Consider the following 72,089-nt stretch of genomic DNA (forward strand, 5'->3'; position numbering starts at 1 on the left):
CCTATAAATACCAAATTCAAATAGCCTACCGATATAGATTTACAACCGCTCAAATGTTACTTTTGCAAAAAGCGGCAAAGAATTTGTCTCAGGCCAACTCGCAACACTGCTAAAATTGTCAAGTCATGTCGTTTTGTAAAAGACCATACGACTCCAAAGTGACCAAATAACTTTGCAAGTCGTAACCAATACCAGTAAGGTAGCCTTCCCTTAGGCTACTAATTGGTGGTTCTGAGAGGAGGAATAGCATGTTGCAGACTCTTATATGTAATAAGTATATCTCTTTATGTGACATTGTTTTGCAAACAAGTAGATCAAATGTTTTACTCGAGAAACCTAACAGAAAAAACGAACGAATCTGCACCTGTAATGCAGTGACCCATAATGTAGATGATCACCAGTTTATTTGGGCATGTTGCGAGAGTCTAAATTCAATCACGCCATCCCGTGACTCTGCTTTGATGTCAAACTACATCCTGTATTCAATGCTAAGCTATAAATCAAACAAAAATGAACTAATCTTGCACTGACTCAACGTTGTTGTACGTTGAACTAACAAAAAATAGACATTGTGAAATAAACCTGAGGGATGAGAATCTTCCTTGATCATTTCCGCCCGTTTCAAGCTTCTCTCGTAACACACACTAACGTTAATTCAATATAATACAACAAAACCGGTAATCACGCGGAAAAGGAAATTGTGCAGACACGTCGTGAATATGCAGTTCATAAGATTAGTAATAATCGCAGCAGTCTTGTCAAAGTGGAGTTTAAAGCTATTGAAAACAGGCCCGGATTTAGGGGGGCAGTTGCCCCGGACCCCCCGACTTTTGAAGGGCCCCCCTAAGTGGAAAAAAATGTGATTTTGTGTTATTTTTTTTCTTTTAGCCTTTAAATTTTCTGTAAAATGCTGTGTAGTAGCCTACTGGACTGATGCTACTGTAGACGTAGAGATGGTTTTTGCACGGGGGCCCCCCGATTTAAAAGTGCCCCGGGCCCCCCATCAGCTAAATCCGGCCCTGATTGGAAACATATTTTGATTTCCAAAGTAGGCTATTTCTTTTTGTTTTAAAGTAAAATCACTTTTCCTCGTTTCGTTTCGAAATGCAGCAATTTTGTTTTGTTGTGTGATCGAAACGGAGGTAATAGATTTGATAATCTCAGTAGAACTCACCATGGAAATAAAATTTTTGGCCTCATACAATGTTCTTCATAACCATGTACAACATACGGACTTCAGCGGTTACCCAAGGACGACTGGATTCACTTTTTTCCTGTTAGAATGATATCTGTTATCCGATGGGCACTTTGTAGAAAAGCGGCAACAACGTTTGCATGCGCCGCAAAATATAAGTTTTCTTATGCGGCCCTTAGGCTACAGTATTTTGAATTGTGCACTGTGCAGCCCTGATTGAAGACTTGCAGATTATTCAGGCTCACAAATGTTCAAAACAAATTGGTTCAACAATTTGGAAGCTACATTTACATATAGCTACCATCCGGTTTCGACGAAAACTAGTTTGTCGCGAGTTTGTTTCGTTTGGCTTTCGTTGTTTTCCTACAAAGAAATTGGTCCAAACAAGCCTAATGTGCACTGTGTAACCTGTTATCAAAAGTAAATTACCGAGCTTATAAGGGTGTGGTAACTTTGAACGTCGAATTCAAATCAATGACTTGTTTTGTTTCATCTTTGTGAGATTACCGTTTGCATTAAAACTTTTTATCAACACAAGAAAAACTGAGACTTTGTTACTCTGAAAATGTTGTGATCATTATTGTCACAAATTTACAATTTCCTTTTTACAGTGCGTCTGCTGGATTTAACTCAGTGCGAAATCATCCCAATCAGAAGACGTTCACAGCGTGAAAGAATTGGCACCAGCACGATTTCTTGTATTCTCAGAGACAAACGGATGTGAATCATTTTCTGAGCCCACGCACCAGAAAGCGATGAAGCGTCTGCCTACCGCAGCAAGTTTTGAAATGATAAACCACCCAACACTGCTGCGCAATGTAGAAATAAACCAATCTCTGTGTTTAATCAGACCTACTTTTTTTGTTGAATCAATGTTATGTAACCAAGAAAAAGCCCAAAGTTTGTACTACAAATGCGTCCCAAACTCCCAAAAGACATTCAAGTAAAAATCGTCCAATGAATCATGGTCTCGACAGAAAAATGTGACAAAAGCTTTCAGTGTAATCTTAGTTAGAAAACCTAGTAACCTAGTTGTTGCGATAACTTACAAGTTGACATCACCGACTTTTGCCACCAGACCTTTTGTTTTGGGGCAATTTTTTAGGGGAGGCACCACATGCCCTCCTGAACCTCAGCCCCAAAATGCGAAGGAAGCTTAAATTCAACATGGCAGTTTAAGACAAAACGTACTAGGAATTTTTATATCAATAGCCCAGCATTTAAAAAAAAAAGTTTTTGTGATGGCAGGAAAGTGAGTGAATCTAACACGACTGTCCTGTCAGCGTTGATTGGTCAATTTGCATCGCTAATTAGTTTGCTGACAAACTTACAAGAGTCCCCCCACTGCTTGTGGTAGCCTACGCCTTTCTAAATCTGGTCATACCAGTATTTCATGGTCGCGGCTAGTGCCTTCCGTATGTAGAATTTTTTTCAGATTTTTATGATCTTGCATGAAGATGAGGCTATGGTAAACTATATTTTCGGCGTAGCAGAAACGAAAGGATGAGTCACAAAATGTAGACTGACAACTGTAACAGTGAAGTGCGCATAAACTACTCAGCAACAGCGACACTGATCTACAATATTGCGATAGTTTGCTAAAAACAGACAAAGTTGAACTAACTTACTTTTGTTGAAACGAAATCAAAATGCTGTGAAGTGTGAGTTGTTGTGATGTTTGAAATAATTGAATCTAAATCAATTTCTTCACTGAGAAACTTTAATCGAAAGAAAACCAAGACATTGAGGTTTTGCACACAGTCAAAGCAGCAATGGCAAACAAACACGTAGTAGCCTACAACAATTTGAAGGTGCATCGGCTGCTCAGGTTATTGCCTACGTTTGAAGCCTAAGACCACCTGAAATTTATAGAACTAGGCTATCATGAAAAAGTCGGTAATCAGACGTCGAAATGGCCGCGCAAACTAGTCTATAGCTAATCTTGCCTCTGATACCCCAGGTTTGCCTTCTGAGAATCCTACTTCGATCACAGTCATGATCGGCGTGGATTGCGTGGCCAAGTTGTGAGAACGTAACGCTCAAAATGCCATGTCAATACAGAAAACCAGTAGCGGATCGAGGGAAACTTGGCCACAAAGGCGGATTTAGCATGTAGCCTTTTGTGGAGGGTCGATTTTAAAAAGACACAATAATATGTGGGTCTACATCGACATTAATCCACCTTGCAAAATACACCGTGAATAAAGTTACTTTACTATGTTTAAGCCTCCCCTCTCCCGGATCCGCACTGCCACGTGTCCTTTTCCAAAATACAGATAAAAGCATGCTAATTTTCTATGTTTTTGCAAAAGTTTTTTAAACTTAACTTCAATTGTATATTAAAAATTCTCACTCAAACTTTTACAGTAGCCTAGTGGAATTCAGTTTTCATTTGATGGATTTTGTCCTACCGAAAAAGGTGTGCGTCTCATTATTGGGCCTAAAACTACTAATAAAGCGATTAAAACAAAGTTAACTTTGTCAAAATGTTCTGGTGGCAAGCCCCCAATCTCTTGCAAAACTGTTTCCCTTTTTGATCCCAAACTTCAAATTTTTATCTCGTTTTCCAGATTTTAAATATTTAATACCGCATGTGACCCGCGAATACTTCCTGCATCTTGTATTTTGTAACGAACAGATTTGCGTTGGTTTTTGCTCTATGTTGTTTGCACAGGCTCTCGAATTCAATTGTAAGTTAGATGCTAACTAATTAATTTAGTCAGGTGAAGTAATTTATTAATAAAATGAGTGTTAAAATAAAAATTTCAGAGAAAAACAGAGAATTTAGTTCTCTTTGGAGGAAAGGTATTTTGTCATAACAAAGGTAAACCACAGTGACCTGGTGTGCTTGCAAGCAATATCCGTTCCGAAGGAGTTTAATTTAATTTAAAAGATTTTGAAGATGTGCTCCTTGTTCAGTAGCTCATACATTTGCGAAAGCACTTCCTCAATTATAAAGCGATTGGAAAGTAACACACGGAACGGCTGATAAAACCCTGGATGCTCGCATCGACCACGGATTTTAAAGCAGAGATTTAAACAATAACCAAAAGCAAGAAACAACGAATTGTTTTGCTATTTTGTTGCTGTGTTATAAATTGTATCTTTTTCACAAGCTGAAAATCACTTATCGCACACAAAATGAAAATCATTTTTTTATGCGGCCCGTAAAGTTTTTCTCAAACCTTAATGCTCTTCGTCTTGGACAGCTTTGAGGTAGGCTACAATTGATAAATTAGCCTACTTGCATGGAAGCCTTTTTGAGTAATTTTAAAACGCAATTTCGAATTCCAGGTCAAAGCAACCCATGAAAACTTACGTAATAACCTCAGATTGCGGAATGCTTTTATAATGAACAATTACCGCGCAGTATATGAAGCATTAAGGCTCGTGACGAAACTTCCTGCTATTGCAACCTCTTTTAAATTTGTGGCGTACAAAAGGAAATATTGCACGGGTGGGTGGGCTATAGCGCGTCTAGTTTCAACAATTTAACTTGCATAGGATTGAGACTGAGCTAAAAATAATTTATGACATAACTGAACTTGCTTAGAAGTCAAGCGCTTTTAGTTGCAACCTACCGTACCGAAAACATTAGGATATATCTACAACCGTGTTTCGTATGACGAGAATATATTCGGAAGCGATAATTGCTGACTGGTTCTAAAACAAGCTATCTCAGGCAATAACCACTGAGATCTTGAATCATATTTATGACACCGGAAACATCCCTAGTGATATGGTACGTTCCATATTCATAACTTTACCAAAGAAAACCGGAGCAACAGAATGCTCACTCCACAGAACAATTAGCCTTGAAACAAAGGTTTTACTCCGAATCATGATGATGAGATTGAGACCAAAACTAAAATCGGAAATTTCAACAGCACAGTTTGGATTTGCTCCAGACAAAGGGACCACAAAAGGAAATTTTACATTAAAAATGATAACAGAGAGATGTGTGTCCGATTCTTCTGTTTATTTAGAGAATATTGTATTTTATTCCACAATATCGTTTCTTTTGCATTCTTGCATTTTATCCAGTGTTTACCTTTGAGTGCCTTTCCAGACGGCGAATTTTGTTGTCTGGGTTCGTTCAAAATAAGTGTTTTACATCAAAACAACATTTTTCATGATTAACAATAGAGGTTAATGAGATAAAGTCTCAGCGAAAACGTGTCAACGAAAAAAAGACAGTTGCCAAATAGCGTTTGACATAAAAAATAAAGTTAAAACCTAAGTGGCAGTTTAGAATAAACCTGGGTTTCGGCGTTGCATGTCTTAGTTGTCATTGAATTTGACCATTTATTAACTGAAGTTGACCATTTAAATGCTTGCATATGTTCGCAGGTCGTCCGTCGAAAAAAACTGAAGCCGAATCGGAGTGCAGCCGAATAGTAGCAGACCCGAAAACTTCGCAAGCCGCGGCTGATAATAATCGAATATGATTCAGCCTTCGTCCCGGTCCTTATCCCGTCCGAAAATCTGCGCTTTTTATATTGATTCAACATCTGCAGAAGTCAACATTAAAAAGGGATGATTTGGAGGCTGGATGTGATACGTTTTACACACATAACAATGGCGACAAGCGAAGCAACTGATCATAATTTTACTGCGCAGTCTAATACCCTGCTATTGTACACACTGTACTGGACTGTGCCATAACCCTCACCAATGCAAACAAATATATTGCGACCAGATGAGTAGAAAATTTCAAGTTGCATTATTTGTATTGAGACATACCAATATTTGCTTTTCAAAGGAATAGGCAGTAATTCACACATGTTGGTTCAGGGCTGCGAACTCGAGCAATTTTCATGCGACTACACGTCACACAATCTGCATCTTTAATTTTTCAACTTTCAGTCATGCAGCCATACTTGCAAAAAAAAAACATCACTTTTTTTGAAGTGTGGTTCAGACAAAAGTTTAAAATGAAGCAAAAAAACAACTAACTTTATTTAATTTTTCCCATTGAAATGATTGGTCGCGTTTTTGATGCAAGAGTCGAATATTTTTCTATTCCAAAATCACTGTAGCACAAAGCAAACGATTTTGTCGATAACAAATTCTTTGTTTGTTAGTGTATGTTCGAAGCCCTGATTATGGCAACCATAATAAAAACAGTTTTATTAGCAAAATATACATAGTAGTGAAATGTATGGAATCAAGATGGTCGCATCAAAATGCTATGGAGTCGCAATCAATAAAATCTGTTATTTTACTTTATGTAAATTAACTACAATGCATGTAACCTTTCGAGCAACTTGACATTTCAATACAACACAAATCCATATACGCAATTTTGTATGTGTTTTGCATCTATCAATATTGATCAGTATAGTTGGTTATGCGTGATTGTAAACAATTTAACAGAAAGCCACTTTTTCGAAAATACTACGCAAGGTATAATGATATCACATGCCATGCAGAAACATAAGCAAAAGTTATAGCCAAGGAAAAATTCAACTGATCAACCAAGTATAATTATAGACAGAGCTTAAATGTTGCATTTATGTACAAATGCATCCTCATTGTAGTTTAGTTGTAATTGATGGATGTCATGTATGTTTTTAGTTTTTCCAAACCATCTCTGGCTTGTTCTGCTTTACAACCATCTTTTGCAACAGCAAAACCTAAGTATTGATTGGCCTTTATAAGACAAGCACCTTTTCCTTTGCCATTAAAAGCATAAGAGCAGTCATCTATCTCTCTCAAAAACATGAATTTTGTTGGTCCAATCTTTAAACCTTCAGTTGCTTTCGGCACTGAAAAAACCAGATTGCCTGAGGTGGTCACTCCTGATACACTTCCACTTTCTCCCCAGAGAGAATAGTCAGGTCCACACAAACGAATATATGCGATAGTTTCTTGACATTGACCAAGGACATGAGCAGTGTGAGCATTCCAAGACATTTTCGGTTTGTTGGTTACTTCTACAAAATATGCCACATGAAACACAGCTGAAATAATGAAAACACATGATTCAGTAAAAATTCGAGTTTGTTTGATAGTTCGTCATCTCTTTGTATTCCTGGAAAAAAAGTGCTTATATAACTTCTAAATTCAACATTTTTTTTGCAACTGAATCAGTGGTGCGTGCGACATTTATCTGGCTGGTATTCCCAAGGATGTGAGCTCGATACTACCCAAAAGCACTTTCCTTTAAAAAAACTAAATTTCCTACTAAAAAACACTGCCAAAAGTAGAGCTCGACCGATATATCGGTCAGCTGATATGTATCGACCAATATCAGGAGTAGCCAATATATTGTATCAGCTATTTTTTGCCGATAGCAAAAGCCCACTAAAAACTAGTCATGCATGCCTTTAGAAGAAACACAAGTTGCTCATTTGTGCTAGTAAAGAGTGCATATAAACTCTCTCGTTTTAATTACAAGCACGCGGCTGCACACAATCTGTTTTTGCACGCAGCACGTGGATTTGTATCATGGAACACCCCTACTTCTGTCCCCAGCGAACAAGTGTTCAGCACTGTTGGACTGATTTACGATGACAAAAGATGTTCTCTTCTTGGCATGAATGCTGAGAAACTATGTTTTTTTAACTATATACAATTTAAAACTGTTGAACTTTGATTATTGAATTGAATACAAAACAGTATTGCATTTGGTTGTTTCGTTTTTGTTTGGTGTTTTTTTTGTGATTAGTGTTAAGAATGATTTCTTTACAGCAGCCAATGCATAAACTTTCTTGGACTGGTTTATTGCTTAATAACTTTGTTGGTAACAATTTTTTCGTGGTTGATATATATCGGTTGGTACATACAGGGTTGGAAAAAATGCTTAGCTTCCCGGGAATCTGTTTTTAGCAAAAAAATTTCCTACGGCTTACAATCACGATAATGACGTCACAGGCCTCGAAATTCACGGCGGACATGTCCGCCGTCACAGCATGTGATGTCCGCGGGAAGTACCCTCTAGATCGGTCATATTTGTCCGCCGAGAAATATCGCAGAAACTAGCGATACAAATCGTCATTGCATAGCACGAACAACTGTTGCAAGAATATAATTTGCGCTGGGAATGCGAAATTATCGCATTCCAAGCGCGCATCTAGAAAAAGTTAATACTGTATCTTTTAGCTTCCATTCAAGCAGAAAAACTTTCGAATTTTACGTTGCTTTAACGATTGATGACATTGAATCAGCGTAACAAAGGTGAATTTTTTGCTAAGAATCGATGGGAGTACCGGTACTTCTACACTAATCACGCGCAACTTAGTTCAAGTCTTACGTCACAATGTCTGGCTTTGATCTCCGAGTAATATTGATAAGGCAAGGTTGGTTACAAAGTTAGATTATAAGAGTAGGCTACTACAGCAAGATGCAGCAAAACTTAAGTTTTGGTATTACAGTAAGAAAGAAAAGGCCCAGGGAAAATTCTGAAAGTGAGAATGAGGGCGATGAACCTACTACTAGGAAATTTAGTGGTGATAGACGCATATATTAAATGAACAACGAATGTAAGGATTAGCTTTGTCCAAGATCACAACATATCGTTTACCCCAAGCCATCAATTTCCGATCATCAAGGCCATCAACAATATGAGTGACAACGAAAAAAATCAAAAGAGGTTGTTTGAAATCGCATATTTCATCGCTAAAGAAGAGCTCGCATTTACGTTTTTCCCTCAACTAGCCGGTCTGGAGAAAAGACACGGAATAGATCTCGGTATCACGTATCTTAACGACAAGCACTGATCTCGTGGAGATTGGCGCACGTCTTTGAAGATCGATGCTATTGAAGCTCTCATCATAAGCATATGTTTGGATGGCCTTGATTGCGCTGATTATAACTCCGAGCCTGCCGTGGTCTCGTGGAATACTGATACTATTTTGAAAAGGCGACCGCATCATGGAGAGGGGAAAAATAATTGTGCTTTTTCTAATGTTTTGTTTATTCTTTTCGTCACTTTCGCTCACATAACATGTAAAAATAAACCTAAAGAAAAAAGCCTATAGTGAAACTTTGCACATCAGAAAATAGTAGCGTTACGCGTTAGAGTTTTCCGACTCGTGCCCAGAGCATTGTGACGCAAGAAGCCACACGACCTCGTTCGGCGGAAGTTAATCAGTTATGCGGCGTATTATTTTTTTATTATTTATTTGCATCAGATACAAAAAGTTCATAGAATTCAAATTTTTAACAATCATCATCATCATATTTAGTAGCTACACGGCGTCAAGCGCACGTTGTTGGTCTGATGAAAGCCTTTCAGAGTAACTTTGCTGAAATTTTAAAAAGCCTAAACCGTAGCTATGATTCTCAAATGGCGAAGATTTATCAAGATAAAGGGATTAAGTATGACGATCGACGTTAAAACTGGTGTGTCCGCCGTGAGACTTAATTTGTCCGCCGAGATAGCTGCTCAGACCGGACACGTTTGTCCGCCGTCAACAAAAACGAATTTCGAGGCCTGACGTCATAATTACACCATTTACACGTTTTCCGGCGAAAAGCTCCATGCAAAAAACATACTATAGATGGCCACCTGTAGCTTCATATTTCCAATAAACAGTCTTGATATCAGACATGGCGCACTGTTTGTGAGTGATGTCCCCACTTTGATCTGCTGCATGTTCTCTTTCTTTTATTTTCTTAAAAGTATTCTGGAGGAAAGCGCTTTCCCATGCTGGACAGCATTGCTCGAAAAATAAGTTTTCCCTTGTCCAATGTCTAATTGTCTATCGCCTTTTCTACATTTACTTGTTCTTGATTTGCTGAATCTTGTAACACAACACTGTGCGGAACATCACGAGATTCACGCAATGGGGTCATTAAGTCGACGTCTTTACTTACAAGGGGCAAACCAACAAATAAGTATTGTTGCAGATATGTTTTATTGGTCTGCAATTCGGGCAAGTGGCCAGCTCTCTCTTCAGCCATTTCACCAAGACATACAACAAAAGATTCGAAGGCCTTTGTTTTGTTCCAAAATGGAGTGCGACTTGTTGTAACGTTTGACTGACCATTCCTGATGTGCAATAAAAATCAACACACAAAAGTAATTTGACGATGAATTCCATCGTCTTGATACGACAAAGAAGGTCACCAGCGTCGTTTGCTTGACGGGTATCGCTAGCTGCAATGCTCTCCAAGACGCAACGTACAATACCATAATTGTGCAAGAAATTTTTGAAAACTCTGTGCGGCTTTGAAACGAATCCCGTTTCCGAAAACCATGAAGGAGCTTTCAGATCGATGCCGAGATTGTGGGCCATAACAAGCATTACCTCAAAGGTTATTCCGAATTGGAATTTGCTTAGTATCGCACCGATACCTCTGCAGACACTGTCGATCCAGGATATGCTTTTCTGCATATCTTTATTAGCGAGTTGTAACAGATGTGCTGCATCCCACAAAAAATTGACGTTTTGTCTGAGTCTTCAAAGTTGCCTTTCCAATACCTCGTTGTCATTGTCCTCAACTTCTTTACTACTAGCAATAGCAGCTGACTGTGCTTCGTTGCTTATTTTTTTCTTCGCTTTAATTGCTCCCCTCGTCTTGTGGATGTGGTCTTTTCCGAGTGGATGAAAATGAGGAAAAAATTTCCGTTAGACTTATTTGACTATATTCTTTCATAGGAAAACCTTGATGTTGCTGACGGATATGTTCGCTAAGCCTGTCCGCTGTCCCTTCACACAGACACTCTGCAATAGCCACACCTAATTGGAAGCTTTGGTTTAAACGTTGGCGTAGCTGCCATTTTTTTATTACCTAGAATTACTGAAAATACACACAGAACTGAATATATGGCTAACTTGAGTTATGGAAACGGTAGCCTAGTAATAACGCCGACATGGGCAGTCGAATCCAAGCAGAGAAAAACTTCCCGCTGATAAATTTTCATTGCAAAGGCTAATCCGCAAAAAGCATCCGTTGACTGCTGAATTTTTTCTTAAATGCCTTTTTCAAATATAATACAGTAAAATCTTTCACAAGTTGGCATACTAGAATTTATGATTATGATATATCACACTACCAAACTTTAATACGTTAATCACTTTTTTTGTAAATACGCATTTGCAACGCTCATATGAAGACGTTAGTGATGAAATTCTTACGATAAAAATTTCCCGCAAACCGGCAAATTTCCCGGGAATCTCATTCCCGGATTTCCTATTTTTTCCAGGCCTGGGTATATATCGGATATATATTTACGGTTGATATACATCAATATCGGCCTAAAAAATTCGTAAATATCGGTATCGGCCTGAAAAAGTGATATCAGTCAAGCTCTACCTAAAAGTAAACTGAACATTGATGAAACCATTATTTTTAAAAGTACTGTAACTTTTTACAGCCACTAAACTAACTTGTTAAGAGTAAATATGTAATGCGTTGTTCGGCAAACACGATCACATCCTTTTGTGATAAACAGAAACTTACCCAGAGAAATTCTCAAATTCCAGCAAATTAAAAAAACTCTAACTTTATTACTCATATTTGAAAAGACATAAAAGATTCACCACAAAAACACAGTATGGTAGCCTAACGACTGAGTATTCGGGTTAGAATTTATTTTAGAAAAGACGCTTCTGTGTGGTATCGAACTCACATCCTTTGGAATACCAGCCTGACAAATATCTCACGCGCTACTTATTCATTTTAAAAAAACTGTTGAATTTAGAAGCAATATAGGCACTTTTTTCATTTGCTCTTCTCTCATCTTTTGCTTTGAAAGAGAAGATGGAAGAAATAAATAAGTTACATCATGCCGGTCAAATAGTGTTTTAGATTTAAAGCGATCCCACAAATTACCTATAAGCACCATAAGGCGCGTTGAATTACCCATAAGTACCATAACCTAAGTGGCGTCGAATTACCCATAAGCAACATGGAATTACTTACGCCTTCATGTCAGCGTATATGTAATCTGCAGGTTGCTGCAGCAAACGGAGTGCCACATAAAATAAGGTGTTGCGACCGTGCCATATTTTAAACCGATTGTCCTGCTTTGGCATTATGCACGTTATAACGTCAGCGTTTTGTCGCTTCTACCTTTTATAGACCTCTGCAATGTTTGTCGTATATTGTATTTTTGTTGGGATGGTTAGAAATAAAAACAAGCTGAAAATATTGTGAGCGTTCTCAAAACAATACCGGATTACCGGTATAAACTAAAGTAAGCGAAGATTTCACGAGCGCTTGGTGGCGTAGTGGTTTAGACAAAAAGCTATTGACATTGATGACACGAGTTCGATTCCCATCCTTGTCATTATATATTCTTCTTTTTTTCTTCTTTAATTATCAAGTTCAAAGCAAGAATTAAGTCTCTGGCTGACTGCTACAACGACTACTATGCTGCAGTCACCTGGTTCATAGGAAAAAATGTCCTATGTTAAAGTGTTTCGGAATGGCCGTTTCGGTGAGTCCGATCCCTTAACGGGAGATTTTTTCAATTTTTTTTTTTAATTATTGGGTACCGTAGCCTAATTATCATTGCCGTTTTAGGGTTAGGGGTTAGAGGTTAGGAACTCACCGAATCGGACTCACCGAATAGTAGCAGACCCAAGTGTTTTACCGGCCAAAACACTCCATCTGCTGCTGCACCCTGCAGAATATACAATTATACATAAGCGGGTGGAAAGGCAAGGAGGCCAATCTCCGTGTCCACCTTCAGGCATGCCTTCAAGTGTCCTGCCAAAGACACAGGCTCTTGAGCGGTCTCAAACTATATTTTCAAACGCCGAGTCAGTGCTCCTTACCACTCGGCTATGCAGCCGACTACTAGGTTACTAGACGGCTATATTACAGGCTTATGGGTAATTCGACGCGACTTAGTGCTTTCGGGTAATTTGCTGCGACTTATGGGTAATTCGACACGACTTATGGGGCTTATAAGTAATTTGATGCGACTTATTGGTAATTTGACATGACTTATGGTGCTTATGGGCAATTTGTGGGACCCGATTAAAAGACCGGTGCCGGTCAAATAGTTATTGCCTTGTTTTTTCGTTGTGATGGTCAGAAATAAAAACAAACTTAACTGATTGATCAACTGAATCTTTATCCTCGGACTGGGAAAGCTTCTTGTAAGTTGTATAGCTTAATCCTGGCAGTTTTGCATACTTGTAAAGGCTTTGAATCACTGACGCAGGCCCGGTCACCGAGATTGACAGAGTGCAGTTTTTGATTGTTGAAGTCTTGTTGCTTGATGATTATTCCATCCATTAGATGCCGCTGAATGGAGAGCAATCTTTAACGTGCGTTGCTCAAGCGCACACCCCGTGAATTGAGCTCGCGCCGCTTGATCGTGAAGTTTCTTTGTTTCAGAAGTCACGCGCTTACTGAGCTATCGGGGTGGACAACTGTTGACTATCAGCACCTAACATTAAAACTTTGTAGGCTACGGTAGCTATATTTACACTATATAGCTTAATAATAGCTTCAATAGTGTTGCCAGATAAGGAATTCTGCCTTAATTTGAGAAAAGTTTAAAGCTGTTGAAAACAAAAACTTGTATTTTGGAATTTTTTTTAGTCCTGGGCAAAGCTCAAAACCCTAAGCATATTCCTTGAACCACTGGCGCCGACTTACGGGGTTATGGGGTGGCCACGCCACTCCGTAACCGCTGTGGCAGCCACCACGTTTAGGTTACATTACTTACTGCAAATAAATGTAATTTGAACGGACGTTTAAATCTTTTTTTGATGATTGGTTTTCGCTTCAATTTAATGTAAAGCAAGAGGTGAACCAATACAGTATTGCTAAGAAAATGATTGTTTTTGTCACAAGCATGATACTCGCGTAACATCAAGCAAGCTACGTGAAGATTACGCAACACGTGGCTACGAGTTTTTTCCTTGTTGTTGTTGCGATTGTTTTATTTGTTACTTGTCATAAGTCATTGTTACATTTGTTAGGTTTTATTAATCAATAGGATTTATTAATCAATAAAATACGATCTTTCCATTGCCTCCCTCAAAAATCTTTTTTTTTTTTTAAACTGCTTATAATATCATCATGGCAGGAAGACTTTCAGGTGTGCAAGCTCGCTTTGAAGAAACTCGCCTAGCTATGCTTTATTTGCATTGCGCTGGTTATCAAGTAAATCTGATCGCACAAGATTGCTTCAAATCCACTAAACAAGAACTGCATGCAATATCAGTGTTAGGTGCTGTTGTTAATTTTATAAAAGCGTCTCCGAAAAGACTGGCAAAATTTAATAATTTTATGAAGATAAATGAATCTTCTTCCTCGCCTTCATTGCGCGCTCTCTGTACCACACGCTGGGTAATGCAGCTCCCAGCCGTAAATGCTTTTCTTGACCAGTATGAGGTCATACTAGATTGGCTTGACACGGCATCGAAAGAAGATGGCATGGATGCTGTCACTCGAAACAATGCCACTAGCCATGTTTTATCCATGGAGAACTTTGACGTTTACTTTTCCTTGCGCATCCTGCAAAAGCTTTTGCTTATTTTAAGCCCTGTACATATCGCTGTTTAGAAACGTGGGATCAATGTCGGAAAGGTACGTGAATTACTGGAAGCCGCCGTATCATCAACAGTTTCTTGGAATGCAGCAACAGAAAGTGAGGCATCTGCGTTGTTCGACGCATGTAAAAAATCTGCTGTTGATATGGGTTTGCAGTTGCCATCTTTGCCGCGTGGCCGTGGTAGACGTACTGCAAGATCTTTCGATGACCAGCAACAGCAAGCGTTTTTTTTTCTACCGTAGATGCTTACTACCAAAGCATTTATTTAGCCGTATTTAAACAGTGTTCTTCACTTTTGTCACGTTATTCACAGCAGGACATGAAAACGATCAATGACATGGAAACAGTTCTGCTTGCCAAGGATCAAGCATCGGAAGAGAACAGAGCTGCTTTTGAAAATGTCGCTGCCACATATAAAAATGACATAACCCAACGCTTCTGCGTCTGGAATTGCACTTTGTTTCAACTATGTCGCAACTGCTTGATCTATTTGCAAGCAATGAAACAATTTCATTAATGCTTCCAAACTCCTCCTGTGCTTTATTTTAAAGTTGTTTTAAACTCCTCCTGTACCTCCTGTGCTTTGTTTTAAAGTTGCTTAGTAAATTATCGAGCTACAAATCAGGTGTGAAAAGACAATTGCATCTACGAAACACGCTTAGTAAAATCAAACAAAAACATGCAGTTTGAAAGTTTTTAGGTTGCCATATTGTGCTATCCGCCACCCCGTGCAAAAATAAAAGTCGGCGCCTATGCCTTGAACTCTGACCCTTACCTCAGCCCTTCCTAACTTTAATCCTAACTCTGGCAACACCTGATTGTAACCATGGCATCAAGTGTGGAAACATAGCCACTTCCAACTTTGTAATGTTGACACAATATGAATGCAAGTTTGTTTCTTGTTGTTGGTGTAGATATTTTAGTATAAGGTACCGTATATTAAATGTTTTTCATCTACTTGGCTAAGGGTGGCTGCCCATAAAAATTCAATGACTAGTTTAAGAGGAAAATTTTAAAATTTTTGTGGAAACTCCGATCAGTGACTTCGGCTTTTTTCTATTTTTTCTTTTGATCTTGTCAGGTGATGAAATCGGGGGACGAAGTATTCAGGGAACAAAACAGGTTGCATCCCGTTGTTTCTTGGGTTAAGATTCCATAAGATACCTACCGTATCAGTTTGACACCGTCTGGAAGTGCTTTTTTTTTAAACTAAATTTTAATTGAAAGTGACTCAATTGTTACTTTTTCATATTAAGTAATAAAACTGGAGTTTTTTTGAATTTGATGGAATTTCCCTGGATAAGTTTTTGTTTATCAAGAGTGACTATGGTTCGTTTGCTAAACACTTACGGTACCGGTAATCTTTGTTTCGACACGTTACATTTTTGCTGTAAACAAGTAAGTTTGGTGGCTGTAAAAATTAACATTACTTGTTAAAAAATAAATAGTTTCATCAATGTAGGGTTTTAGTGTAGCAATTTGTTTCAATTATTCATATTGAACTATTCACATTGCGACTTGTTGTTTTATTCATTCATATAGAAGACAAACGTTCAAGCTATAACCTAGCACATTGTAGTAAAACGTTACAGTTAGAACACACAAATACAACATAAAATATGTTTATAAACTTGTGATAATTTCATATTTTCAACTGCATCACTCAAGAAACTTATACTTTTTGGCATCAAAATGTTGTGGAATAGTTACGAGCAACCTATTTGTGTAAAAATACTTTTTTCTACAATTGCCTTCGCGTCCCTTTACTCACTATGTCTCCGTTTTCATTTAGGAATTCTTTTCCACCTAGCTACATGATTAACAGGATGCTTGTCCTCGCCAGTCGCGACTTGAAGCCTTGCAATCTTGCATGTGTCTTTTATGGAACTATAGAGCAAAGTTTGGGCGGGGTCATATAACAGAGTTTCCCTATGAAAACAATCACAGTATTTATTTCATTGAAAAATGATTGAGAAAAAAGATACAGCTCCGATTAGCTTCAACACGAAACACGTTGCAGCTGATATTAAAAATAAAACCGTTTCTACTGAACGGTAGCCCATGCAAATTAAAACCTGGGAAGTGGGTTATAGTCCTGGTTATAGTAAATAACCTGCTGGAAAAATTCATCTGTTTTAAATTGATTGGACGTTTGCGTACGTCAAATTGTAAAAATGGGCTGATTTTTCCAGATGGGAATGGCTATCAATTGATCAGACTGGGAAAGCTTGTTTGAAAGCTTTATTTTGGCAGTTTTCCACAGGCCTGCTTGTAGCGGCTTTGAACCACTAACGCAGGCCGATCACCAAGATTGACAGAGTGATGTTTCCATGACTGACCATATCAAGCATAAGAGAAACGTGCATTAATCAGGCTTTAATAAACTTAGAATTGACACATCCATAACACAGTTCAGAAACTAAGAGAGAGAGAGAGAGATAATAATACAATACTAAATAAATTACAGAACTAATCTGACAGCCGTTCAAGAATTGAGTTAAGCAGCTGAAACTAGCAGTTAGCCTACAAGGTCTGACAAATGTAGGCTACAATAGAACGCTGCTGGCGTTGTAGAACTAAGAAAGGAAGGCAAAGATCTGAAGTCACAAACGCGAAGCACTGATTAGGCGTAAACCTACAAGCAGTGCGGTGCTCTACAGTAGGCTACGACTGCAGGGATGTACGCGCATACAAAAAATATTGACGCCGTCAGGGTTAACGCAAACGTTATAAAAAACATACGCCGTATGCGTCAACGCAACTTGTAAAAAAAGTTGGCGGCGTCAGCGCATAGACTAGCGTAAACTCATTTTGTTTGCTAGGTGCCAAACATTCACACGGTATGAACCACTCGAAACAAACAAGTTTTATTTTGAATTTCCACGAAGATACACAAGCATCTGAAAGTGTTCATCTGACATTTTGCTGTGTTTTGGTTCCAATATGTCTTTGCCCATTGAAAACATTCTTTCAACTGCAGCGCTGGAAGGTATTGGCGTGTTGTAGCGAAAAAAAGACATTAAAAATATGCGTTGACGCTATGCGCTTGTTACGGACAATTTTCATATCAAACGTCATATAAAACCGTTCAGGTCTACTGAATCTTAGCGTATTACGTAATGAGATATTTCTAAAAAAAATGAGCAGATTGCAGAATCGTTTGCAGGACCTAAGCCAAACTTGAACAGGTGTAAGCCAAACTTGAACAGGTGTAAGCCAAACTTGAACAGGTGCTTGAATAACTTATCATTGCTTATCATTATTAGGTCACAGTAACTCCTTACGTGCGTTTGAAATATCGTAATTTATTCTCGTCATTTTAAAATTGTTGCTTGAAGAAGTTATTGGTCGCATAAAATTTAACTGTTTTGCTTAGTGCTTGATAGCTGGACAAAATTTCCGTCTTTTATCCAAGTAATTTGCGTTGTAGTGACAAGTTTAGTGGTGTATCGCGTTGCACCCAATTTCGACAGCCAGTGGCTATTTTTACAGAAATACAATTCTCGAATAGACGTTTCCAGAAGAGTGTTTCTTTCGGTCATTACATACAGACGAACGGGTCCGGAAATCTTATGTTACAATTTTCCCAGATTATGGTTATGATTAAGATTATGGTTTACCGCTGTGACCAGCGCTAAAAAACCGCGAAAACTTTACGGCGTAGCCTCAAGCGCAAGCTATCCTAAAAAATGTGGCTGCAAGCGTTAGCGTAAACAAAAAGTCTACGCCGCAAGTATGCGGCGTATAAGTAGGCCTACATCTTTGGCTACGAGTTAAATTAGTTATAAATTTACCACATGACGTGTCGTTCCCGGGGAATTAATCTATTCGTTTGGTAGGCTACCGCTGAATGGAGAGCAGTCCTTATAATGCGTTGCTCATTTGCTCAAGCGCACACCCCGAAAGTCGAACAAGCGCCGCTTAATCTTAAAACTTCGTTCATTATGAAGTCACGCGCTAACTAACTGAGTTATCGGGCAAAGTGTTTTTGAATGCCACAAAAATCACACATTGTTCATGTTATTTTCAACTTAAGGAAGCAAATCATTGCCTTGCAATCTACCGTATTCTTCAAAATTTGAAAAGCGAAAATGTAAAAAGTAACCTCAAAAAAGTTTCTTGGAATAACTGTGCCTAAGCATTTTTCCTAGAAATCTTTGTCAGAAATAAAGATCACTATTCTGCGTAACAAAATATAAATTAACTTTGCTGAAGACACAAACCCAAACCCTAGCTTGCAACAATTAACAGACATTGAATCAATGTAGAAATGATTAATTTTGCTGGCTGGGACACTTGCCGTCATCTCCTGTTCATTAGGTGAAGGGCCTAGTGCAACAGGGAGGTATGTCAATTTTTACCAAATTTAAGTTAAGCACGCCAGGAAGTTCATGAGCCTGCTGCGCGTCTTGTTCAAAAAGGCCGTATGTGTATCTTGAGAAATTAAGGAGATAGGCGAAGGAAAAAGGGTATATGTCACATAATTTTTTTATCATTTCAGCGCAAAAAGGATATATGTCTGACATATATCTTTACTGCAAGCAACAAATTGCAATAATTGAACATATAACCTGCAAACCCTGGCTTATCCAAGCAAAGCATTCTCGAAATGATTTGTTTTTTTATTGGAAACACTATCTCGTGTTCAATGAAGTGTTGCAAGCAGCTCACTTTCCAGCCAGTGTTGTTCAGGATCCGGATTTTTGGAGTCTGATCCTGCCGGATTTGAAGAAATTTTTTGGATCCGGATTGGATTGGATTCAATTTTTCCCAAGCTGGATCCGGAGCCGGATTATCCGAATCCGAATCTGTTTAACTTTGTTTAGTTACGTTTTAATAAATTGAATGACATAAATTTCATGTAGTTGCTGTTCTTCGTTTCAGGGAAGCTAGCCTCCGTAGATCTGGCAGCACTAGTCTGATACCGATGTACGGTACTCGCAGAGTCGCAGTCTGTCGCAGTCAGCAGAAGCAAACCAGCAACTAAGCAAAGGCAGGCATGCCACGCTAAGAGGTTGATGAAAGTAGCCTACCTCGGTACTAGAAAGTGCTGGCCGGTGCCCAGCAGAAGCTAAAAAGTTTGCCATAGTAGATCTCCTGTTGCTGTGCAGTATAGCCTACTATTATGCTTTTAACTTGACATTTTAGATTGTATTCACATTATCAACTGTTGATGCTTTACTTGTACTCAACTCTGTGTTTAGGTCTGAGGAAGAATAGTTTTCTGAACGACTTACATTTCTGTATGGTTCATGGAAGTTAGCATGTGATTAGTGACAATTTATTATACACTGATCTTATAATGACATTTGTATCATTAGGTTATATTCAAAAACAGTATGCTTTTGATAAGTGTGTGCAATTGTGCATGCTTACACTGCTATTTTCTTTGTTTTGTTATTGTCGTTTATTGTTGTGTTTCAGATTGATTACTGGTAGGCTGAGTGCTACTTTAATATCAGTATAAATTCATTATGCTGCAATTGAGACAAGGATGGTAGGGTAAGAAAAAAATGTTAGTGTAACATATGTCTGCTATAGGGTCTGCTACTATTCGGTGAGTCCGATTCGGTGAGTTCGATTCGGTGAGTTCCTAACCTCTAACCCCTAACCCTAAAACGGCAATGATAATTAGGTTACGGTACCCGATAATTAAAAAAAAAAATTGAAAAAATCCCCCATTAAGGGATCGGACTCACCGAAACGGGCCATTCCGTCTGCTATAAGTATAATGCTAGTTTTCGGATATTCGGATCTGGATTGGATATTGCTTTTCCTATTATTTTTGAATCAGGATTGGATTCGGATATTTCTAAAAAATTTCGGATTGGATTGGATTATCAAATTTCAATATCCGCACAACACTGTTTCCAGCACATGAGGCTAAATGCTCTTTATAGAAGTGAAGAAACCCAGTGTCATGGCTTAGAAACATCAAAAAGAGGCGGAGCAATGCTGAGGAGTTGAAGCAAGTATGTGAAGATCAGCTTTGCCGTGAGAAATGTAGGTTGAAGTGCTCCTCAACGATCGATTCTTAGACAAGGCATCAACTTTTCACAGACTTTTATTGAAAAAGTTATTATGCACAGCAGCACATTCTATTTGGATTCATTGAAAACTTCTCTACTCGACATAAAAAAAAGAGCAATAAAGCATCATGAGATGTCATTCCGATACAAGGTTAAAGTAGCTACGAATGAAAATAACCATATGAAAGAAGCATACGTGTGCAAAAGAGCCTTGACTAAAATTTATGTGCTTAGCGATAAGAGAATAGATTTTATCAATGCTCAAATAAAAAAGGGAACTGCAGCCTAAGTCCGAAACCTGATGGAAGAGGAAAGCATGCACACAGATCAAACAGGATCCCAGAAGCAGTTAGTAGTGGATAATATTAAAAATCTTATAGCATCATTTCCAACTGACGAATCACACTGCCGTCGAATGCAAAACCCATTTCTGAAATATTTACCGCCTCATTTGAGCATAACCAGGATGTACCAGGAATACCTTGATAAGTTACCGAGGAAAGAAAACGATGACATGTTTGCTAAAGAAGGATATTACCGGCATATCTTCAATACACAATTTAATCTGGGCTTTCGATCTACAAAATCAGATACCTGCAGCACCTGTGATAATTTTGATGGAAAAGATCTGGAACAACACAAAGTGCGTGAGAAAAATGCAGCAGAAGAAATGAAAAAGGATAGAGAGGAAGCAACAACCAATCCCAATGTCTTGAAAAATGTAGTTGTTGTAGCCTACAAATGGTTTAAATTTGTCCCACATGCCCGCAACTGCACAACACACATACGATGAAATTTTCATGGAACTTCAAACTCATCGACGATTGGTCACAGCGGTAAACCATAATCTCTTCGTGGGAAAATTTTAACATAAAGTTCCCGAATCCGTTCGTCTGTATATAATGACCGAAGAAACACACACTTGAACTTCTTTTCTTAAAGTGTATTTCTGTAAAATTAGCCCGCGGCTATCGAAATGACTGCTGCAACGCCTTACACCTCAAAACTGTCACTACGATACAGATTACTTGGATAAAAAACGGAGAATTTGTCCAGTTAGCAAGCACCAAATAAACCAGTTAAATGTGCGACCGACTTCCAACAAACAACTTCGAGAATGAATCAGAAAAATTTGTGATAACTCAAAGGCACGAGAGCAGTTCGTGACGCAATATTTCATGTCCAAACAGGTCTCAAACTGAAACAGGTTTAAACCGGTCTGACACGAGTCTTACGGACGATGGTGCAATTTTGGCTCATGTTTTAGGAATTTCCATGACGTAATATTCAGTAGACCCGAACGGTTTCTACATGACGTTTGACCAGGCGAACAACCGTCTGTAACATAGCGGCCCCTAGTTATGACAGTCTGACATGGCATAACTAAAAAAGAATTGACGACAATTGTGAGCCAATGAATAAAAACACATGATACACAAATTGTTTGAATCACTCACGTTTAAGTTAATACGCAAATACAAAGGGCATGCAAAGAATGAACAGCAATAAGAATAAACACGACGATACATGAAATTGGTACCATAGGTAGTAGGTACACGCAAAAAATGACGCTATATACCATGGTTGCGATAATAACCGACTGTTCTGGGCTCAGACAAGTGTCGGCCACCGCAGACAAAACCAGGCTCAAACCCTAACACTTAGGTGTTCTTTACAGGGGCGAGGCACGAAATATCCCTCAACACACAGTCTACTTTCACTTTCCCCGTACTCTCATCATAGTTGCAGACGGCAACTTTAGCTCTACGAACCACAGGCTTCCCTTTCCTAATTTGTGGAACTACCTCATGCACCCTCCCAAGTTGATACTTCCCACGTTTACCAATGTCCTGGAGAGAACCTACCACTACAAGTTGACCAGGCTCCAAATTCTCGGCCATTTTTAACCATTTTTTCCGGCCCTGAAGCCCTGGCAAGTAAAAATCGATCCATTTACTCCAAAACTGCTGAGAAAGTGACAAATTGAACCGATAATCCCTTCTTAATTGGTCACAATCATGTGGTTGCCCAACAGCACAGTATGGGTCTAAGTATGGGGTCAAAAGTGAGGCAGGGGTGATGACAGTAAAATCCCTAGGGTCGTCACTCAAAGGTACCAAAGGGCGTTCGTTCACGATCCGAACGGCACTGCCTGTGTACGTAAGCAGTTCAATAAATTTGGGCTTACGAATTGAAGAGTCCAAAATGTGAAAAAATGCAATTTTAAATTGTTTAACCATTGCCTCCCAGGCGCCACCTTGCGCCGGAGCATACGGAGGTATAAATTCCCAGTTTATCTCTCTCTGTCTCAGGGCGTTGTTAAATTCAGCTGATCCTATCAACTCGGGTAACTTCTTAGATGCTGCCTGAAAGGTACTTCCATTGTCGGAATAGATAGCATTAACCTGCCCACGTAAATCTGTAAACCTTGTAAAGGCAAGTAAAAAATCACTCAGCGACAATGACGTAACCAGCTCAACATGAATAGCGCGAGATGCCATACATGTGAACAAGAGTCCCCAAGCTTTTTTGTGACTTCTACCTTCAACAAAGGTTAAAGGTCCAAGATAGTCTAAGCCGCAATCAAAAAAGGGTTTCCTATGCGCAGTTGTGCGAGACAAAGGTAAATCAGACATGAGCTGCCTTATAGGCCGTGCTTTCTCAATCGCACATACACCACAATCATTAAGATACCTCTTCACGGAGGCATTACCATTAGCGATCCAAAACTTCTGTCGCGTAGACAACAAAGTGTGCTGTACTCCACAGTGCGCATTTCCATTATGATGCGACAGTACAACAAGCCTTGTGAAGGGGTGCTTCGAAGGCAAAACAATCGGATGCTTTGCTTCAAGAGAGATCTCGGGAGAATTACTTAAGCGCCCTTCAATGCGGATTACACCAGCGTCATCTACACAAGGTCTGTACTTTTTAAGTGAACGTAATTCTTTCAACCGTTCCTTCTCACGTTGCGAAGCGCCAACACTACCTCGCTTTATCACTTCCTCAAGGGCATCCGGCGATCGTTTGGTCATTAAATGTACCACATCATCATACACGCTCTTCTGAACAAACTTCACAGCCAACTCTGAAGCACTGTTAAGATAAGATGCATCCAGTTTTGGCTTCACAAAGCTACGCTTTCTCGTTTTACAGCACAAAAATTCAACAAAAGCAACCAAATAAGCGATTCTCTTTTTCATAACATACAAAGAAGGTGCGGCCTCGATCAATCTGTGAAGACCACCCTGTCCAACGTCAAGCGACTCCTCTTCGTCACGAAGATATAGGCTATGGACAGGTACTGGAGTGGCATTTTCTACAGATGGAATTTCCTCACACTGGTAGAGAAGACTAGAACCATTTAACCACAACTCTCGAAATTCTTTCTTTGTAATAAGATTTGGCCTTGTGCCAACATCAGCTGGGTTCATATCGGTAGGGCAAAAACGCCAATCCTGGGCTCCAGACAACAATAAAATATGCTCAACTCGACGCGTAATAAACTTATTCAAACGTAAATCAGGGTTTTTAACCCACTGCAACACAGTACGAGAATCACACCAAAAATACTTAAGGCAGTCGGGCATCTTCAATGCCTCGTAGGCCTGCTTCACGAGTCTTGCTGTATTCAAAGCGGCAACAAGCTCTTTTCTAGCTATCGGCCAAGAAAACTGATTTTTTACAACAATGGTAGATTTACCCAGAACGAAAGACACACTCGGAACTCCGTTAACCAGTCTACGTAAGTAAACAACAGAAGAGAAAGCTTGATTCGAAGCATCACTAAACCCATGCAATTGATATGAAACAATATCATCCGGACTGCACACACCAGAGTTTGCAAAATACCATCTCGGTAACGAAAAATCCTTAAGCAGGTCCAAAGAGCGAAGCCACGACTCCCATTCTTTAACAAAGCTATCAGGGACCTCGGTGTCCCAATCAAACTTGTCTATCGCTAATTGCTGAAGTATAAGGCGTGCTTTTAGAAAAAATGGCGCTCCAAAGCCTAGCGGATCAAAATTTTGTCCAAGCTGACTGAGCATACTTCGGCGCGTGTGTTTAGCTAAGGGCTTTAAGGAACATGCGATACGCATCTCGTCAGACTCGGTTTGCCACACACAACCCAATGTCTTCGCTGATGGCAAAGTCATATTTTCAGTCTGAAAATCAATGTCACGAATCAAAGGTGAAAGCATCTCATTATCCAAATTTGACAAGACAATCATAGCCTCCTTGTTAGCACTCCACTTACCAAGTTTAAACCCACGGCTATCAAACAAAGCAATTGATTCATGAGTGATTTGCTGAGCTTCCTCTAAGCTATCAGCCGAAAATATAAAATCATCCATGTACATATTATTTGCAATATTGCAGAGAGTCAATTCACCAGCACTGCTGGGATTCTGCTCGATCATTTTCTTTATAGCCAAGCAAGCGATATACGGGCTACTCTTTATTCCCCAAGGGTGTACACAAAAACGAAATGGTACCATCCTACCATTTTCAAGGTCATCATCTTCAAACCACAATATACGAAACAAATCCCTTTGCGACTCAGGTAACTTTATTTGAAAGAAGCATTTAGTCACATCAGCCATGAGACCAAATCTACCAAGCCGAAATCTAGCCAAGACATCTACCAGAGGGTTTAACAAGTCAGGACCCGAAAACATTACATCATTAACACAAGTTCCTCGGAATTCAGACTTGCCATCGTAAACAATGCGCTTTTTTAATTGTGACGTAACAAAGTATGGTAAATACCATTCAAATCCCTTGACATTTCCTGCTTCACCAGTACGCTCAATATAGCCATTTGATTTAAGATCTTTCATGGTGTCAGTAAGGAAATCACGAAGTTCAGGTTGTTTTAAAGCTTTCTTCCTTAAAGCAGCAACTCTATCTGACTCCAACACAAAATTGTTAGGTAGATCAATATCTTCCTTCAACGGAACAGGTATCTCAAATCGACCATCTTTCAACTCAATATTCGGTTCAACAAGTTCTCTAGCCAACTTATCATTGCGAGACAATTCACAGGTTTCATTTTGCAACGTCAAATCCTGAATGACTTTATTCAGGTCTGCTATTTCCATATCACGAGACTCAATTTTACGCTGAAAGCCAGAGATGACATCCGACTCTGAAGACGTCTGCACTCTGCACACTTTAGCAACGCTTTCATCTAAGGGTGACTTACCACCACAAGCCAACCAACCGAGAGGAGTGAGCAAAGCATGTGGTTCACTACGATTTTCACCCACACGCTCTTCTTTTGCACACATTAAATAAGCGTTGTCGTTGCCAATCAGTACATCTACAGTACTACAATCATTCAAATGAAACATATTCACGTCATGAAAATGACGGAAACCATTTAAATCTTGTTTATGCGGTAAAGTTTTAACATCATCAGCCCAAGCTGGGTTAACCACCGAAGTTATATCACAAAACAGTTCATCTGTCTCTAACGACTGGATGTTGAGTTTGACAAGGTCAGCACAAGTAGCTTTCTGACCAGCCAGGGTATCCATTTTAAACGACGCATTATCATACGGTTTAAGATCAAGTTCACACACCAAGTCACTCGAAACAAACGTCAACTGCGAACCAGGATCATGCTGACAATACACCAACTTCGATTTGCCAGTCATTGGATTCAAAACACGAGCAGCAGTAACGCGGTTAAAGGCTGCTTTAACATTTCCAATCTTAACATTACGCACAGGAACTCTGGCACGAGCATCATCTTTCCCAACCGAATCCAGAGAATCACGTGACGTCACATAAAAATCATGCAGAAGAAAATAGTGTTTCCTATCGTTGTTAGGCCCACACTTACGACAGTTATTTGCATGAACGCAATCCCTAACCATATGCTGGCGCAAACAATTCAAGCATTTGCCAGCTTTCACAATGACATCTCTCCGATCTTTAGGTGTCAAGCGCAAAAATTCTTTACAATTAGACAAAAAATGATATTCAACTTGACCACGTGACGAACAACAAATGCATGCCGGTAGGTTTTTACGTCTGGCTTCACCACCGCGCGGTGCGCCAACAACAGTCGAGTACTGCGAACTCCCTGACATCACATCATCATGGGGTTTTACGGACGTCTGCCTAACCGGACATGAAGGCAATTTTCCTTTGCCAAACTTTTTAAATTGCTGCGACTCACCAGAATCGCCCATTAGCATAATGCTAAAATCAGTCGACTTACGCGTTTCCTCCCGTACTACAAATTCAAACAAACTCTGAAAAGTAGGCTCATCAGTGCCACCATACTGATCACCTAAAAAGTCAAGATAACGCTGCTTAGCGTCAAACGGGAGTCGCTTAGCCAAATCCAAAACAAAACGTCCTTCCAATTTGTCACGCTGACCATAAGCTTGCGCGTAAAGCAAACACTGCGATAATTCATCTTTAAACTCTTTCAGATCACTGGAAGAGGTCGAAGTCAATTTGCTACCATAGCGATACTTTCTAATTTCCGGTTCTGCAAAAAGACCTCCACGAACCCCAAAACGCTGGGACAAGCGAGCTAACGACATTTCTATCCTGTCTTCCTCTGACAAGCCAGGGGTGTCAGAAACCAAATTAGCAATCGTTTGCGCAGCTGTTCTAACACAAGCTGCTTGTAACAAAGTCAAACAAGTCCCCTTAAAGGGCGAAGCTGCCATTAAGGCCGTAACACGATTTTTAAAGAAGATAAATGGCATATTATTACCATCGTAACCAATCAAGGCCGCCTTATCGAAAAACGTCCTACTATTTTGGTATTCAAAAAAGCAATCCTGCTGTTGAGAACTCGATTTAGCGGGAGAAGACAAGCTATATCCCTTAAGGGGCTGAGTGAGCTCAGTCACATGCACAGCCCGATCAGACGCGATACGCCTCTCACAACCACCCAAATTACGTGTAGCTGGGCGATCAAAACCTAGCGGCGCAGAGAACTGTGAAGGGGGCAAAGCATTACTACTAATGGCGGCCCCGTGACCTGTACGCTCTGGGGGAGAAGTTCGGTTGTAATTCGCAGACCTTGGCTCTACAGCATTCGGAAGACCCTTAGCCGCGGCCCCAAGACCTCCTGAAACAGCTGGAAAACGTGTGGATTGCCCTGGTCCACTCACAGGTTGAACGGGCGTTTGGAAAAGGTTATGTAAATTAAACTGCGATTGATGTTCATTTCTGGAATGCCTAGAAGAGCTCTTCCTAGAGCTACGCCGGGAGCCCGCCTCTGATCGATATTCAGCTAAAACTACCTCTTTACGTTGTTCAGCCCTCAACTGAGCGTCTTTGAGTGCGAACTCAGCAGCTCTAGCTTCGGCTCTCGCGGCGGCCTCAGCTGCTCTCGCTTCGGCCTCAGCTCTCGCGGCAGCCTCAGCTCGAATGACCTCAGCAGCTCTCGCTTCGGCCTCAGCTCTCGCGGCAGCCTCAGCAGCTCTCACGGCAGCCTCAGCTCGTATGGCCTCAGCTCTCGCGATAGCCTCAGCAGCTCTTGCTTCGGCCTCAGCTTGGATCTGGAGCTCCTCTCGTCTTAGCTGTAGGTTAATTTGTGCAACTATCCGAGACGAACTCTTAGACATCCTAGTGCTTACATTTGAGGCGCTATCCTCAGGATGTATGTCAGCATCCAACATATCTGAGAACTCACTTTCTTTTTGTTCAAAGTTATTTTTTAACAAGTTAAATTCGGGATCTACCCTATCACGAAGTTCTGCCAAGATTGCAGAGTTAAAGATTGTAGTCAAAAGAGCATGGAAATGCCGTAATTCCTCTTCTAAAGTAGATAAGTTAGATCGAAAAATTAACAGTTCCTGCTTATCACTCAAAGAACCTAGGGCTACAGAAAGTTCCCCAATTTGAGTCAAAATATCCCGTCTAAGATGCCGGGCCTCTCGAACTGACTTAGCCTCATCGTTATTGGGTCCCTCCCCAGAATGGCCTGCCCGACCGCAAAGAACATCATCAGGCTTAAACTCAGTCGAGTCTACGGCGGTCGAGTCCTTGTCGCCACCGAGTGTAGACATATTAATTGTTGGGGCTAAATTTAACAATTAAAAAAATTAAGTTACACAAACACACAAAATTATTAGGCTACAGTAGTTATAAAAAACTTAACTGCAAAGACAGTAAAAATACAAAAAAGAATTTAAATGCACGATACCGTAGCTGTACGAGTATGAAGTCCTAAAGTCCACAAAACTTGCTTGGATTCTTCCACTTGAATCTACAAGCACAGATGGATTGTCTTTTAATCTTCTTTCTTGCCAATGATTGTCAAAGTTATTTTTCTTCAGTACCAAACTGAGAAGAAATGTCTTTACTTTTCTTTGCTTCTGTAAGAGTGTAGACTACCAACCAACAAATCTTCTTTTATTATTTCTTGTACTTCTAATTAGTTCTTCTGCACTAGCTGACAACAAACACGTCGTTTATTTTTATGCCTTCAAGTGCTTCTTGGCCTACCAGCTAACAAATTCGTTTTTTATTTTTCTTGCTTTAATTTCTTCTTGACCTACCAACTGACAAGAACTCGTCTTTTATTTTTTATGGTCACAGCGGTAAACCATAATCTCTTCGTGGGAAAATTTTAACATAAAGTTCCCGAATCCGTTCGTCTGTATATAATGACCGAAGAAACACACACTTGAACTTCTTTTCTTAACCAGTTAAGTGCGTATGACGGAATATCACGTCATGGAAAATTTTCCTTACAGTGCGTATGACGTGATATCACGTCAAGGCGGGGTCTCACTACAAAGCGTTGTGCAGCTGTGACGTTTTGTTTTTTTTTCGTATGAGAAGTTGTTGCGTTATCACGTTAAAGGTTTATTCTCAATCTCTGTATCTTTAGAATTTTTGTTTTCATAGATTTAAGAGGATTAATGCAAGATTTAATGCCGCCTCCACTCCTCTCATGATTTACATTATAAATTAGTCAGTTATAGTTCAACTCATTTGTCCCTTATCGCTATAAAAACAAGTTTTAGATTTCTATGTTTTAGATATTTCACGGTTGGCTAAATACACATTGGTTGTTATTGGCAATGTTCTAGCCAAGAATTGGTATAACTGCGTGCAAATGAAGAGTTATCTAACAAATATAGCTTAGGCTACCTGGCGTAGCACAGAATGCAGATTGAGAAAGGGAAGCAAGTATAGGCCTACTTGTAAAGCTAATGATAACTTTTTGGTAACGTTTCAGAATAACCACAAGTTTAGGTACATAAATATAGCTAAATTATGGCTTCTAGGCGTAAAAGAATATGTTTGTCTGATATGACTGAAGAAGATATTGATGAGCTTCTTGCTTCAAGTTCAGATGAGGATGATAGTGACGTCATTGATATGAGGCCATTATGACGTCATTGATATGACGTCATCATATTGCAGCTATTTTCAAAGATAATTTCAAACTGAACATTTTATTAATAGATTGTTTTGCTGTAGCTTCAACACAAAAAGTGTCAGAGTCGATTGAAATTAACCACTTAAAATTGCGAAAAATAATTCCGCACTGTGCGGTCGACCAGCGAAATTTAATTACGCACTTAACTGGTTAAAGTGTATTTCTGTAAAATTAGCCCGCGGCTATCGAAATGACTGCTGCAACGCCTTACACCTCAAAACTGTCACTACGATACAGATTACTTGGATAAAAGACGGAGAATTTGTCCAGTTAGCAAGCACCAAATAAACCAGTTAAATGTGCGACCGACTTCCAACAAACAACTTCGAGAATGAATCAGAAAAATTTGTGATAACTCAAAGGCACGAGAGCAGTTCGTGACGCAATATTTCATGTCCAAACAGGTCTCAAACTGAAACAGGTTTAAACCGGTCTGACACGAGTCTTACGGACGATGGTGCAATTTTGGCTCATGTTTTAGGAATTTCCATGACGTAATATTCAGTAGACCCGAACGGTTTCTACATGACGTTTGACCAGGCGAACAACCGTCTGTAACAACGATATGGTTGAGTTTGTTGATACATTTGTCGATTCCAAAAACTATCGAATCCTTTGCAATGTACGGTAGAATACATTTCCTTCGAATGATTCAGCTAGTTAAGTGGAGTTATAAAAGCGTTCTGTCCTCAGGAAAAGAAAATCATTTTCTTTTAAATTTATAATTGCCACTGCAACTTTAGCTTGCGAGTAGTAGCCTACTCTTCTCAGCTTTCTCTTACTTAGATTACATCTTCCTTTAATTTCATTACATTCATCATTGAATCTTATTTAGGACTGTAATCCACATAATGCAAAGCAGTCACAAATTTAAAACTGCTCGTTGTAGGCTACTTTAGCATTGACTCAGCTTCCGATCAAGCTCTTGTTGGTTCCAACTTGATGCATTTAAGAAACGTCTTTAGAGCTTCAATTGCAAAAGGGTAAGGGAACGTTCAAATATTACGTAACGCCTTCGAGGAGGAGGGGGGGGGTTTATGCAAAGCGTTACGTTAGCGTCACATTGGGGGGGAGGGGGTTCAAGCAAAACGTTACGTAACGCTTTCGAGTACGGAATGGTAGTTTTTTGTGCTGAATTCGTACTGAAAAAGCGTTACATGGGGGAGGGGGGGATTGAAAAAAGCGTTACGTTGGCGTTACATGGGGGAGGGGGGGTCAAAAATTCGGAAAAAAAGCGTTACGTAATATTTGAACGTTCCCTAATGTAAAGCATTGGGTTTGACTGCACCACGCCTTGATTACCCTCTCGAAGTCAATTTTCTTTGCAAGATGATAGGACAGCTTACTTTAGATTTTTCAAATTTTTTTTCTCTGACTGGGTTATAACTTTAAAGATGCCACAAGCTTACAGATAATCAATTACTCCAAAATGATAAGACATTTGAACAACGCTGTCTGTAGACAACATTATGAATTCCAACTAGATTTAGCCTAAGAAACAACATCCATATACAAAAAACTCAAATAAAGAAACAACTCACTACCTTCCAAAATCACATCATGAGAAGCATGACCAACAAAAGGCTACTTGACCACACGAAAACAGAAGATCTTTTAACTATGACAAAATTACATCCAATTGCAGCAATAATAAAATCAAAAGTTTTAAAACTGTTTGGCCACACTAAAAGATCACAATTCGGAATCACAGAAGGAAAAGTAGAAGGAAAAAGAAAACGTGGCAGACAACCAAAACGATGGCAAGACAACATCCAATCATGGACCGGGTTCAACTTGGCGACACTATGGGCAAGCTAGCTCAAATCGCCATTCTTGGAAGCAAATAACTCATGTTGATGCGCATCTGCTACAGGCGGAGATGATGACTGATGGTGATGATGATCCATAAACAAAAAATATACAGGATTTACTTTCTTTAATCGTGCTTAGACTGATACCTTTTAACTTTCCCAGATAACTTATGTTGGATACAACATCCTATGCCTGGCCAACGCAGATTTTGAAGTTAAGATTCAGTTGTCAAGCAAAAATAGTTCTCGCTTAGCTAAAACAGCACCAGTTTTCAAGTTGAAACTATCAATACAATCGAAACCGTTCAGTGATACAGAAATCATTTCAGCTTCAGATTTTACGTCTTGAAGCTGTTCAACATCGCCTACCTTAACACGAAACTGATTTGTTCTTGACGAGAAGCATCGAGAGTGACATTTACAATGATTGAGAAATACTTGGAACTACGCACTTCATTTAAGAATTTGTTGATTACTTAGTTGGTACATTTTTACTTTAGTACTAAAAATGGGCCCCCCTCAAAAGTGCAAAAACAAAAAACTACTCGTTTTTCCTTTACAATGTTTTGCTAGGGGAGAAACTGGCCCGACTTCCCCCCCCTCTCGGAGCCACTGATTGTAAGCCTGAAGCAGTGTTGTACGTTGACGCCGCCAATTTGACGGCGTCAACTTTTTGTTGATGCTGAGGCTAGCACCATCAATTTATTTTTTAGTTGACGGAAGTGATAGCGCTGTCAACTATTTTACCGATTTTAAGCGTCACGCGCTATGCGCCATCTTTTGTTTTCATGGAAAATCTCGTTTCACAATGAGACTTTCACAATGTATAGGCCTACTGACCAGCTCGACTCATCCGAATTACCGGCTTTCGCGTTGGTTGGCATGGCTACCTGGAATACAAGCGGAAGAAGTTTGCCAAATGGTGATCACTCATATCGTGAGCAGTATCGAGAACGAGGGACCAGAGAGAGAAGCGAAAAATCAATGAATGTCATCTCTTCTCGGAGGTTGAAGATAAATATACTTCAAGAGCTCTATATGCCCCGATGTTGATGCAGTGGACCCAGTTAAAAGATTTATATATAATATGCAACACCATCACAGCACGCTTGGAACAGTGATACCTTTCCGAGTAAACGTTTTCAAGATTTGTTTTTGAAATACAACACACCAATACCATCAGGCGCGGATCTAGGAGTTTTTTTCGGGGAGGGCCAGAAAATTTGAAAATCAATTAAAAAGAAAAAAAAAAGATATAACAGGTAGGCCTATGAACAATGATGGGCTACTACCGTACGACATAGGCTATACGATATGCTATAAAATAGAGTCCAGTAGTTCTCAACCTTTTTGTTTTGGAGGACCCTTTTGGTACCATCGAAGCAGTCGCGGACCCAGGGATATCTAAAGAAGGGGATACGAAGGCTTTTATTACGTCTGACAACAGAAGGGCTTTTGTTTATCGTAAATAATCTGTGTTTATCGTAAATAAATCCGCGCCTGAATATCATCCAGCGCTTATACTGTGGAACGCGTGTTTTTTCCTTGGAAAGGACATTATGTGTCCCAAACGCAGCAGATTATCTGACAAACCTTTTGAAATGCTTGTGTTTCTACAAGGAAATAACTAATAGGCCAAACAGGTAGGCCTATAGGCCTAATTACAATACACTAATACAGTCTCAAAACATAATAAGTTACCTGCTGTTTATTTATAGCTATTGTTAGCTTAAACTTGGTTGAAATACTTCTGTTCTGTGAGACCCTGGCTAAAATAGCGCTAAAAATTAGCGCTGACGCCGTCAATTTCTTTAAGAGCTGACGCAGTAGGCTACTTTACGCCGTAAAGGTTTTAGGCAATTCGCGCTGATGCTGACGCCGTCAATTTATTTCGTTGACGTGTACAACACTGGCCTAAAGCATGGTCCTAAGGGTTAAATCACTTGTAGGCTTATCGCATGGACTTCTAAATAGTAGCATCTGGACTGGAAACTCAGTGGGCAACAGTAGGTCAAACAGTTGGCCAACAGGGTTAGTTACTTGGCTGTTGGCCAACTGTTGTACCAACTGTTTGGCCTACTGTTGCCCACTGAGTTTCCAGTCCAGATGCTACTATTTAGAAGTCCATGCTTATCGTATGAGAAATTTTAAGATCTAATTTAGCTCACAATGCGTGTTAAACTTATTTAAACTACACCCCTAGAAAGTTATTCGGCCCCTATTTTGTAAATGGTCACAAGTTTGATAATTGGTTTGAGTTCCATTCTGTTCCGCTGTTCCAATCTTAGTTCAACTCTTATGCAAGACAAGTTAATTTAGGCTGTTGATTACTGCTCTGTTGAGCAAATATTAGCCTACATGACATTTTGGCACTGACAGTTGTCTCTGTTTAGTGGATTCGAATAAGCAGTAGGCGTAAGATTAATTGGGAAATGTCGTTATTGACTGCTGCTGTTCTGGGAGGCAAAGGATGGTTATGGTATGGGGAGAGAAAACTTGTATTTCGTCTGTTGTAAGAATAGTAGGTTACGGTACAATAATAAACAATAGACTACGAATAAAACAGCACCATAGCAATCTAAATATCACAACAGACAAGAACTAGCGAAAGACTACAGTATATGTCAGTCATCGAGTCAGCTTCTTCCCTGTTCTTGATGTGACAAATGTCAAGCATAGGCAAATTACGTGTTAATTATTTAAACTGTAGTATGAAAGACAGAATAAATGGGAAGCAAATTTTGAGATGGAAGACAGTGAACCGTTACTACAATTAGGTAGCCTAAGGACCTTAGTGGATGAAATCGTCCGTCTTCCATCCGGCAATCTAGCATCGGTGAAAAATTCTCAAACGCCTGCGGTGATTCAACAAGTATAGCAGAGCAAGGCCTACTGAAACACGGACCACGAGCGTACGCCCATGGTGTATGCAATTCTACGTCGGTCAACGTGTAAGAGTTTTAAATTTTTACCATCATCTCGTGGATTCCACGTCAGAAATTGTTAATCAAAGGGGCAAATTTAAATTTTTCTTTGTTTTTTCTTGCCAAGATTTAAGTTTTCAATAAAGTATGGCTATTGATGACAGCTTCAGCAATAATTAAAACATACCGACTGCATGACAAGACTAGCCTACATCCTGGGTTCAGTTGCAAAGTCTTATATATCACATCATAATTGGTTTGCTTTAAATCTTTATCCTCGGACTGACAAAGTCTTCGATAGGTTATTTCTGGTAGTTTCGCTTAGGCCTACTTGTAAAAGTTTTTGACGCAGGGCCGGTTACCGAGATTGGCAGTGAAGTTTGAGATTGTTAAAATGTCGTTACCGGGAAATTATTCCATCTACTTGTTGCAGCTGAATGAAGAGCTGTCCTGAAATGCGTTGCTCAAGCGCACATCCCGAGAGCCGAACCAGCGCTGCGTGATCTTGATTCAGGCACTTAGGCTAACACCTGAGCTAACGGGGTGGACAAATCGTGCTTACATATCTAATCTGAAAGCAAACGCGCCGCTAATAAGTTCAGTTACAAATTTTGCTCTACTTACATAAATTTTGCAATAAGAAAATGAATGATTGGTCAATGGTCATGTCTTGTCATGGCCCAGATGGCAACAATTAAGACGCTTAGAAATTGACCTATAGGCTTACCCCTATAATAAAAATTCAAGCCGTTAAGTAGGGTAATGTCTAATCGAAACTGTCTCAATTGCGTTGAGTTGGCCATGACCACGACTCGCCACTGATTACGATGAAGACCAAGAAACAACGCATTTACTAACTTGTTCTATGCAACTGATGAGAAAGGAGAATGATAAAAAACAATTGCAATGCGTGCTGCAACAACAATGTCATCACGGTGGCGATAGTGTAACTCCTCCAAAAAAGTAAACTTAGGCTGCTTTGAGTTTATTTCTAGCCATCACAACAGATGTAATAAATGCAGTAACAATACAAAAGTTGGATAAAAGTAGACCAGCGACAAAACGTACGTTACCGAAAATGCTCAGAACCAAACCGCGATAACGCGCAAGAAAGCAAACGCAGTCACAGCTTTTACATATAAAGTTTTGAAAATGCTTGAAAATAAAAGAAAAAAAAACTAACTTTAAAAAGTTAGTAGGCTTCTGCACTTACAAACAAACATATCTCTCAATAAAAATTAGCTTGCAATTTGAAAACAAAGTACAACCAGCGTAACATTCCTCAAAAGAATAATTTACTAATCAGCACGCAGCAGTTGAAAAGTCTGTTGTGTGGAATTAGTAAAATACGAAAACCAAAACAAAATAGTCCATTTTAGAGTAATTCCGTGGCGTACACAATGGGACTTGGGTGTCAACCCCAATTGAGCTTGATAGCTTACCTTAATTTTTATTGCTTTGTATATGTTTATTAGCCATCGTGCTCAATATGATCATTAGTAGCCTAGAATTATAGGCCTAGATTTTTTAACATATAGGGGAGACCGGGGAGATCTATTACAAGGGAGGGTTGTTACAATCCTTTTAACTATTAAATTAGTTCACATCAACCGCTGGAATTAAGTTTTTTTTTTCAGGTTTTTAGTTTCCATGTGCAAACGAAGCTTCAGCCGTTTTGAAGGCTGCAGTAGAAAATTATTGATGAAAAACTGTTTTAGGGTATGAAAAGTAAATTTTTGCTTTGTCAAAGAAAATTTTATTGCTACAAAACTATGAGTGATATTTAACTGGCTTCAAAGTTAAATCAGACGTGAAGTGCAATACCTTTGATCCATTATAAATATTTTAAAGCTGAGTATCACATGTTTGAAATATGTTGATCTTATTCAGCCAACTACTATTGGGGTGAGTTGTTACACAGTGTAATGCTTGCTTATCCCAACTGGAAAAAGTGCTTAATTTGGTACTCAAATAACAATTTTGTATTATTTAGAATAGTTGATTACATTTTTAAGTTCTACTAATATCTGTTGTTGCCCCGATACTGGGGTGACTTGTTACAACTGACTCATTGATATATTAATGCAAATATTTTCCTGTAAACATAACTTTGTTAAATTTTGATGTTGTATTTATAACAACTGCTGATGTGGCAAGATTACGTAAAATTTTCAGCAACTTTGTGCAAATATTGAAAGAGAAATCTTAGATTTACTGAAAATTGTAACAGCCCTCCCCGGTCTCCCCTAATGACCTGTTTCCGTGGATTAAAAGCAAGACAGCCTATCATACAGCTTAACGTAGCTGCATGTTAAACATAAATTTCAACTTTTCCAATTCCTGAATTATTTTTGTGTACGCCACTGTGTTAATCAGCTGCTTTAAATAGCTAAAAAAGAAAAGTTTTAAAAATGAAAAAGTTAGCCTCCCATTCGCCCATGGCTACATTGTTACTAAAGAACAATGGCAAAGACACGCAAAAAGGAAATGGAAGACCATTGCAAGGAGGTCACATTCACTACCGTTGTCCGCAAAAAGTTGATGCAACACTTTTACTGAAAGTTTCTTCGCTTAAATAAGCCTTTCGAGATGTGACCAACAACTGCTGTAGGCTACATTAGATAGAACCAGCTGTAATGTCATCGCTAATATACCGCTCCTGCGCGATGACAGCCCCCGTTTCTAAGCCTATTCAGCAAAACTTCCTTTTCTATCGGTTCTGCGTCATCCAGATCCACGACATCGCACTGGAACGCGATTTCAAGATATTTCATCGTCAATGCTTGATCAATAGCTGGATCAATGACCATTAGAGTACTGCGCAGCTCGTTCATAGAAATCTAAAATAGAATGTAATTTTGTAATGTAAAACTAGGTTGTGTGTGGGTGTAAGAATCATTCTCTATCCATCTTAGCTTATAACACGGTAAAAGTCTCCAAGTTTATGGTATCTACTGTATAAGCTTGCTTCAAACAGTTTGAGGTAAAATATAGGGGCAGTCTGCAAAAAACATACATAGCCTACGGTACATCCATATTTAGCAAAAATTATAATCATAGGATGGCTATAAGTCAGTTCTTCTGCCTTGTTTAAAACTTATGAAACGTCACAGGTTAATTTTAAAAGTGATAATATGCGAGAGTTAAATTCATCGTAAGGTCAAAAGCGTTGTGAAAAATGGATGACAGTTTCCAGATTTTCCAAACGCGCTAAATAAAACCTAAACAACCCATCTATCTGTGGAAAGAAGTTTCTTGATTTTGCGAAAACAATTGGCGAGGTACAAAACTTTAAGCTTGATTACATTGGATATTTTGTCATGTAGGCCTACTTTGCTTCGCAAAATCATTTTCTGTACCAAAATTTTGTGACAGGGGAAACAGATATTATTTCTTCCAAAACTTTTGTGTAACCTTGTAAATGGATATGTCGATGGAGAAACAGCTAAAAATTTGGTCAAAGAAATATTTTCTTACTCGCTCGTTGCCCTCAAGTTGGTTTGAAATGTCCATAAGGTAAGCATTACATTCTTCTTCTTCCTGTTGTCGCAGTAGGTTTAGAAACGGCCCGGTGTGTCCTTCTTCATCCTCGGTAAACAGAGCCTGTAAAGCCGGGTACATGTAAAGGAAATGTTCTGAAAGTTCTGATGTTCTTAAAAAATTGAACAAACGTGGCTATATTAAAATACTCATTGCGTAACCTACAATGGCTCTATAAGTCTATACATTTTTATCCTTTGAATCAGGCCAACTCAACATGTTAATAACAAAACGTAGAATGTTACCAAATTAAGATCACGAAGTCATAGCAGCACAGGCCACAGAATGTAATATTGCTCTTCGCTAAGAATAATCTTCGGCAGAGTTGTCTATAAAACATGTTTAGGCCACACTCCATGGCATTACCCAAAATATTAATGTATAATAAGTAGGACAAGATTTTGCAACTTTTTTTACAGCTTCCGACAGCTTTCTAAATACTCAGAATTTATGTAGTATGAAGTTTTAAGCTGTTTGTAGAAATTTTATATTGTAACTTTTTGCAACTTATTTAGGCTATATTTTACATGCAACTTTTTGCTGCAACTTTTATCAAGTATTGCGCAAAATGCAAAGGTGTGTTTTAAAAAACATGTCGTAAAACTGTTTCTAGTATGGTTCTATTCTCTTTGATTTGCATAACAAAGAAATATTTGGCATTATATGTAAATAGATCGCTTGAGTAACTCACTGTCGTTTAAATTTGACAGCTCTGCAGGAGCTGACAGCGAAATGCTGTGTTGTAGGTTCCAAATCTCAAGAACATCAAAATGTATGCATGATCGATAGCGTATAGAAAAGAAAGTCTTAAGTTGTTGGGTTATACTACAACAGAACCTTTCGAGTATCTCATACCCTAATAATTTTAAAATACTTGTGCATAAATGCAACTTTTGTTAAAATTAAGTGCAAATTTCCCACGATTTTAATGCAATAAAAACGCCCTAATATTAAGTTGTTATGATCCTTAAAGTCTAGACGTGTTGCATACCTATTACTTAGCCTATACCAGTACATAACAAAACTGAATTAAAAATACTGCCACCGCATGCAAATACGGTGTTGTAATGTCGAAATGAGGAGGCAATTATAACTACTACAAATTTGTGAAACCTAATGTGTTCTGATTTAATAGTACAATACCCTTCGGTATTAACAAACGAGGGTGGTTTGAAATTAACTTTTAGGCGTGATGGGAAAAAACAAGCAAGTGCAAGATAAACGCTCCATTTATGAACTGTACCTCAATATGTTCCGATGAGTAAGCCTATTGCTTGTCATCGTCGTGTGAGCCACTGGGGCCAAGGCCCAAGGGGGTATCCTTTACTACCCCAGATTCACGATGTTTCTGGACTATGCTGGAAGGCTACTAATGAGCAGCCAGTCTTTGGCTTCATCATCCAAGACACGCAGACCTTCCACTCCATTCGGTGGTACTTGAAGGCTTGCCATCAACCAACTATAAATCGTCATAACACAGATCGATGTGGAGGCAGGGTGTGAAGGCGATTGCAGCACTTGGAGGTGAATCCGGCCGCTCTCGGTAACGGGGGCATCACCGGATTAAAACTGGACTACTACTACTACTACTTAGCGCTTGGTTACAGCACAGTGTAAAAATAACTCGTTGCAAACAAGTAATCACTGCAAATTTAAAAAAAATTAACGTGTTTTGGCCATACCTGGTACTCCATCGGAGCTGTATTGTCGGGCGCGTATTCCAACTCTTCAAGTGAAGAAGACAGTAAAGCAGATATACTCGCTTCTGTTTTGAGTGGAAACGCTTTGGTTAGAGCAGAAGAAAACTGAGCTTGGGTAACTTGTTCTGAAAAGTTTCGATGATTTAATTACCTGTCATGCATATTATACGCTCCATTGAATGATAGAGCCTTGTAGCCCCAACGTGTAGTCACACACAGCAACTTTAACAGTAAACATGAAAAATAAAGTTTTCAAATTAATGACTTGATAATCATAATTTAACTTTTTTAAATTTAGTAGAATGAAATTAAATAAACACAACTGATATTATCTGATGATGTTGATAGTCAAACAAAAAACAAATCAAATTGTGCATTGACTGTCCTTTTATTGTGAAGCAACCAACTTACCAGTTTTCTGGGGGTCTATTTTCTCCAATTCAACCATGAATTTCTTGATGATATCCATCTCGCGGTAATATAGATCCTCGGTAGCTGCATTTATAAGTTGAAAGTTTTGATAAAGTCCATAAAAGCCATTATTACGCCAGACAAACATTTTTAAAGAGTAGAAACAAGCAAACCGGAATAATAAGCTTAGTTCAAGTAAGCCACCAAACACGATCTAAGGAATAAACAACTGAAAATCTACCAAACTAGAGCAGAAGCTAATGGATCTCAAACTGGGTGACATGGATCCCTTGGGAATCCTTCAAAATATTAAGGGCCGTGATTTTATTTATTTCAGGAAAAAGTACGGGTACTGAATTCCATGTGATAAAATTTGTATATTTAAACAATGTATCAATAAATTTACTATGAAATTACATGTGATAGTATGAGTTCAACCGTCACATAGGTTTCAACCATTCTTTACATGACGTTCCCTCGGGCCCGTGTCTCAGCATTTACCCCTCCGATGTCTGAACAGAACTTTTCGAGCTCCCTCGTAACGATCGGAAGCACCAACCTTCGTTGTTGATGATCTTTAGGAATATCTTCATATGCGGCTCATCGGCAAACCGGTTGAGAGCGCTCAAAAAGGAATATCCCCATTCCGCTGACAACTCTTCAAAGTTGTTAAATTTCTCCTGTAAATCGCAAGTAGCGGCGATGATCCAGCAGTGCTAACAACCGTAGTGACTGGGTGATATTCTTAATGGCACGCGACACAAGCATTTACCTGCTGTAGCTAAGATCCTCGGCACGTATGCAGCAGTACGGTTAGGGTCGCTACGGAGAATTTGAGTTAAATTCAGAAGGGGTCTAATAGCAACAACAATGACGATGGTCGGTTTTAACAATTACATGTCAGTACAGGTCGAAATATCAAGGCGACTAAGAACGCAGTGATTCGTATAAGCTTAGGCGACTATTGCGCTCAGAGTGCTGCGACGAAATTTTCATAACATAATAGGCTATTTTTGCACAACCGAATTGAGGCAATTAACAAGCCTCAAATTTGTTATAAATCGTTTTATTTCGTCGATTACATTTTTCAGAAATTATTCAGCAAAAATGTTCGCGTTTGGAGAAGGGAGGTTTCTATCTGGCCATCGGCGCAAAGCTGGGAACTCACCGTTCGAGTGCGTGGGCTGCTCGCCTACCTCAGCCACCCGCCATCAGTCAGCCTACCTCAGTCACTCATTTCCGTTTATCGGACAACACCGAACAAACACGTAAAAATAGCGCAACTTAAGGAAGTGTCGAGTGACAACGCGTGTGATCAAAATAGATTGACCAGGTCAGCGAAATCTTTCATTTTTACATCGATTCAACGTTCGCGGGCGTTTAATCAATGTAACAATGGCGGATTTTGGAAACTGGAGATTGACTTACCAAGAAGAAGGTGTGCAGGAAATCGGTCATCTTCTCTCGGTTGCCACGCTGGGCATCGCTGGTTACTTTTTGCGCCCAAATGTCTTTGAGTAGACCTGACACATCAGACTTTTTCATTTGACGATTTCTGATGGGACCGTCATATCGCAGATACCTGAATATGTTCACACATTAAAAGAATGAGTCAATAAAGTAGCATGAATGGCCGCCACATTGTTAACAACAAGGTAGCGATTAATTAACAGTTTTGCTGCTTGCTTAGGCTAAATAAACATGAAGGAAACTGGTTTCAGTCATATCTGCAATACTAGTGAGTACAGTCATTTGTTTAGCCTTTACTTCAGTACGCAGTGTGCAGTTTTTCTTCTAAAGCAATTTATAAACAATACCAATTTGACACTTGACATTTGCGCTGTTTTTGCATTAAACTTGCATTGTATTTCTAGAAATGACTGTTTTAAAAAATATCACAATGTCATTTTTGAGGCATAAATATTTCCTATAACTACATAAGTTTTTGGCTCGGTGGTTTTTGGTAACGAGATTCAGAGAAGAGCAAAACATGACATCAGTTGTTGATTTGTGTCTATTTTTGGGCTTTGCAAAATCAGTTTTGTCATAGTTATATTGTAAACTGTTCTGCTGTCAATTAAAAAAATCGCAAGAAAACCAGTAAACCTAACTTTAGAGTTCAACAGGTGACAATATTACACTACAAACCTCTGTATTTGCAATGCCTCTGATGAAGTTACACATTTTGTCACATAGATTCAACGAAGCCTGGCAACCCAGTGAATGGAATAATGTTATTTTATTGGTTTAAACAAACAGAAATCTTAACATTTTTGTTTATGTGGAATTCTCAACAGGGATGTAAAAATAGGCCTGCTGTAAAAACACTATTAGGAAAAAAAATATTTTGCAAGAAAAGATTGCGTAATACTTTCTTACATAACAAGTGCAGTCATGCATAAAAAGGTGAAAATGCTTGTTTTGTTAACTTGAAATAATGGCATGCTGTTACTTCACTGTATGTTTGCTGTGCAATGAAGCGACTCCATTAAAACCTTGTTATTTTGGAATTAGTAATCTCTGCCTGAATAGCTAAAACACATGTGATAAACTGCTCTCCGGCGACATCTTTCGATCAACTCTGTCTCAAACTGGACAACAATGTAATAAACAATCCAAAAAAACATGATTATTGATTATCCTGTTCAACCAGTGGGAAATTGAGAAAAAATACTACACATTCTACAAAAGCTTGCTTTACCTGATTGGTTACTGGTGAACAATCTTAAATCCTTGTTCTAATCTAGTTCTATTGTCTAGTCTTACAGTTTTCTGCTTCTTCTTTTTCTCCCCTTTCCCCAGTTCTTTCTTGCAGATTGGTTTTAGTTGAGGCTTCAAGAATCGCTCAACTCAAAACAAACTCAGCAATCGACTTTCTAACTGCGTAATAACTTTATCCTGTTGTATTTCTCATCGGAACGCACGGTCTACTTAAAAATTACACAATTATTAAAAAGATCGGTAATCTAAAACAAGCACAAAACAGAAATTATAATTCTCAAAAGGCGCTTATCGTCCATACTTGGGAACTTCTTCGCCGACACCCTTCCCGTCAAACGTATCTGGACCTTGTGGACTGCCGGCTTTCAGTTCTGAGAGCAGAGCTTCTAATATTTGTTCGCTCGTTTTGCCGAATGAAACTTCCTCCCAATGCTCGGGTCCAGCTGAAGGCAAGAATGCGAAACTGGTTATAACCGGTTCAGCATGTTTTTGGTTTAGTTTTGAATCTTTATCCTCGGACTGACTAAGCCTTGATAGGTTATTCCTGCTAGTTTCGCATACTTGCAGGGGCTTTTGACGCAGGGCCGGTTACCGAAAGTGACAGACTGAAGTTTCCGATTGTTGAAGTCTTGTTGCCAGGGAGTTATTCCATCCATTAGGTGCCGCTGAATGGAGAGCAGTCCTTAGAATGCGCTGCTCAAGCGCACACGCCAAGAGTCGAACCAGAGCCGCTTAATCTTGGAGCTTCTTTGTTCACAAAGTTACGCGCTAACCAATTGAGCTATCGGGGCGAACGATTATTTCTGATCATTACAACAACAAAATCGTACTTGCAAACGGAATGAAAGTCGAAAAACAGGAATAAGCAAAAAACATGACCATTGCTTGACACCGCAGTAAAATAATAAGTTGAACAACTTGGTACGGTCGCAACACCAACACAGTATACTTGTAACAACACAACGCTTCAGTGAAAAATTGGTAAATTCATGGGCGGTTGAACACAGCCTGAGGTAGGCTATAAGCCACCACATCTTACCTGGGATAACATCACCACATTTATCCCATTCTGGTCGAGGTGTGGCGCTTCTTCGGAGCGTTTCAGCTTCGGTGTAAAATTGATCTCTTTGATCTAGCACCTGAAAGTTGAACGTGTGCTTTGAGCAAAGAGAAAATATAAACTAAGAAAATGCAGGTACACTATTACTCAGTTTGAACAAAATACTTTCTTAATTTTGAAGAGTGAAAATGAGAAAGTCAAGGCGTACTAGTGTCCTTAGTAACATCCAAGCTTCAGTTGGTTGATATTTTAAAAGATTCTTGGAAAATCAACTACAAAATATCATTCTTGCTATAAAAGTGGTTTAGAAAAATTTCAGAGTGGTATAGGTTGCAGAAACCATAGTATTAGCTGCGACAATTCAGCAATCAAACATGATAATTTAGTATTTTTCTTTTGATTTACTTGTTATCAGTGAGTAACTGCGGCTTAGCACGAAACTAGAGCCTCTATAGTTTGTTAAAAATAGTCTGATCACTACCAGAATATCATTTATCAGAAGAGTTTATATAATCAGAACAGAGATGTATTTGAGCCGTGGCCGGAATTTGATCACATTATCACTGAAGCATAAGACTTTTCTTGCATAAATTATAGTGTCATTTTTAATTATGTTGGAACATTAAGTTCAAATTATGTACAGTAGTACTATTTTTAAGCCTAAGCGTATGCATGTTTAGCGGTGGGATGGCGCAGCGGATAAGGCTGTCGATTTCCAATCATGCAATCCTGATTCGACTCCCCGCTTAAGCTGGTTGTTGCAAAACACCGCTCTCCTCTACCCAGGGTGTAATAAATTGGGTGGGCGTAATTGCTGAAGGAAAGGCGGCCGAGAGAAAGGAACTGGCCACCCTACTCACGTTAGTGCCGAAGGCTTAATATAATGAGAACTTTATCTTCTCATTTCCCGATGCTTGGATCAAGTATGAGACTCACCACCTATACATGTTTAAGCCTACATCCTGTTAAGTAGATCACACAAATACCAAAAGCACAAAAAAGAGAAGTCGGTACAATACTATCGAAACATGCGCTGAGATAAATATGACGTTTCACCTACGCTTCTTCGTTGCTATTGAAGCTATTCACCTGTTTGTGAACATCGAGCAGAGTGTCATGATCTTGTTTCAATTGCGCAAAGTCAGAAGAAAGCAAGTTGTTCTTTTCGTCGAGCTCTCCAAATTTAGCTTCAAGCATTTCAAAATCTCGTCTTGGAACAACGTCCCCATAATCAGCCTGCATCCGGGTCAGTTGTTCTGTCTGCTTCGTTAAATCTGCCTTGGCTACCTGAGAATAGAAATTGGTTTCGGTTGATCAATGAAGTATTTTTGACAACAAAAAACTATTTTAAAACTTTGTTTCAAACTAATTTTAATCCAGAAAAATGCGCAATAAACGCTACGTTTCGAGAATCAAGTCGCTGAATATAAAACGCTTTAAGTTTTTTTTTATGTTTAAACTTTGTCTTAACTTGTAAAACAGGAATTGTACGGAAGATAGCATGTCTCGTGGGCATAAGTTGCTATCAAAAAGGAAAAGAACTAACTCTTTTCACAAATTATTATCACCATTAAGTCAAAATTAAACAAGCTCCCCGAAGAAAAAAGAATAAATACATGAACAAAACAAAAGTCATGTTTAATATATTGGCAGAAGCAGGTAGTAATATTACACTTGATGGAATAACAATCGAAAGAGTTGATCAATATATTTACCTTGGTCAAAAAATGACAACTAACCCCAACAAAGAGAATGAAAAGACAAGAAGAATATCACTCGGTTGGCAAGCCTTCGGCAGAGCAAGTTCAAAATTTAAGTCAAAATTGCCCCTTCCTCTCAAAAAACAAGTCTACGACCTATCCAACTGTTAGGCTACATATGGCGCGGAAACTTGGAACCTTCCGAAAAAGTTAACTCTTAAACTAAGATCAATGCAAAGAGTATATGAACGAAGTATGATGGGTTTAACACGGCGAGACAAAAAAACTGCTGAATGGATTTGAAATCAAACAAAATTACCGGATTTGTGATAACTATCAAAAACTAAAGTGGTCATAGGCAGGTCATGTAGCAAGACATTAGAACAAATGAACATAAATTGAATGAAGTAACAAACAAATTGAAGTAACAAATTAACAACTTGGACACCCTGGGAAAATAAACGCAAACGAGGAAAGCCAAAAACGAGATGGAGAGACGAGATTAACAAAGAATGTGGAACAACAAACTGGTGTATAAAAACACACGATCGACTAGATTGACAAGAAAAGAGAAAGGCCTTTGTTCAGCAGTGGGTTACCACCGGCTGAAAATGATATCTTCATACATTGTTTAAGTAAAAATAATATCTGGGGCACCACAGAGTTGCAAATCAGAATCAGTTTTTAACAGTTTTTAAATTTATGGCAAACACGTAAATCTATTCATGTAAAGCAGGGGCGTCCAACCCGTGGCCCGCGGGCCACCTGTGGCCCGCGAGAAAGTTCTGAGTGGCCCGTGTGATATTTTTCGAAATGACATATATTATATAATCAACTCAATCGCCAACGTAATTTATGGCGAACTTACATTCCGATAAATTGGCATTTATTGTTTGCTTTCTTTCTCTATTACTCTATAATCCCTAGTGCATGGGGTGCGCAACCGTTCAAGTTAATTTTATTGTATCACAATGCACATTGTTACGCATCACATTTTCCACATTGTTACGTCCACCCTTTTCCACACAATAGTACTGGTGCTTCAAGAGTCAGTCAATCAGCAATATTTCTTGCTTTTAGCGAGAGAAGTTCAAAACTTTCTATTGCTAGAATTTTATGAAAAAAATTATTTCTTAAGAAAAAGATCAGAGGATTCATAGATTGGCAGTTTTCGTGACATCATTATTCGGCAGCACTTACTTAGTTTTTCGTGGATGAACCTAGGGACAGCCGGACAATACGTTACGGGACGCGCAACTCCGCTGTTCCGGCAATATCAGAAGGGTCAATTGCCATTTTGACATTTTTTACGCTTTGCTGCTGGCTTGCTTTCAACTAAAAACCTTAAACCACTTTAAAACCAACTTCACTCTTCTTATATAACCCATAAAATGTAGGCTACAAACACATTTCCAAGATTAGACTTTGGGTGTGAGGGTTTTAATTAGAAATTATCAGACAGTCATTTTTAAGATTACAAATTAGCAGTAAATACTCAAGTGGCCCGCGAAACCATTCGTAAACTACATGTGGCCCTTTGGCCAAAAAGGTTGGACACTCCTGATGTAAAGTGAACTCACCTTCAGGGACAACTTTAGTCTAATGGGATCATCATCGACATCAATGGCGCCTTGACCTGCCGCTCGCTTCAGATCCTCTTGTTGGTGCCTCAGATCGTTCATGTCTGATATTAGCAACTTTCTCATGTCGCACTCGTTGCGGTATCTATGACGAAAGGGGATATCCTAATGATGGATGTTTGCATACCCCACAAGGTACGCTTGATCAGCTTTATCACGAAAATTTTAAATTTCAAGGTGTTGCCTATCATATGGTGATAATACATAAAGTTGTTCAATATAATTATTTCAGATCGAGTGCACGGAAGAAAATGAAGCCGATCTCATTGTACTTAGCGTTGATTTATACGCTTTGTTGAAAGATCCATTAGGCTGTCAGAGAGGATCGAACTGACAGCCACGGAAGTACAGTATGTACGTCAAACACTTTCTTGATGTAGCCACATAGACAACAAAAGCTGCTTACCATTATAACTCATATGTTGCATATAAGAATATTTATGATCGCTATTACATTATATTACGTTGTAGTTACTTTTTATATTCGATTGAAAGTTGCTCCTGCAGTTTCTCAACTTGAGACTTGAGAGATTTTTCTTTTTCCCTCATTGAATCGATGTGTCTTAAAAGATCCATTTTGTTCTTTCTGAGCAACATGATTTCCTGCCTTTCCTGTTAAGGTTGCTGATTAATAATCATGTTCTATTTTGCGCCCATTATGACAATATGCAATACACTGCGATCACAGTCGAAAAAAGTTAAATTAAAAGTATGGTAGTCATCTCGTGTCAAGGAAAACAGATATAATTTTAGTTGATATTTCACATTGAGTTTTATTTGTGCTTACATCATTCATTTATGTTTAGATTAAGCAACGCTTTCGAAAACCACATACATCATCTCCAAATACAGAACAAAATGTCAATGCGAGCAAATAGGTGTAGAATGACAATATCAAAAACTCTTTTCCATATTTTGCATACAGGAAAAATGTGCATACATATAGGTAGGCTATATAGTAAAATTAGCTGGATTTTGATACAAAAACTTAACCATTTTTTAAACCTGTGTTTACGTCTAAAAACTTACTTCTTCTCTGATTTTCAAGATCTTTTGATCACACTGCTCTGATACTGTGACCAACATCGCTTTCAATGGTTCTAAGTCATTGATCTTTTGCCGGTAATGACTCAGCATTTTTTCATATTCACTTTTAATCTGCAAGGATAAACAAACAAAATGAATCCAAAAGCAAACACAGCGAAAACTAAATTTAAAAAAACAAAATTTACCTGAGACAACAGAGGTTTGTAAGTTTTGAAATCTTCTATGAGATATTCAAACACTTCTCTGTAAGCTTGGAGTCTCAATTCACTAGGTTTAGGATCTGTACATCCAAGCTGTACTATTTCTTTTCGAACATACGCTTCCAAAGCTGAGAGGAATTTTGGTTTTGGAACAATCGATTTCTGAAAAAAAAAATCAAGTAGCCTGCTTATGTGACACTTGGCGTGTATAGAAAACAAATATTTTTCATTTTTCGTACGTAAAAAGCTGTGATTGTGGTACTTCCGCCAATCTTACCAAAGTGCTCAAACTGCAAGCAGTGAGCTTTGTGTATAGTATGGCTGTTCCTGTTGTGGTTCATTTTTGCGAATTGTGAATGATGTAATTAGCAAGTAACTGATCTGGAATGCTGCCGATTTTTAAGTAAGATAAACAAACCTTGATAGCAGTGAGATCATTGTTGAAACTTCTCGCAATCAAACCAGTATCTGACACAGAGCGGCTTGCATAAGCCGGCCAAGTCTCTATTTCACCCGATCTCGTGTCTTGGTTAGGTTGTAAGCTGTCTTGAGTTGGTAAAATATGCTGCAACATACATGACATTGAATAAACATCTTTATACAGCGCACACTGCATGCTATTCAATGACAAAAAAATAAACAGGCTATATAAACACAAAACACATCACAAACATATTAAATCCTGTGATGACAAAATTTTTCTTACACAAATACACATAGGTGTAAATACCAAAGTTATTATAAAAAGTAGGCGCATACCTTTGTATTATCACCAGATAATTTGTAAGAAGTTGAAATTTTGTTATGAGAATTGCTGGGATCCTGAAATGAATTCATTCCACTCGATTGCGGATCAATTGGTGGGAGCTTTGGGGATTTCAAAGCCATTGTTTCAACTTAAAACACTTTATTTTATAAAAAAAAAGTTGACTACATTACAATATGCTGCACATTATTCTAACACATTCTCTCAGTCGTTTTTAAATAATTGTATACTGTAATTTCTATTGCAGTGAAATTAAAATATAATTGTAATTAGTTTTATGAGGAAACACAAAATAACCTGCAAAAATTATACTAAATTATCACTTCCGAATCCAGTTTATATCTAAAATGTTGCATATGTACAAGTGAGATTATATTAAGTAACAAAGAGATAGAAAATAATTTTGTACTTCATCTCAAGACATGGATTACAGCAGTGGTCAATGCTATGCTAAAAAGTATATACTTAATTAGCACATACATTACATGAAAGGAATAAAACAACTCAACACTTACAAAAAATTTATTTTATATTTGCAGAAAGAATGAATAGGCTACCGTAAGTCAAAATGTTATACGACTATCACACATTGCCTATAGTTTTGTCAGTACAATATATTGTACCCAAATACTGCTAAAATGAATACAAACGATTTTTAGTTTAAGAAATTGATTTCATTTAATTGCAATTTTTTATGTAATCAATTGATAACATTGGCTACAAGGCTGAAAGTATGCTAAAAATTTCGTTCATGTTTTAAATCTTTTGACACCAAGCACAACTTGACACAACAAAACAAAAGTTTATTAACTGTTTTTATCAAAAATATCAAAAGAATTGTATTGTTAAGTGACATGACCATTTGGCATGAGACACCATATCAACTTCTGACAATCAATATAACAGATTAAAATATTTTAAGATAGTACATAACATTACAGAACAAATCGACTGAAAAGCAAGTAAAACACAATCAAGTATGCAGAAAGAAAATATATACCATTGCAGACACAAACATAAACACATTGAAAAGGTTTGAGTTGCAAAGATAAAGTTGCGTGAAATAATATTTTCGTAAGTTTACAAAGCAATATAACGTGAATCACAATCAAATGCGTTTAACATAAAATGCTTTTCCAATTTGGTTAAGTTCTTTTTCATACATGTCATGTTCATTTTCTAATAGTGTACGCAAAGCTGCTCTTCGAACTGCCACCACAGCTTTAGTGGCAAAAGACAATTCAGTTTTCATATCTTTCTTGTTTTGCTTGTATCTTTTTCTTGCGCTTGCTTCTTCTAAGCTCTCAGCCCAATCTGCCATTAAACTGGCGTTAGTTTCTCTTTTCAGTTTTGAAAGTTGTTTTGCTGTTAGCTCATCATTCAGTATTCGATCTTTTTCTCGATTGAGAGATTTTACCAAGCTTGATCCACGCCCGCCCACCTCAAAACGAAGCGACATGTTCATACTCATTGGGATTTTTTAATAAAAAAATGCTTAATAAGTAAAATTCAAACACTTAACAATATGAGAATCAACAATTGACACCTGTATGGAAAGTACAATAAATGATAATGTGTTTTATTTCCTTGTAGCTAGGCAATAAAAAACAAAAATAGGATAAAACAAAAAAAAATGGAGCTGATGTACAAGTCTACGCCCTGGTCATAAATCCAATAAAGTGAATATAAGTCAAAGATTGGAATTGACCATGACATATGTATAGGGTGAAGGGTGAAATGTATCAACATTGAACATCGTTCAACCAAATGAAAGCTGTTTACAAATACATTTACTTTGCTTCACTATTTTCTAACTCTACCTTCAGGATTAGGTGGGGATTTTGGTTGGGGTTAGAAAATAGTAAAGCAAATAAAGTAATCAAGACTACTTCACCCTTTACTTTCTTCACCCTATATTTTTGGTCAATTCTAATCTATAACATCATGGTATTTTCAACCAGGGCGAGACTTTAACACCAGCTCCCACAAATCCTTATGTCCAACATATAATTATTCAGTAGGCTATCATATTTCGGAATGGCCCGTTTTGGTGAGTCCGATTCGGTGAGTCCGATCCCTTAACGGGGGATTTTTTCAATTTTTTTTTAAATTATCGGGTACCGTAACCTAATTATCATTGCCATTTTAGGGTTTGGGGTTAGAGGTTAGGAACTCACCAAATCGGACTCACCGAATCGGACTCACCAAATAGTAGCAGACCCATTATATTTGATATATTGATAGTAGTGTAGGCTAAAAACTTATGGTTATGGGTACATTAAAATACTGATTGACAGGCATTGTCAATGTTGCAAGTTCTTTTTAAGCAAAAATGACATTTATTCCATTGAACTTGCTTCGACATAAAGGGAACTACCAGAACTCGCACAGTTTTGCTAAATTTTTTTCTGCAGTTGGGAAGCAAAACTAGTCCAGTTTAGCAGTCAAGAGTTGTGAAACTGGCAACACTGTGCATTGTTAGGTGTCGTCGGATTTTACCAAAAATTGTCAGCATTTTAAAGGGCTGTGAGATATTTCCAATGGTTGTCAGACCATAACCTTAACCACAATCCACAAAACCAGTCCGCTTGGAACTAGTTACCTGACCATGCTTGACAATGAGTATTTAGAGGTGTCATTATCATAATTTCAATTGTTTATTTAAGTTTAAAAACTCATGCTAGATTTGCCTTATCAAGGCGTAATCGTGCGCTCACTGGTGTTGGATCATATAGAGCAGACATGTGGCGGTGTTGTAAAATACAGATAGCAGTCACATAATCAAGGATTACCTGGGGCGTCTTTAAATGTAGCAACCCTCACAACTTGTACAATATTGGTAATGGTAACAAAGCTATAGTTTTGAGGAAGGTCTGGGCATTGTCAGTGGCTAGCTGTGCCAGCCAGAAAATCAGTCGTTTTTTTACATTCATTCAACGTCTACAGACATTGAGTCAATGTAAAAAGTGACTGATTTTCTGGCTGAAATAGTCAGTCATAGTCTGCATAATATAGAAAGGCTAGACTGTATTGTTGATTTGAAAGGCTCTGATTGTGGCAGATAGAGCTTGTGAAGTTGGTAAATAGGCTTTTATTTGAGAAACGTTTGTGCAATTGATGGCTCTTTGAAGTTTTCTTAGCCTGTTATGTATAAAATTGATAAGCTAGGCTGCAATGACTGTTTTGACGAACGCTACAATTCTTAAAACAGAAAATGACCATAAACAAAAAGATTGCATTCAGAAAATTGTTACTGTACATAAACCATAAAGGCTTCTTAGATCTTATCCAGAATGATGATCAAAGCTTTCCTTTTGTTCACAAAAAAATACTTAATGTCAAAGCTATCAATTGCACAAGCCTTTCTCAAAGTCAAAGCCTAGTTACCAATTGCATAAGCTCTATCTGTCACTATCAGAGCCTTTTACAATCTCCAATACAGTCTAGTTATGAATGTAAAAAAACGATTGATTTTCTGGCTGGCATACCGGATTACCGGTAGCTATCAACTTACAATGTCCAAACCTTCCTCAAAACTATATATAGCTTTGTTACGGTACCATTACCAATATTGTACAAGCTTGGCTGTGTTTGCTACGTTTGCTATATGTAAAGAAGCACATCACCTGCTGTAGCCTACAGATCACCTCACAACATGAAAGGCCTAGTCTCCCTTGATGATGACACCAGACAGTTGCTAACTGACAGGTTCCTTGATATATAGCAACAACAGTAGTAGTAGTAGTCCAGTTTTAACACAAGAAAAAAACTCATGCTATGACTCCAGAAAACATTATTAACTTACAAAACGAACAAATTAAACGCACCTTCTCAACTGCAGCATATCATACTTAACATTCATAAAAGCAATTTCAAATCATATCCCCATTTACCACACATTCTTTGCAATTGATAAGCAAAAAAATCAAACTCTTTATAACAACCTACTGAGACTGTAATATAAAATCTTCAGTAGCTTCCTGAATACTGTGCTAAAATTCTGGAAGTCACTGGGTGGCATCACCATAGCAGCGTTGTCATAAATGATACAGCGTTTCTATTTCAAAAACGTCAAATTTAACTCTTTTTAAATTGGCTGCTTAGTCATTTGTTGAAGAGCATGTGGCTGTGTCTTAGGCAAGTCAATATATTTTGTTTTAAGAGCGCTATATATATATAAAAAAAAGTAGCAAGCAAAGTAAATTAAATTGTCAAAACAATGCATTGGACAACTGTCGGTTTAACTCTGGCCCAATCAGGGTGATGGCGCCATAATACAAGCCTCAACAAGTATGCGAAACTACCAGGAATAACCTATCAAGGCTTTGTCAGTCCGAGGATCAGGATTCAAAACCAAACCATGGCGAAATATCGTAAGCGGCCATCTAGTCAGTCACCACCCCATATCAGTGCATATGACACAGGCAGGACACTTAAAGACATGACACGAAGATTGGCTTTCTTGCCTTCCTGTCCACAATCAAAATATTTAACCACTGGGCGTAAGCATGGATGCGACAATAAAATGCAACATGGTTGGTCATCACTTTCGCACGCTTTTGGTGACTTGATAATAAATAATTCACGAAATGAATCACATTTCCTACTTAACTAACCGCACTGGGCACGCGTGTTTGGGATGGAAACATGTGCTCCTTGAAAACCAAAAAAACAATGCCATAGCCTATGCGGCTGCCCAGACAGCAAAATCCGTCATTTTTACATTAATTTTGCGTCTGCAGACGTTGAATCAATGTAAACAGGATAGATTTTGCTGTCTGGGTGGCGCTGGTTCGACTCTCGGGGTGTGCGCTTGAGCAACGCACCTTACGTGTTGATGACGTCATATCATTGCGCAACGCAGTATCTGTCTTGAGATCAGTCACTTCGCCTTTTTCTATTCTACGACCACTTGAGCTAATCCGTTACCGCCATTTTGTGATTGTGACACGCATTCATTCTGTTACTGAAGTGCTTCGTACCAACAACGTTTGCAATAAAGCTCGAGACATAATAAACATGGTGGCAGCGCAAGATTCTTGAACTCACCCGTAGCATAAGCAAATCGAGAACATACAGATAGAAGTGGCACTAAGGTTAAATTGAACCAGCGTCATAGACAGACAAGATGTCAGATCGCCAACATAGACTGCCCCCACCACTTGATCCACTGGACAGCAACCTTGCCGAGTCCTATCACCAATGGCGTGAAATGGTGGATATCTATTTGCTGACGACCAAAGCATATAATGATGACAACAAGGTGCAGACAGCAATCGTTAAAGAATGCGCAGGCTGGAGCAGTGGCGGATTCAGAACGTAATTTATGGATGGGCCTAGAACATGGTGGCAGCGCAAGGTTCTTGAACTCAGCCGTAGCGTCAGCAAATCGAGAACATACAGATAGAAGTGGCACTAAGGTTAAATTGAACCAGCGTCATAGACAGACAAGATGTCAGATCGCCAACATAGACTGCCCCCACCACTTGATCCACTGGACAGCAACCTTGCCGAGTCCTATCACCAATGGCGTGAAATGGTGGATATCTATTTGCTGACGACCAAAGCATATAATGATGACAACAAGGTGCAGACAGCAATCGTTAAAGAATGCGCAGGCTGGAGCAGTGGCGGATTCAGAACGTAATTTATGGATGGGCCTAGAAAATATCTTGGTGGGCCTTCACCAATAATGCCACGGCGGGCCAGCATACAAAATTAAAGTGGTATAGTTGTACAAATGTTAAAGTGGTATCATGCTGTTGCTGTAAAATAGTGATGCCACAGACAATTCAGTGCCATTTGGTTGTTCTTGTGTTAAAAATCAATATGTTTTTTTTCATGAATCTGATTTTGGGTGGACCCACTGTCAATCTGGGTGGGCCTGTACCAATCAGGCCCACCCGGTAGATCCGCCCCTGGGCTGGAGCATGGTCCAGGAAATGAGACATTTTGAATATACCGTAGAAGAGAGCAAAGACGATCCGAAAATATTGCTGGAAAAACTTGAAAAATATTGCAGCCCAAAACAGAACGATGTTATCTCCACATTGAGGTTTTACAAAGTAGAATATAAAGAACCCTTCGACGCATTCCTGACGGAATTGAAAGCAAAAGCCGACCACTGCAAATTTCCAGACAGAAACAGGGCTTTGCGAGACAAAATCATACTGTCTGTTCCGACGGCGCTGCAAGAGAAGCTTTCATGCGAAGCGACACTCACGCTTGACAAAACAATACAAATCTGCCGAGCCCGTAAAGCATCGCACTGTTCGCACAAACAATTGCAAGAACTGCAAACAAAGCCTGCTGAGTCCATACACAAGGTTGTACAACACCATTCCAACAAGGCAACACAGCAGAGACGCTTTTCACGCTATGAGAAAAGCGCTGAATGTGACTTTTGTGGCCAGAACCATCCCCGCAACAGAAGCATGTGCCCAGCGTATGGAAAAACGTGTTCCACTTGCGGGAAAAGAAATCACTTTTCAGTAAAATGCCGAAGCCGCCTACACCAAATCCACAACATGGAGCCAAGCGTGCACTCAGAAGAAGAAGACGCATATTTGTTTGCTATACAAGGAAGTGAGAAACGAGGACTAACTGCACTACTCAATATAAATGAACAGGAAATCCGTTTCTAGCTAGACACCGGAGCTGACGTTGTAGCGATCCATTATTTCAACATATAAGTTTTCCTGCCTTTTACTAAAGTTTCTGTAATTTTCCATGCAACTGCTCCCAAAGAAAATAGAAAAAAGGGCGCACACAATAAAATGGTTTGTTCGTCCTTTGACAAGAGCTCACACGAAACCAGCTCTATCACATCAAACCAGCTCAATTAGACAAAGAGCTCTATCAAATCGGACGAGCTCACACGAAACCAGCTCAGTTAGACCAGTTCAGCTCTCAGAAAAACATTAAATTGATTGTTTAATTAAAATGTAATAACTCGTGATAATGTTTCACTATCCTGTGATTTCATTATTCTATACTGTTTAAATTCAAATTGTGTTATAGACCTACAACATTATACGAACACCTTCTGATAACTTAAAATTATAATTCGAATAACAATTGTGTGGAAATTAGATAATGGAGTCAGATATATAAATTAGACAAATGAGTGTGAATATCCTTGAGACAAACAGAGTTTCATTAGACAGCCAGTTACCTAATAAATTAACATTTTAAACCATCGCTTAACATTCTCACGCGTAAAATAGGTATAACTACAACGTCAACACCATATGCAAGCGCTTTGTAAAAAGAGGTCAGATAACTCCGACTACACAAACATTGACGATGTGGAATAGAACGACAGTCAAACCAGCAGGTACGGCCCTACTCGATGTTATCAATCCGAGAACTAAGGAAACCTACTGTGTTAAATTCATTGTTGTAGATAATAACTTGAACTGTCTTCTAGGATTATCCACAGTTAAAAACTTGAATTTGATTTCGATTAATGATGATGCTTTTATCGCCAATATAAGTAGGCCTAACACAAACCTGGGTTACATCGGTTGTGCGTCTTTAACAGTAGACCCAAGGGTAAAACTTAGAACCCTACCCTGTCGCAATGTGCCAGTCGCGCTCAAAGAGAAAGTTAAACTCGAACTCGAATCGCTGGTAGAGCAAGGCGTACTATCCCCCGATGAACCAACGGACTGGGTTAGTCAAATGGCAATAGTAAAAAAAACAAATGGGGATTTACGTATCTGCATCGATCCCCAGCCACTAAACACAGCATTAAAAAGAAAACACTATAAATTGCCAACGCTTGACGATATCTTACCTTCCTTAACAAATGCCAAAATATTCTCAAAGGTCGATGTAAAACACGCCTATTGGCATATCGAACTAGATGAAGAAGCGAGCAAACTAACAACAATGATCACGCCGCATGGTCGCTATCGGTGGAATAAACTTCCATTCGGTCTCAAAGTAAGCAGCGAAATTTTTCAAAAAAGATTAATAGAGGCGTTGCAAAACCTAAACGGTGTCTTCGCTGTCGCAGATGACATCATTGTTGTTGGTTGTGGGTCAAATGAAAACCAGGCCATCAATAACCATGTGGTCACAGCGGTAAACCATAATCTCTTTGTGGGAAAATTGTAACATAAGATTCCCGAATCCGTTCGTCTGAATGTAATGACCGAACAAGAAACACTCCTTTGAAACGTCTATTCAAACTTGTATTTCTGTAAAATTAGCCCGCGGCTATCGAAATCGAGATGCAACGCCGTACACCTCTAAAAAACTGTCACTACAGAACAAACTACTTAGATAAAAGACGGAAAATTTGCCCAGCTAGCAAGCACCAAGCAAACAGTTAAACTTGCGACTGACTTCCAACAAACAATTTTACGAATGACTAGAATAATTCGCGATATCTCAAATGCACGTACACAGTAACTGTGACGCAATAATGCAAGACATTGTCACGCAATTCAAACCCGTGTTCAAAGCGGCTGATGCAATATTTCATCAGGTCTTACGACCGATGGTGCAATATTTGGACATTTTCTAGCAATTTCCATGACGTAAGATGCCAGCTAGGTTAAGTAGACCATAACGGTTTTTATATGACGTTTGATTTGGTGAAAATTGTCGGGAACATAGCGGCCCCTAGTTATGACCGTCTGACATGGCATAACTAAAAAAGAATTGACGACAATTGTGAGCCAATGAATAAAAACACACGATACACAAATTGTTTGAATCACTCACGTTTATGTTAACACGTAAATACAAAGGGCATGCAAAGAATGAACAACAATACGAATAATACACGACGATACATGAAATTGGTACCATAGGTACACGCTAAAATGACGCTATATACAATGGTTGCGATAATAACCGACTGTTCTGGGCTCAGACAAGTGTCGGCCACCGCAGACAAACCAGGCTCAAACCCTAACACTTAGGTGTTCTTTACGGGGGCGAGGCACGAAATATCCCTCAACACGTAGTCTACTTTCATTTTCCCCGTACTCTCATCATAGTTGCAGACGGCAACTTTGGCTCTACGAACCACAGGCTTCCCTTTCCTAATTTGTGGAACTACCTCATGCACCCTCCCAAGTTGATACTTCCCACGTTTACCAATGTCTTGGAGAGAACCTACCACTACAAGTTGACCAGGCTCCAAATTCTCGGCCATTTTTAACCATCTTTTCCGGCCCTGAAGCCCTGGCAAGTAAAAATCGATCCATTTGCTCCAAAACTGCTGAGAAAGTGACAAATTGAACCGATAATCCCTTCTTAGTTGGTCACGATCATGTGGTTGCCCAACAGCACAGTATGGGTCTAAGTATGGGGTCAAAAGTGAGGCAGGGGTGATGACAGTAAAATCCCTAGGGTCGTCACTCAAAGGTACCAAAGGGCGTTCGTTCACGATCCGAACGGCACTGCCTGTGTACGTAAGCACTTCAATAAAATTGGGCTTACGAATTGAAGAGTCCAGAATGTGAAAAAAGTACTTGGTCATATCGGCCACGAAACCAAATCTATCAAGCCGAAATCTAGCCAAAACATCTGCCAGAGGGTTTAACAAATCAGGACACGAAAACATTACATCATTTACACAAGTTCCTCGGAATTCAGACTTTCCATCGTAAACAATGCGCTTTTTTAATTGTGACGTCACAAAGTATGGTAAATACCATTCAAATCCCTTGACATTTCCTGCTTCATCAGCACGCTCAATATAGCCATTAGATTTAAGATCTTTCATGGTGTCAGTAAGGAAATCACGAAGTTCAGGTTGTTTTAAAACTTTCTTTCTTAAAGCAGCAGCTCTATCTGACGCCAACACAAAATTGTTAGGTAGATCAATATCTTCCTTCAACGGAACAGGTATCTCAAATCGACCATCTTTCAACTCAATATTCGGTTCAACAAGTTCTCTAGCCAAATTATCATTGCGAGACAATTCACAGGTTTCATTTTGCAACGTCAAATCCTGAATGACTTTATTCAGGTCTGCTATTTCCATATCACGAGACTCAATTTTACGCTGAAAGCCAGAGATGACATCCTACTCTGAAGACGTCTGCACTCTGCACACGTTAGCAACGCTTTCATCTAAGGGTGACTTACCACCACAAGCCAACCAGCCGAGAGGAGTGAGTAAAGCATGCGGTTCACTACGATTTTCACCAACACGCTCTTTTTTGGCCCACATCAAATAAGCGTTATCGTTGCCAATCAGTACATCTACAGTACTACAATCATTCAAATGAAACATATTCACGTCATGAAAATGACGAAAACCACTTAAATCTTGTTTATGCGGTAAAGTTTTAACATCATCAGCCCAAGCTGGGTCAACCACCGAAGTTATATCACAAAACAGTTCATCTGTCTCTAACGACTGGATGTTGAGTTTAACAAGGTCAGCACAAGTAGCTTTCTGACCAGCCAGGGTATCCATTTTAAACGACGCTTTAGCGTACGGTTTAAGATCAAGTTCACACATCAAATCACTCGAAACAAACGTCAACGGCGAACCAGGATCATGCTGACAATACACCAACTTCGATTTGCCAGTCATTGGATTCAAAACACGAGCAGCAGTAACGCGGTTAAAAGCTGCTTTAACATTTCCAATCTTAACATTACGCACTGGAACTCTGGCACGAGCATCATCTTTCCCAACCGAATCCAGAGAATCACGTGACGTCACATAAAAATCATGCAGAAGAAAATAGTGTTTCCTATCGTTGTTAGGCCCACACTTACGACAGTTATTTGCATGAACGCAATCCCTAACCATATGCTGGCGCAAACAATTCAAGCATTTGCCAGCTTTCACAATGACATCTCTCCGATCTTTAGGTGTCAAGCGCAAAAATTCTTTACAATTAGACAAAGAATGATATTCAACTTGACCACGTGACGAACAATAAAAACATGCCGGTATGTCACTACGTCTGGCCACACCACCGCGCGGTGCGCCAACAACAGTCGAGTACTGCGAACTCCCTGAAATCACATTATGATGGGGTTTTACGGACGTCTGCCTAACCGGACATGAAGGCAATTTTCCTTTGCCAAACTTTTTAAAATGCTGCGACTCACCAGAATCGCCCATTAGCATAATGCTAAAATCAGTCGACTTGCGCGTTTCCTCCCGTACTACAAATTCAAACAAACTCTGAAAAGTAGGCTCATCAGTACCACCATACTGATCACCTAAAAAGTCAAGATAACGCTGCTTAGCGTCAAACGGGAGTCGCTTAGCCAAATCCAAAACAAAACGTCCTTCCAATTTGTCGCGCTGACCATAAGCTTGCGCGTAAAGTAAACACTGCGACAATTCATCTTTAAACTCTTTCAAATCACTGGAAGAGATTGAATTCAATTTGCTACCATAGCGATACTTTCTAATTTCCGGTTCGGCGAAAAGACCTCCACGAACCCCAAAGCGCTGGGACAAGCGAGCTAACGACATTTCTATCCTGTCTTCCTCTGACAAGCCAGGGGTGTCAGAAACCAAATTAGCAATCGTTTGCGCAGCTGTTCTAACACAAGCTGCTTGCAACAAAGTCAAACGAGTTCCTTTAAAGGGAGAAGCTGCCATCAAGGCCGTAACACGATTTTTAAAGAAGACAAATGGCATATTATTACCATCGTAACCAATCAAGGCCGCCTTATCGAAAAACGTCCTACTATTTTGGTATTCAAAAAAGCAATCCTGCTGTTGAGAACTCGATTTAGCGGGAGAAGACAAGCTATATCCCTTAATGGGCTGAGTGGGCTCAGTCACATGCACAGCCCGATCACGATCCTCACACACGTTAAAATCAGGAGACACGATACGCCTCTCACAACCACCCAAATTACGTGTAGCTGGGCGATCAAAAACTAGCGGCGCAGAAAACTGTGAAGGGGGCAAAGCATTACTGCTAATGGCGGCCCCGTGACCTGTACGCTCTGGGGGAGGAGTTCTGTTGTAATTTGCAGACCTTGGCTCTACAGCCTTCGGAAGACCCTTAGCCGCGGCCCCGAGACCTCCTGAAACAGCTGGAAAACATGTGGATTGTACAGGTCCACTTATGGATTGAACAGGCATCTGGAAAAGGTTATGTAAATTAAACTGCGATTGATGTTCACTTCTGGAATGCCTAGAAGAGCCCTTCCTAGAGCTACGCCGGGAGCCCAACTCAGAACGATATTCAGCTAAAACTACCTCTTTACGTTGTTCGGCCCTCAACTGAGCGTCTTTGAGTGCGAACTCAGCAGCTCTAGCTTCAGCTTTCGCGGCGGCCTCAGCAGCTCTCGCTTCAGCTTTCGCGGTGGCCTCAGCAGCTCTCGCTTCGGCCTCGGCTTGGATCTGGAGCTCCTCTCGTCTTAGCTGTAGGTTAATTTGTGCAATTATTCGAAACGAAGTCCTAGACATCCTAGTGCTTACATTTGAGGCGCTATCCTCAGGATGTATGTCAGCATCCAACATATCTGAGAACTCATTTACTTTTTGTTCGAAGTTATTTTTTAACGAGTTAAATTCGGGATCTACCCTATCACGAAGTTCTGCCAAGATTGCAGAGTTAAAAATTTTAGTCAAAAGAGCATGGAAATGCCGTAATTCCTCTTCCAAAGTAGATAACTTAGATCTAAAAATTAACAGTTCCTGCTTATCACTCAAAGAACCTAGGGCTACAGAAAGTTTCCCAATTTGAGTCAAAATATCCCGTCTAAGATGCCGGGCCTCTCGAACTGACTTAGCCTCATCGTTACTGGGTCCCTCCCCAGAATGGCCTGCCCGACCGCAAAGAACATCATCAGGCTTAAACTCAGTCGAGTCGACGGCGGTCGAGTCCCTGTCGCCACCGAGTGTAGACATATTAAATGTTGGGGCTCAATTTAACAATTAAAAAAATTAAGTTACACAAACACACAAAATTAAGTCATAAAAAACTTAACTTCAAAGACCGTAAAAATACAAAAAAGAATTTAAATGCACGATACCGTAGCTGTACGAGTATATGAAGTCCAAAAGTCCACAAAACTTGCTTGGATTCTTCGACTTGAATCTTCAAGCACAGATCGATTGTCTTTAATCTTCTTTCTTGCCAATGAATGTCAAAGTTATTTTTCTTCAGTACCAAACTGAGAAGAAATGTCTTTAATTTTCTTTTGCTTCTGTAGACTACCAACCAACAAGATCTTCTTTTATTATTTTGCTTTAATTTCTTCTTGACCTACCAACCGACAAGAACTCGTCTTTTATTTTTTATGCCTTCAAGTGCTTCTTGGCTTACCAGCTAACAAAAACGTCTTTTATTTTTTATGGTCACAGCGGTAAACCATAATCTCTTTGTGGGAAAATTGTAACATAAGATTCCCGAATCCGTTCGTCTGAATGTAATGACCGAACAAGAAACACTCCTTTGAAACGTCTATTCAAACTTGTATTTCTGTAAAATTAGCCCGCGGCTATCGAAATCGAGATGCAACGCCGTACACCTCTAAAAAACTGTCACTACAGAACAAACTACTTAGATAAAAGACGGAAAATTTGCCCAGCTAGCAAGCACCAAGCAAACAGTTAAACTTGCGACTGACTTCCAACAAACAATTTTACGAATGACTAGAATAATTTGCGATATCTCAAATGCACGTACACAGTAACTGTGACGCAATAATGCAAGACATTGTCACGCAATTCAAACCCGTGTTCAAAGCGGCTGATGCAATATTTCATCAGGTCTTACGACCGATGGTGCAATATTTGGACATTTTCTAGCAATTTCCATGACGTAAGATGCCAGCTAGGTTAAGTAGACCATAACGGTTTTTATATGACGTTTGATTTGGTGAAAATTGTCGGGAACACCATGACGATAACCTGAGAGCTTTGCGACAGCGCTGCAAAAATATACCAATTTTGCTCAATGATCAAAAGGCGATCATTAAGAAAACGGAAATCACGTGTATGGGCCACAAGGTAACGAAAAACGGGATCCAAGCCGATCCATCAAAAATAGAAGCAATAAGAAACATGTTCTCACCCACAGATATATCTGGCGTAAAACGATTCTGCGGCATGATTCAGTATCTATCGAGGTTCATGCCAAATCTGGCAAACGACCTCGAGCCCGTACGAAGACTGACCCGAAAAAACGTAGAGTGGGAATGGAGTGAGGAGTGTGAGCAGGCAATACAAAAGGTTAAAAAGAAAATCGAGCAACCCCCAATACTGGCCTATTTGGCGCGCAAAAGCCAGTGATTCTACAGGTGGACAGCAGCAAGGATGGACTTGGTGCTGTTCTCTTGCAGGACGACCAACCTGTCAAATATGCATCTCGCGCCCTCACAAAATCTGAGCGAAATTGGGCACAAATAGAGAAAGAGACATTAGCAGTCGTATTTGGTCTGGAGCGATTTGACCAATACACCTATGGCCGACAAATCACAATACACAACGACCACAAACCCATCGAAACCATACTTAAAAAACCACTAAGCCAGGCCCCCAAACGGATACAGAGTCTGCTGATGCGCATGAATAGATACGATGTTGATTTCAAATACATGCCTGGAGCCAGCCTTGTCATTTCCGACACCCTAAGTAGAGCCTTCCCTGAACGTAACGACTCAGAGAATCAACCGAATCACATAATGAACTTAAACGTCCTAGAGGACATACCAGACGAACGTCTAATTGCAGTAAAACAGGCCATGCAAAGCGATGACGAAGCAAAAACACTGTTGAGGATCATAACAGAAGGTTGGCCAGCTACCAAAAATGATCTCCCAGAAAACATCAAACTTTATTTTTCGCTTCGAGAGTGCCTGACGCAAGAAAAGAACTTAATACTAAAGGGAGAGCGCATATTTATCCCAAAAAATTTGCGCCGCGAGATCAAAGACAATTTACACCTTGCACATTTAGGTTATGACAGCATGATGCGGCGAGCACGCGAGACCGTGTTTTGGATAGGATTACCAAAATAACTAAGACAAATGACAGACAATTGTATAATCTGTCAACAAACAAAACCAAGCAACCAGAAAGAGACACTCAAACAACACAACGAAGGAACGGCGCCATGGGAAAAAATTGGTATTGATCTGTGTGAGTTTCAAGGAAAGAGTTATTTAATAACGGTCGACTACTACTCTAATTTCATTGAAATCGACGTGATGACGTCAACCACCACCAGACAAGTTATAAGCTGCTTAAAAAAGCATTTTGCGCGATACGGCATTTCCAAGTGTGTGGTATCAGACTGCGGTCCACAGTTTATGTTTGATGGCTTTAACGCATTTTGCAAAAAATGGCAGGTCACCCATACAACTTCCAGCCCAGGCCATCAACGAGAAAACGGGAAAGCAGAGTCAGCGGTTAAATGTGTAAAAACCATGCTTAAGCGCACATTTCTCAACCAAACCAACCAATACCAAGCCCTGCTTGAGATCAGGAACACGCCGCGCCAAGATGTAAACATCAGCCCAGCAGAGATCCTCTTTGGCAGAAAACTTAGATCAGTGATACCTCTAATCACCAAACCTAGCAACACCATGCACGCCGAAAAAAGGCTTCATCGCAGAAATGCCACAAAAAGAAATTATGATAAAAACGCTCGTGATATGAGTCCATTTTCAATTGGACAACGAATTTATTTTCAAAGCCCACCCAGTACAAGCTGGGAACGAGGGAGAGTGACCCCAATACCTTCTTCGCACACCTACATAATCGAGTCCGCTTCTGGCACAAGGTATAAAAGGAACAGGGTCCACCTTCGTATCGACAAAAGCGACCTGCTCTTAGATATACCAAACAGTATAACCCCACTTGACAACCATGACGCACCCTCTGAAAGCTACCCCAGAAGTAGCTCTTCAGAACGACCAAGACGGATGCGTAGAGCCCCTGTGTGGTTGAATGATTCCCATACTACGTAATTTTCTTAACCTAGGCTACAACCTGATGACATTTGGCATTTGTGTATGAAGTTATATGTGATATATTTTAACTGCATTATCCCAGATATCACTGATAACTTTTAGCAGTATGCTTGCATCTCCACCTCTTGAGCATTTACCCTTTCGCTGTAAATATAATTAACTTACCATATCGTAATCACATATGTTACAATACGTTTTGCATTGTGTGTATATCGTAAGCATATGCCATATCGTAATCATATGTGTTACCATACGTTTTGTATTATGTAACCTAACCCCCAAATGATCTCTCCTTCATACTGTAGTAAACCTGCAATCCTATTCATAACGCCTTTCATTGAAAGGGGGATGTTGATGACGTCATATCATTGCGCAACGCAGTATCTGTCTTGAGATCAGTCACTTCGCCTTTTTCTATTCTACGACCACTTGAGCTAATCCGTTACCGCCATTTTGTGATTGTGACACGCATTCATTCTGTTACTGAAGTGCTTCGTACCAACAACGTTTGCAATAAAACTCGAGACATAATAAACATTACGGACTGCGCTCCATCTGATGGATGGAATAGTTCTCTGGCAACAAGACTTCAACAATCGGAAACTTCACTCTGTCAATCTCGGTGACCGGACCTGCGTCAGTGATTCAAAGTCTCTACAAGTATGCGAAGCTTTAATTCCCAGTCCGAGGATAAAGAATCAATCAATCAATCTGCAAGACATAACTTCCTTGGGTATAATTGGATTTCTGCAAGATGATGATGTTGTTTTTGCTTGTTTTTTGTTTTTTTTATCGTGTCGTCATGTTGTAGGCCTAACTACTTTGTGAGTCGTGCAAGGCCTGGTGCGTTGCGTTTGAAATGACTTTGCCCGTGGTGGGATTTCTTTGTGGGGTCTTCTTTGCTACATGAGCTAAACACATCAAGATGTGTTCCTCTCATAACCATCAACACTCTTGATAACGCACCATGGCCGATCTTCATAGCAAGCGTCTATTTATAGGCTACAAATCTTGAAAATATTAGCTAAAGCTATACGGGCTAATAAAGCTATTGCCTCAATATATTTATTTATTTATTTATTTATTTGCAATCAGACTCAAAGTCCATAGAATTTAAATTTTTAACAGTCATCACACAAAATATCAGACTAACACAACATCAAGCAGGCTACATCAAACAACGTACAAAATACTGTTGTAGTGAATATAAAATGTAGAATTAAAGTAATAATCAGAAGACATAACATTGCGCAAAAGTGGATTAATTGATCTTTTGCAACGTTCTACAAATGCATAACAATTTTTTCTTAATAGAGCATCAAATGTTAACACGTCGTTCTGTACCTGATACACTCTAGCACTGTCGCATCTCGACAAATTGTGGATAATTCTGTATGAGTCGTTGTAAGCAACTCGTATGCGATTTAAAGTAGAAGTTTTATAGTTACACCATAGTTGCGAACCATACATTGGCATACAATATGATTGGTATATATATCTTTTTTTTCATTTCTGTTTGTAACATTTTCTTTTTTTATTTCCCTTTCTTTCTTAAATTTTTCTGAAGGTGCTGCGACCGTGCCAAATTTCTTTCAACTTAATAACTTACTTCGGTCACAATCACAAGCACGTTTTAACGCTCCAACCTTTGCTATATTGACGTGTATTGTTTTTGCTGTGATGGTCAGAAATACAAACAACTGAACTGAAATGTAATTTAGGTAGGCTACTTTTTCAGACATCAACTTTTCTTCTGTTAAATTGTTTGCTTGCTGAAATCAGGGATATCTAGAACAACGGGATTGCTGACTTTGCAAATTTCGATAAAGCGATGGACACTAGAAGGGTCAGCGCTGTTAACGCCCTAAAATGAAAAAGGCGAAAGCGCGTGTCAATTACGCTGTTGAGAAGTCGCCTTTTCTAGATATGCCTGCTGTGAAGCTAAAATAAGGTCTTGAAAGTGGGCACTCCTAGGCATCTTCCCTAGCAACGCCCATAGCAACAACTAATGGCTGGCCTTGTCTATAACTTAAGATCATCATTTTAAAGCAAACTTTTGCTGTTAGTCATCCAAGACTATTGAGTATTGAACACAGCTTTAGTTTTCATATTTAATTGATTATTGCATCACTTTTGGACAAGTTTTAGTCATCAAAAATAGGAAATAAAAAAAACATGAAAAGAAGTAAGAAAATTCAATTTCGTGATATTGCTAAACAAAGAAAGTTGGATAAGGTTGGTTGTAAGTCTAACAATGGTGGTAGACTTGATGAGCTGTTACTGTAACACAAGTGTAACCTTTCCTGTAACACCAGAAAGCCATCCAACAACAGAAGATCAAAGCCCTTTTTGCCAACCTTCTACTTCAGCAAAAAAAATTAGGAAAACAAGACAGTGGCAAAATCTCGGCATATTCAGAAATCTGCCAAAGACTCGACAAGTTTTGACTTGACAAATCAAGAAAAAGAAGCTTTGACACATCCAAGGCCAGGAGAAAAACATTAAAAGCACTTAAGAAAAAATTACAAACTCAAGCAGAGGCAAAAAAAGTGTTTACTTATGATAAAGGAGGCTTTAAGGTGTTGAAAATGTTTATTGTTGTTTTTCGTAAAATGTGATTTTTGACCAAGTACCAAATTTTAATCCCAATTGCCAATCGCTTTCAAATTTTTAACACTATCAGACAGAATAAACATGCAAAGCCTCTGGTCAAAGAATTTTGGAAATTTTGTCCATGATGCTGTCGGCACCCATGTGTTTCATGTCCGAGGATCAAAAATTTTTGAAAAAATGCAACAATTCGAATAACTTTTTATTTTCTCAAAATATCTTCATTTCCTTCCATAGAGCTTCAGTCTTGATACTTATAAACATTCTGATAAAATTTGATTCAAATCCAGTAAGTGGTATTAAAAATATTTGTGTTTAAAATTTGTGTATTTTTCATCACTTGGTGGCGGTTTGGGGAAAAACGGCCACATTTTCAAATTTTTTTTTTTGCTTTTTTTAAATTATTTCATCTTCAATCATCATTTTAAAAACAAAAAATGGATTTTATGTTGAGAAATTCACATTTTAGTTTGTGCAGTAATGATGCAGTAACCCTCCTATTGTACACTTCAAAACAGAGTCAGCAATCCCGTTGTTCTAGATATCCCTGGCTGAAACTTCGGTAGGGGAGAGTGGGTATAATTGGGACGCGTTGGCGTTACAACTGGGACACCTGCAATATTTTCCGCGTTTTACACCCAGTCATGCTAACGATCACGTGTTCATGTAAACATCAGTTTCCTTTCACTTGTGTGGAGATAAGACTATTGTTGTAGCAGCTATTCAACTTCAGACGCTGTAAGTAGTTTTTGAGTGGAAAAAGTAATTTTTTAGGCTTAGCATTATTTTGTAATAGTGCTCGAATTAGAAAGGTATATTAGTTTTAATAGATTGGCTTTGTTGCTTGTTGATTCAGGTATCAGCATGCATTGATAGTAGTAAAGAAGTCATCCTTTTGCAAGACAATTAAATGTTAGAACTGCAAAATGGTGTAAAAACATCTTGCGAGGAGAATTGGGACAGGCTGTCCCAGTTCTCCCCGATAATAGTGTAAGATCGTATAGCGGTGCGGGTTGTCTGATGTTAAAACACCTGATCTACACTGAGGTGATTCCACTTGAACTTGTCTGCTCGCATACCACCAACAAGCTGGGATGATTGTTCTATGTTGGAAAAACGCGCAATTGTCTTCGAAGCACTCAATTTGTCCTCGTCAGGTCGCGGTTTTTCTCTGGGGAAAATAACCGTGACTTTACGAATACGAAAACGTATAATAATAATAAACAGTTACCACAATATACAAGTAGACATCATACGTTTGGTATGTTAAACTTCATAAGAGATGTACGGCTGGTTAACAAATGAGACAAACTATGAATAAAATGAAAATCATATTTACCGGTTGTTGACAACCCCTTTTCCAGAATGCATTTACAAGGTGATACGCCTAAGCATTATATCACGACTAAATAGAATAGAATTATAGTTAACAAATACTCCAGAAAGTCTAATATAACCTTTCTTAAATTACGATCAGGAGTTCATTTCAATAGCTCAGTTAACAAATACAGTAATCTATTTCTAAACTGCTAAACAATTCTATCCATTAATACGTGTGAAATTGACACAAAGGAATGTTCGCGTAGCTGAGCTATTATTGCTGAATTAGAGAAATAACGCAAAGTTCTTCTATTTAAAGCCATGAATTAGGAAAAAGGCTATTCCTGATGCTGAATGTAAAAACGTTACAGTTGCATAAAAAGGCCGTTCGTTGACGTTAATGCTGAGTATTTCACAATACAACGAATTTTTAAGAAATTGACACAAAGGAATACGTTTACAAACAAGCGAACCCATTTAGCATAGAATCAACGTCAAACTGTGCTATGCCAACGTATACACAGATGTAATCTCACAATAATTAATCAACTGGAAGGAATCCGACAACACAGGCTATTTTCGATGCGTTGAAAGTTAAAAATAACACTATTTCAAAATATGGGCGCCACTATATGACTAAAGGAGGCATAGACTCCTTTTTAGTCTGAAAACTGTCAGAATCTAAGATAGTTAATAGACTTGTTTTTTCCGGACGCTACAGACAAAGGGAGAATTTAAATGTTGTTTCTATAATCCAACAGACAACCAAATTTCCAGATAGGAAAATTTTGATTTCGCTCACACAACTTTTATATTCACAAAAGTGATGTTACATCCTCCCCTTTAAAATGCTAACGATGGATGAGATACATTTTACAAACACACAAACATCACTACTTCTATGTTACACTACTACAAACAAGTGTCCTTTACATATACAGTACATAATTAGGCCTACGTATGTGCATACAACTCATTTAGTGTCTCTCGTTGTAAGCATGCTACCAAACATAATGTCGATCATTGTTCTTTTACTATTTCCGTAATGTCATCTTATTTCGAGGCGATACCATCTGCTTCCTGGATGAGGCACAGTTTTGCTATAGGCCGTTGAATACTTCCCGACTGCGTGAGAACTTCTACAATTCGAACGACTCCTTTTTTGTCAGGAAAGGATCTGGTAACGCGACCCATTCTCCATCTTCCACGAGGAACATTGTTGTCAGCAACAAGAACGATATCGTCTTGGTGAAGGTTACGTTTCACGTCTGGCCACTTTTGGCGTAAGGCAATGGTTGGAAGGTACTCGCGAGACCACCTTTTCCAAAATTGATCTGCCAGGTATTGGACTTGTCTCCAACGACGCCTTGTGTAATTATCTTTTTGGTTAAACAAGCCTGGCGGCAAATTGCTTTCAGGTCTCAGTAATAACAAGTGGTTTGGCGTAAGTATCTCGTCGGCGGTTGGATCAATAGCGACGGGAACTAAAGGACGAGAATTAAGAATTTTCTCAACTTCAAGGAATAGGGTGTGCAAGACATCATCTGTAAGGGTTTGTGACTTTAACAGGGCATTAAAAATTCGGCGGATTGAACGAATCATCCTTTCCCAAGCTCCCCCCATATGGCTAGCTGTTGGTGGGTTAAAATTCCATTTTATTTGTTCTTGTTGAAAGAACGTTCCTATATTTTCTTGATTAAGAGCTTGAAGAGATTCTCGCAAAATTCTCTCGGCTCCAACAAAGTTGCTACCGTTGTCGGAAAACACTTCTTTGGGTTTACCTCTGCGGCTGACAAAACGGCGAAAAGCGTTGATGAAGGAATCGGTAGAAAGATCATGAGCAACTTCAACATGGACAGCTCTCATGGTGAGGCATGAAAAGACACACCCGTAACGCTTTTCTAAACTGCGTGCACGTTTAGTATAGAATGGACCAAAATAATCTATTCCTACATGTGAGAAAGGAGGCTCATCCAGTTTCAGACGAGCAGGAGGAAGAGCTGACATAAGTTGCTGAGAACCAAGTGCGCTACGTTTGCGACACAGAACACACTTACTAATTTCTTTTCTGACAGCAGCTCCACCCTTTATGATCCAAAAACGTTGGCGAAGCGATGTCCATGTATGGGACATACCAGAATGGCCAACCAGGACATGGTGGTTTCGAATGAACAAAGTTGTCAAATGATGTTGATAGGGCAATATTGCTGGGTGTTTGGATTCGAAAAGTATCGGTGCATTTTCTAACCGTCCACCAACTCGAAGAACACCACTCATCAGGCATGGACTCAACTTCGAAACACATCGAAGATTCGGAAGACTCTTTAATTCCCTTTTGAGTGCTTTGCTAGAAGAAGAAGAAGAAGAATTCTTAAGAATTACAAACACAGGCGAAAAGACTTGCTTCTGTACATAAGATATGAGACGTAACTCAGCGATGTACAGTTCATCAGCAGTAAGACGTCCTGGAGTTACAGAAGACCTGTCTTGGACAAACTTGCAAAACCGTTTTAGCCATGCTGTGGCCTTTTTTAAACGGTGCAAGGTCGAAAAATAACTAATTAGATTGTCTACGGCTACTGTCTGACTTACCTGAACTGCAGAGACAATA

At 39.1% G+C, this 72,089-nt stretch overlaps 2 protein-coding genes and 1 long non-coding RNA gene across 3 annotated transcripts in view; all 3 read right to left on the reverse strand.

Annotated features, from left to right (window-relative positions):
• Positions 1–5,155: 5,155 nt before the first annotated feature.
• LOC145778706 (uncharacterized) lies at positions 5,156–16,529 on the reverse strand. The gene is made up of 2 exons (XR_014290458.1): positions 16,429–16,529; positions 5,156–7,158 (listed from the first exon to the last, which is right to left on the reverse strand). It is a non-coding gene; the product is annotated as an uncharacterized LOC145778706 (long non-coding RNA).
• A 19,048-nt stretch (positions 16,530–35,577) lies between these two features.
• Positions 35,578–50,734, reverse strand: LOC145778099 (translin-associated factor X-interacting protein 1-like). The gene is made up of 15 exons (XM_082589513.1): positions 49,621–50,734; positions 49,280–49,426; positions 48,847–49,023; positions 48,644–48,772; positions 48,090–48,226; positions 47,555–47,699; positions 45,364–45,561; positions 44,254–44,353; positions 43,516–43,657; positions 41,922–42,075; positions 41,053–41,173; positions 40,494–40,577; positions 40,065–40,207; positions 38,320–38,445; positions 35,578–37,682 (listed from the first exon to the last, which is right to left on the reverse strand). Exons 1-15 carry the CDS (start codon positions 49,747–49,749, stop codon positions 37,488–37,490), a joined length of 2,127 nt encoding a protein of 708 aa, XP_082445639.1. The 5' UTR covers positions 49,750–50,734; the 3' UTR covers positions 35,578–37,487.
• Positions 50,735–70,531: 19,797 nt separating this feature from the next.
• LOC145779007 (uncharacterized) overlaps positions 70,532–72,089 on the reverse strand; it is a 5,439-nt gene continuing 3,881 nt past the window's right edge. Inside the window, exon 1 of the mRNA XM_082590589.1 lies at positions 70,532–72,089. This exon is cut by the window's right edge and continues 3,881 nt beyond it. Within this exon, the coding sequence (XP_082446715.1) occupies positions 70,532–72,089 (1,558 nt within the window).

Source organism: Aplidium turbinatum, chromosome 10 (genome assembly GCF_918807975.1).
Source record: "Aplidium turbinatum chromosome 10, kaAplTurb1.1, whole genome shotgun sequence".
Classification (NCBI taxonomy): Eukaryota; Metazoa; Chordata; class Ascidiacea; order Aplousobranchia; family Polyclinidae; genus Aplidium; species Aplidium turbinatum.

Bases quoted from the DNA above. Each gene is read 5' to 3' on its own strand.
- LOC145778099 (XM_082589513.1), bottom strand. From the start codon at position 49,749: ATGGCTTTGAAATCCCCAAAGCTCCCACCAATTGATCCGCAATCGAGT. The intron at 43,658-44,253 runs GTAAGATGTGGT...TCTTGCCTTCAG, and splicing joins ATGTGGTGATGTTATCCCAG to CTGGACCCGAGCATTGGGAG. The intron at 37,683-38,319 runs GTAAGAAAATAT...ATTCTATTTTAG, and splicing joins AACTTGAGGGCAACGAGCGA to ATTTCTATGAACGAGCTGCG.